Source organism: Dermacentor albipictus, chromosome 3 (assembly GCF_038994185.2).
Source record: "Dermacentor albipictus isolate Rhodes 1998 colony chromosome 3, USDA_Dalb.pri_finalv2, whole genome shotgun sequence".
NCBI classification, from domain to species: domain Eukaryota; kingdom Metazoa; phylum Arthropoda; class Arachnida; order Ixodida; family Ixodidae; genus Dermacentor; species Dermacentor albipictus.
The window spans coordinates 109381681-109442628 of NC_091823.1; the positions used below are offsets into that span (position 1 = coordinate 109381681).

Consider the following 60948-nt stretch of genomic DNA (forward strand, 5'->3'; position numbering starts at 1 on the left):
GAAGCATGTGGCATTCCTGATGTCATAACATGTCATTCGTGTCATTTAATTTATGTCACGTGATGAAATGTCATTCATTTCATGTATGTCATGACATGTCAGTGATGTGATTCAATTCTCGTGTATTTTATTTCATGCATGCTGTGTTACCGTGACATTGCATGGAAAAGACGGGGATTGCGGGAGATGGAAATTCAAGACGATGAACAAAACGTGAACAAGGTGAATGCAGGAGCCAACGTTTCGACAAGTGGACTTGTCTGTTACATGGCATTCGTGTCATGTCAGTCACGTCATGTTATTCAGGCCATGCATGCATGCAATCCTTGTCATGCCATGATATGTTATGTCATTCATGTTGTCATGTCAATTATGTCATGACCTATCAGGCACGACGTGTCATGCGTGCTTGTCATAATGTCATGTCATTCCTGTTCATGGGATGTGATCCCATTACATTTAATGTCATGCCATTCATGTCACTTCACGCATATTATGGAAGGGTTGGATTGCGATATTGGTGGCGTTGAAGGTTACGAAAAGGTGGTGTCGTGTCCGTGAAGTTGGCTTCTCTGCAGCGTGGGAGATTTGACGTCATTTTAAACCACGTGATGGCGCTCAGCGAGTAGCGGCGCTTGGGTTACTGTATAACCCACCAAAGGAAGCAGAGTTGTGCAAAGTAGCGCCATCTTCAGATCAGCACTTCTGCGGTGAAGCTACCTCTTGTTCGTGCAGGGGCAGTCGTCATTCAAGGCAGTCGTCCCGACTACCTTATTTATCGCTGACATTGCTGCGTTCACCCATCGCAATATTTTCGGAAATCTACGCTTATGCACGCAAAAAGCAATGTACAGTTGTGACTGCTCTGTGTTAAATACCGTGCCGCGCAATGCTGCTCGTCTATTATCTTTGTTTTGTTTTTTGTTTTTTTTTGGGGGGGGGGGGATTTCGCGCGCAAAAACATCGAACCAATTATGAGGCACATTTGGCTGCTTGCTGGAGTAATCAGTGAATCTGGTGTTGCATCCAGCGTGATGTCTCCGCTATTGTATTGATAAGGCATTTTCTTCAATTTAGCCTTCAAGAAGGCGCTAAAAACACGTGCCCTCGATATTTCAAGAGATTCCAGAAAACAGCGTATTCTACGCCGAAATGCACAGTTTGCAGGTCAGTTGGAATACTACAGCTAATTAATTGCAAGCGCTTCCTTTCACGTTTACTAACCACGTGATGACAACTTGTAGCACAATTTGGCCTGCAGCGCAGTACACCGTACCTACACACATTGCTCAGAAAAGCAGTTCTGAAGTGCAAGCACCGAAGTTATGTGGCTAGTTGCGTCTGTTTTGCATCAAAGCAAAATTGTGGTGTTGAACATCATGTAAAGCTGAGCATTATTTTGAAGGTCTGAGATTCTTCAAGAAATCTCAAAACTCTGCGTCAGAATCACGGGTACACGAAAGTTTTTGCACTCCGCCTCGATGGGAATGCCGGTTTATCAGGCGTGATATAATTTCAAACTCTTCTGTTCCCCTTTTATTCCACACAGTGCACAGGTAATGCATAACAACCTTTTTTATTCCACCTCAACAGAAGACTGTCACCGCAGTGCACAATTAACGGTGGCCTTGAGAGCGTAGTTTCGGAAACGGTTCTAAATCTACAGAGCAGGCCAAACTTAAATCAATAAAACATGCGAGTACCAGCAGAAGTTTTTTTTTTTTTTAATGCGAGAATAAATGCCTCAGGGCATACAAGGGTATGGGTAGAAGTTAACATATGCTTTGTGGTTTGCCACGACGTCAAACATTTGAGCTTGTCTTTTATTTCTCACAGCAGGCAGGTGCCACTAAATAACCTTTATTGCAGCACGACAAAGAGGTAAGCGCGAAATAAACGCAGTCACTGGTAGATTCGTGTGCTGTGCGTTTTTTGCCTGAATCTTTAAAAAATACAGCCAAATGATATTTCCCGGCGTGCAGAAATAAACTCCCCCTTATTTAGGAGTTGGCTTACCTGGCATATTCTTTCATTTGTAGGAGCTATCTTGCAGCGGCCCATCCGCAAAAGCCGTTGCAGCCGGCGTTGGATGGCTATTTCTAGTAGGGGTGTGCGAATATTCTACACATGTGAATACCGAATATAATAGTGCCTTATTCAATTCGTTCTTGGAATCGCGTAGTCACGATTGGTAAATGCTAATATTTTTCGAATACTTTTCGAATACAGTGAAAGCTCGTTAATTCGAACTTCAATAATTCGAATTTATGGATAATTCGAACTGTACGATTTGGTCCGGCCAAGCTCCACAGAAGTCTATGTATAAAAAAGTCCGTTAATTCGAACGCGAGAAGGTTCCCTCACGGATAATTCGAACTAAGCTCGCCTGGCACACGGCCAGAGAAACGCACCTACTGCCTACACACAAGGCTGTATTGCCTCCGAAACGGAGAGAACGGCGAGAGAAGGCAAAATCAGAAAAAAATCTAACCGACTCGGGGTCAGCCAGAAGGCAGCGGCGGCTGCCGCCTCCCCGTTCTACGTAACCTCCGAGACTTCTTGCCCGTTGCGAATCTCGGAGGCTTTGCAAATCTTGTACAGCTGCTAATGTTGTGCGGAGATGGCACGGCAAGCTCCAAAACACAGCGAATCAAGTACGTTGCAGCTGCGCTTGCAATCAAGAACCAACGAATCAGGGCTTTCGCCACCTTCACATGTTCAGCGTCTTTGTCTCGGCAGTCTTTATCGGTTGTTCACCTCTGTTTTCCGCTTAGGAGGTATCGGCCGTCGCGATTCATTGTGATGGTGTTAAGCCTCGGCTAACGTTCGTTTCGGTGGACATCGGTGGTGTGGCACAGTAGGACCCAAAGCTTCGACTTGAAGATGGCGTGTGCCCGCGGCACACGCCATCACTTTCTGACACGCCAAATTTCTGACATGCCCTACTGCTTCCAAACCGCAGTGTACTGTTGCCCTCCTTCACTTTCGTTAGTTCGAACTTTCGTTAATTCGAACTGAAGCGGCTTCCCCTTGCGGTTCGAATTAACGAGCTTTTACTGTATTTCAAAACGCTAGCTTGCGCCCACATGAACATAAAATTTGAGCAAAATTACGTTAACGGTTTACCCCCGCGGGCATTGTGTAAGCATAAAACATGAGAACTTGCGCGGCGCAGCAGGCTAGGCGTTAAGCACTCCCCATACGTGGGCCAATCCCGAAGACATTGCTATGCTGGGCCGACTCGCGGCGGAGGTGCAGTTCGCCATTAAGGGGCACACATACACAGCTTCGCTGGTCATCCTTCTTCACAGAGTGGAAGGGAACTGCGATTTCTTCTTTTTGTATTGATTTGGCTTTTAGAAAGAGATACTGATATAAATGCAATGGTATTCGTTCTTGTCTCGTAGATTTAAATATGGGTTTAAATAAACTCTATGTCCCATTCATCCGCAAGAGAAGGCGTAAGCGGGGAAATGCTCGCTAGCTCGCTTACACACACACAATACGTGCTCGGGCGCACGCACGTTCGTGTGCACTCACACAAACACGCACACGCAGAGATACGACACATGCTCGCCCACATTCACATTAACACGCTTTTACCCATGCACACACGCGCAAAAAAGTACGCACGCACATTTGCACACTCACACAAACGCACACACACATAGGTACGACACATGCTCGCCCACATTCACATTTACCCGCTTTTACCCATGCACACACGCGCAAAAAAGTACGCACGTACGTTTGCACACTCACACAAACGCAAACACACATAGGCACGACACATGCTCGCCCACATTCACATTTACACGCTTTTGCCCATGCACACACGTGCAAAAAAGTACGCACGCACGTTTGCACACTCACACAAACGCACACACACCTAGGTACGACACATGCTCGCCCACATTCACATTTACACGCTTTTACCCATGCACACATGTGCAAAAAAGTACGCACGGACGTTTGCACACTCACACAAACGCACACACACGTAGGTACGACACATGCTCGCCCACATTCACATTTACACGCTTTTACCCATGCGAAAAAGTACACACGCACGTTTGCACACTCACACAAACGCACACACACATAGGTACGACACATACTCGGCCACATTCACATTTACACGCTTTTACCCATGCAAAAAAGTACGCACGCACGTTTGCACACTCACACAAACGCACACACACATAGGTACGACACCTGCTCGCCCACATTCACATTTACACGCTTTTACCCATGCAAAAAAGTACGCACGCACGTTTGCACACTCACACAAATGCACACACACATAGGTACGACATATGCTCGCCCACATTCACATTTACACGCTTTTACCCATGCACACACGCGCAAAAAAGTACACACGCACGTTTGCACACTCACACAAATGCACACACACATAGGTACGACACATGCTCGGCCACATTCACATTTACACGCTTTTACCCATGCAAAAAAGTACGCACGCACGTTTGCACACTCACACAAACGCACACACACATAGGTACGACACATGCTCGCCCACATTCACATTTACACGCGCCAACGCATGCACACACGCACAAGAAAGTACGCACGCACGTTCACACACACTCACACAAACGCACACACACATAGGTACGACACATGCTCGCCCACATTCACATTTACACGCACCCACTCATGCACACACGCATAAAAATACACGCACGCACGCATACACGTTCGCACACAAACGCACACACACATAGGTATGACACATGCTCGCCCACATTCACATTTACACTTGCACACGCTTCACACGCGCACAAAAATGCACGCACGCACACATGCATGCCCGTTCGCACACACTCACACAAACGCACACGCATGGAGGTACGACACATGCTCGCCCGCATTCACATTTACATGCGCCCACGCATGCACACATGCACAAAAATGTACGCACGCAAGCACACGGAATTGCACGCACACAAACACGGGTATATAAAAATAATGAAAAAAATCAGGGGTGTACATAAGGAGGTAGAATGCTCTTTTAGCATGCGAGAGGTACAGAGATTGATACCAAGCACCTTCACTGGAGCACTTTCCTTTCTTCTTTTTTTTGCACCGTGGGAAAAAAAAGATCATTGTGGAGTTTAATGCCCCCAAATTCGATAGTGGGTTCTGAGAGACTGTGGACAGTTCCGGAATAGTTTTTACCTGCTAGGGGGTTCTTGCACTCGCCTTCGATTCCCACCAAATTGCGTGGGTTAGAGTGCCCTAATTAACTCTACCTTGATTAAATGTGCCTTAATTAACTTCGACTTATCGAACACCGGAGGTCATGGGTTCGACTCCCACCAAAGATCGTGGTGGGTGCGAGTGCTTCAATCAACTCGACCTTAAAGAACTGTGCTTTAATTAGGTTCGAATTTCACCTAAAGGTCAATGGTTCGTAGCCTTTGTGGAGCATGGCGTAGTCATGCCAACGCCAGATTATCCGCCTCAAGAGCAACGTAATGATCTCGCCTTAAAGAATGCGCTGCAACCCATCCTGCGATGACGGTCGATGGTAATGCATTTATATCGAATTACTTTGGGATAAAACGCATTTCCATCGTCGGAACGAGTTACGTATGAGGCGCGTACAACTCTATCACGTTTCCCTATGACAGTTGTTGCCATCTCGCACAAAGGCTGCCGCCGCCAAACTGGCGCGTAGCCTCCGAAGTGCACAAAACAAATAAAATAACAAGCGTGGACACATGCATACACACCTGTAAAGTACATGAAACACCCTAAGAATTCTAACGGGCATTAAAACAAAATGGCGCAGTTGCTAATTTGCCGAACCACCACAACAGGCCGCGTTTGGAACGTTTGCGTACAAACTTGGCTTCTGTGTCGCTGGCGGGGCTTGGGAGAACCAGCGGGCCAAATTGTTTTGCTGTTGCGTGTTTTTTTTTTTTTCTCAACAGGGAACGTTTGTCGTTTGCGCGGCACCAAACCCTTAACACCTTTTCCCACCCCAAGTCTCTCCTGCCCATATTAATGCCACGCACGTTGTTCTGCCGAGATTCGACTCCGCAGCCGGAATCAAAGTGACACCGTGTCCAACAGCCCCCACTATTATAAACTGTCGCCAGGGCTAGTTCGCCGTGCGGCTATTTACGCGCTCCGCGTGGAGACGCCAAGTACAGCTGCACGTAATCACGGTTTCACCGGTAGTGGGTTCACAATATACACCGCAAGGCGTTTGAACCCACCACCTCCCATATTCGAAGGAAGAAGCGTTCAGCGCATCTTGTCACGAAGCTGGTTATCACTTCATAGTCCGTGTTGGCATATGTGCATGACGTATAGACGTCGTTGCGTCATAGACTGCGACAACGCGAATGCGGTAACAGAAATGATCAGTGAGCTTTGCAGGACAACCCGTACAGTTGCACCTGTACAGTGATTGGAGACGTGGGAAGGCCGGACAAAACGTGTGCCTGCTTCGATGCGATTATAATTTTATTGTGATTAGCATTTTTAGGGCACTTCAAGCACTTTCCACGTGTTGTCTGTATGTATGGCTGCCTGTTTTTCTGTCTGTGTCTATAACGTTTTCACGCCAACTTGGATCACGGGACTCTGACATTGCATATGTGCCGTATTTCCGCCAGCTTGTGTTACTGAGCGTGTGCTACAACTTACGTGCCGCCGTTCAATGAACCTCGTTCATACCAACTTGGATTACTGGGCACGTGAAACTAGGCAAGTGCCACACTTCCATGACCCTCTTGGATTTAACTTTGGGTCGGTGGGTATATGCAAATGTGTGTGTACCACGCTGTTAATTTGGGCATTGAATGCTAGCGCACATTCCCTATCCGCAGAGCCTACGTATATGTTTTATTCCCTTTGTTTTCAGCAGAAACTTTCGTGCTCCCCCGTCGCGTCACAATGTTTAGGAGCTCAACGCACTTGGAATTCAGCGCTCGTGTTTGCTGCCTGGAATCCGCGCCGAGCTGTCGTCCGCTTCCACGATATTAAAATTGGGCAGCGAGAGTGCGTCTCTCTGGGGGCAACTTCTTGTTTCAGCCATTCGAGCTCATTTAAGCGTTGAACCGCTGTATGCGCTTTGTGCCAAACTTTGTTAAGAAACCAAAAGTAAGAATGCGTGCATTTCCAGAGTGACACTGAAACTGAATTGAAACCGGAAAAGTCTGGAGAACTATTTCGCCTAAATCCTTGTACTGGACCTTCGAAATTAAAGCGGAACAGGTCACTAATTTTGAATTAATATCCAACTCTTTTAACGACCACTTCAAATCTATTTTTACTAAACATAATGGTGCCGCATTTTGTTTTTTTATGTCTCCTTGCCACCTATGCCAGACCTCATAATCTCAGAACAAGGTATGTTCAACATGCCGTTAAAACTGAATGTAAAGAAGTCACCGGGGCCAGACAACAACCCAAATTCGTTTCTTCAGAAATATGCCGAGTGGGTGTTCAAGTATTTGCACGTTTTATTTAATAAATAATTACGCGACGGTAAACTATCGAATGACTGAGTGACAGCCAGAATCAAACCGTTACATAAAAGTGGAAGGACAAACATTAACAACTATCGCCCGATTTCGTTGACATCTACAACTTGCAAATTACTCGAACACATTACAAATAATCAAATGCTAAATTTTCTTGATAACCATATTTTTTTAACCAAACATCAACACGGTTTTAGAAAAGGATTCTCGACGTGTACTTAGCTAATAGAAACAATCAACCATATTGCAACGTCAATTAACAAGGCTACACAAATTGATGCTTTGTTCAAGGATTTTTCAATTGCACCTGAGGAAGTTCCTCACAAAAAACTACTGTATAAATTACATAATGTTTTGAAAAATAATAAGCTAACTGAATGGACCACTGCATGTCTAATCCACAGGAAAAAGTTTGTTTCCATCCGTAACACTGTATCTCCGTCAGTAACGATTGATTCTGGAGCACTGCACTGCTCGGTGATAGGGCCACTTTTGGTCCTCCTATATATCAGTAATATTGTACGAGATATTGCAGTTGATATTAAACGTTTCGCCAACAATTGCTTTTCGAACTCCAAAATTAAAGCCAAATCGAATCAAGTATCGCTGGACAGTGCCCTTCAGAAAATTGATTCTTGGTGTCGAGAATCGATGATGGTGATAAACGTTGAAAGAACGGTTTTCATTAGAATAAACCATAAAAAGAAACATTTGCACTTTCATTACAGTATTAACAACACTTTCCTCTCTGAAGTTACTAACTGTAAATATTTAGACCTTTGGATTTCAAATGATCACAATTGAAATACTCATTAAATCTGTCACTGCAAATGCGAACCTAAACTCTTGTTCCTCGGGCGAGCACTTAAGCTTTCCTCCCCTTCTCTTCACCCCATGGCTTACAAATCCGCTGTGCTGCCCATTTTCGATTACACTGCAATGATATGGGACCCTTTTACAAAAACTGACACCGCCAAACTAGAGCAGCTACAAAGAAGAGCCGTGCATTTTTGTTTATAACACATTTCCGAGAACTTCAGTTGCTGAGCTTTTAAAGAGGGCCAATTTTTATTCTCTGGCACAAATCAAAATTGTTGTTCGCGACTGAAATTCTTATATCTACTAATAAAATTGCCATTGCAAGATTGGCATGACGGAAATTGTATCCATCTCATCCGGATACGCTACTCGGCAAAGACAGAATTTCACTACACCGCCCTTCTCACGTAAATCCAACATCAAGAAAGGGACTGACAGATGGAACAGCACACTGCGGTATAAAGGGTATAAACAGGTATAAGGTGCCTCAAAAAGGCTGGCCAGCGTTTTGATAGGAGGACCTATCTTCGTCAAAGGCGGCCACGTCATCCTCGGCATGTTAGATTTAAAGGGTTAGTAGAGTGACGTCACGTGCGGTTGTTGTCGGTGGCGACTGGTTGTAAAGGGAGAGACTTCAAAGAGAACGAGCGCTGTCGCCTGACGTGTGTAAGCGTGGCTCCTAAGACGAGGGTACAACAGCAGGAGAGTGGGAAGGTGGGGAGGAAAGAAAGAGAAGGAGAAAAAAGAGACCAAGGGGAAAAAAAATAACAGAAAAGGAAGGGCATGTGAAGGTGTTGGGGAAGCGAGAGGGTAGGGAGCATTCAGAGGTCTCGTTGGCGGCATGTTTTTGTGGCTTTAGAAGAGCCGGTCAGGCGGTCAGTGCGCGAGTAACAAAAAGGACCCAAAAAGACATCAGTTGAAACAACTACTTTAGTAGCGTAGCAGCAATGCGTTGGGTAATTTTGAAGGAGTTAAGATGGCGACAACGAGTCTGCAGGGGGTGCAATGCATGTAGTAACTGGAAGGCAGCGACATGGTCTTTCAAGGTACGTTAGCCCCAGTAGCTCAAGGTACTACTTAGGTAGCCATACTTCTATTCTTCGCACACCCTGGAGGGTCCTGTGCATGCGAGGAAACTACTTAGCTCCTAATGCTCCATTTGTGTTTTAATAAATAACGCTTCATAACTTACTACGTAATGACAGAATACTTCCTAAATTTGGGAATACTGGCATGTGAACATCGTTTCATATTAACGGGGATAACCCCTGTTCATTATCAGAAAGCTATTCGAAAAGTTTGTTATTAGATTCATTTTCAGTTTCAGTTTTAGTTTATTATTTATTCAAATACATAGTTATGACACTATTCTATTCGTATTCGATTATTACGTCTCAAAAATAACTATTCGCATGCACACCCCTACTACGAATATATAGTAAAACGACATGGCCCACTCAGCATGATTGCTGTAGCAGGGTGCTGCAGTAACCCGATGCATTAGCATGTTCCACCACAAATGCAATGGGTGTGTGCCGCTTTTCAGTGAACGCCTTTCACACCAACGCTTTAGCGAGCTGCGCCATGAGTGCATTGGGTTTGTGCGGCTCTTCGATGAACCTCTCTCCAACTTGGGTTATTAGAGAGCTTTAGTTTAGGGGACGCAAGCGGCTTGCGTACGCAAGAGCTAGGGGCCACGCTACTGCGCATGCGCAGACCCCTACGTCTGGCTCTGCGCATGCGCAGTACCATCACCCCTAGTTCCTGCGTACGCAGGCCGCTTGCGTCCCCTAAACTAAAACTCTCTAGTGAGTGTGTGCCGCTTAGTGCTTGGCAAGCGAGGGAACAATTCTGAGCGTTCACAGCCACCTGCGCGCCACGCGTACCGGCTCGGAGGCCACGCATGGACTTTCATGCACATTGTAGTGTTTGTTCTTTCGTGTAGTGTTTAATAACTGTTCCTCAAGTCCAGTGACAATGCGAAGAAATTTGTCGGTGTCCTACATGTAAGATGGAATGGTCGAAACTATGCCTCTAATACTGAAATCCAAGGCACTTGCAATTTTTTCCTGTTGCGGTGCCGTTGCTTGAGAAAATGGGGCGACCGGGGTGGTTAGTTTTGTGAATTTAAGGAAGCAAATACAAACTACCAAGAGCTGGGTGAATCGGCGGGATTTCTTCAAGCTGCCACATATTCGTATTTCTTCTTCCTGATGTGGTGAACTTCATTCGCGGCCTATTTCTGAGCCAAACAACTTGGTGAGGTCCTTTCCCAGTTCCTTAGAGAATTCCTTATTTTCTAACTTCCGTGCTTCTTTCAGGTATAGTCGACCTTATCCAAGATTACTATTGCGCCACCCTTATCCGCAGGTTTAATTGCCATATCTCATCGGCAGCTGAGCGACTCCAATGACTTGCACTCTTCATGTAACAAGTTGTGTCGAAATGGTTTTAATTTTGAGCATGCCGTAATGATATGTTTTATGACGGCGGATAAATACATCTCCAAATATATGTCCTTCTCATAACGTGGTGACGAACTTTTTACGATGCTAAGGTTGTTCCACTGGGGTTATGGTCGTGAAATAATTCCCGCAAGCCAAGATTTCTGGCAGAATTATCCAAATCCTGATATAACTGAAATTTAATAAGTTTATCACTTGCCGGACAGAATATATAACGCCTTCAGAAAGAAGTCTGATTTGCGAAGCAGACAACGAGGCAGATGAAAGGTTAACCACCGTTGTTTCTATATACGCCATTGTTTTTGTTTCTAATAGCCTTGGGTACATTCGGGACGATGGACATTGTCTGAGGAATGCCATCCCAGTATAGTTCCCGATGCTTACGCTCTTCTGTATATATAATGGTTTATTTATTTTTATACTCCCCTCACTCCTTACCCACCTGTTCACTAAGACTGGATTGACATTTTATTGAGTGTTTGGCTTGTTCTAGTTCGTGACATTTGCGTTCACTGTGCTCAGTAATGATTTTCATTAAATTCGGCGACGCGTCATGAAGTGTTCTGTCCCACTGTACCTGTCCATCAAGATCTAGGGTTGTCATTGTCGGATTTAGCTTGAGGCAAAAGCTCTTCATTACCAAATTAGAGGTTGCATATGACTTAAACATCCTGCTGTGTAAATCATACCTTACGTGTTTCTAAGCCGTTCTTTTCCGATTTGCTGAAATGCACTTGACTCTGTACTCGCTGTTAAGAATGGTGAGCTGAAATGAAGGTTTGCCACCCAATTACGACTGGGGGACAAGACACGCATCCCCCACTCTCCGTCGCTTCAGCTAGGATGCGTTCGGTGAAGCGGGCTTTGTGCTGAAAACCACCGCCATCCCCTAGCCCCATCGCCGTTGTGATGAAATGAGTTCGGCGAACGAGCTATTGTGCCCGAGCTCCCCATCGCGGACCTGATCAGCTACGCGTGAGCAAGCCGCCGCGGGAAAGCCGTTTTTTGTTGCTTCCCATGCGCGGACCGAGACGCAGGACAACGAGTTACCTAGAATGGCTCCGAGCTTCCCGGAACGGCGCCCCTCTGACGTCGGCGCCGGACATCGGAATGTGTGTGCCTATGTGTGCGTAAACTGTTCTGCGGAACGGCGCCCCTCTGACGTCGGCGCCGGGCATCGGAATGTGTGTGCCTATGTGTGCGTATACTGTTCTGCGGGGCGGCGGCGAGTTGACAATGAGTAAACGAACGTTCGCGTCACCTGGTATCGCAAGATGACCGAGTGTTTAAAAACTGCTGTGGTGCGAATGCTGGACACACTTCTCTTGAGCACTCATGTTGGACTGACACACTTCTCTTGAGCAGTCATGTTGAACTGACACTCTTTTTCTCAAGCAGTCATGTTAGACTGATTTAAATACTGTAAATAAACTCATATTCCTCGTTCTCGATGAGAAGCAGTTCTTCCCTTCATCAACGCCCTCAGCGTGGATAAGTTGGACGACGGCATGGGCCAGCTACCTTCGAATTCATGCCGGACTCCAATCTTGACAACGGACCATGAGCGATGGGATTGAGCCCCCAATCCTGACATCGCGGAGCGGACCGTGCCTGAACCCCTCGATTGTCAGCTCTCACATGGCCGCGCCGGTCGCCGAGAGCCGTCGGCATAGCTACGCAGGTTGCAGGCCATATGCCATAGTGTTGGAGGGGTGATCAACTCCTGCATGGATCTGCAGCTCCTGCAGCTCCTGCATGTGGAGGTGGCGTTTGCGGTGAGCCGGTATTCCCGCGCCGGCCGTGTTCCGGGAATGCTGTGGAGTACCGGAACCAGCAGCGGACGCTATCGCGCTGGTTCCGGGATAAGTAGGTTCCGGAATATATATGTATAGCTTTCAGCGATGCTATCTTTTTTTAACACATGCATTGAGAAGTTTAATTGGCTTTAATTAAATCACATGCTTTGTATGTTTGCCCTTAAATGACTGATGACATAGCACCAATAAACCCATGTCCTGTAAGTTTAAACTTGGTGCCGCACATGTCGTTCTTTCAGGGCACCAGGCAAACGTGCGTGTAATGCTTGTATAACGTCGTAATTACCTCACACGCAATAAACTTTGCACGAATATCGCAGTTATTTCTGCCAAATATGAAGTCATCGCCGCTCTTGGTTCCTTTAGAAAAATTGGCACAATACAGGCTTCAGTAACGCTTGACTACAGAAAGAAAAAGAAAGTTCCGTGTTCATTTTTCCATCACTTATTTAAGCCAGAGACTGTCGCCACAAATTATCTCATACTCACCCCCTGTATTCAGCCAAAGTAAGCTCCTTGGCAGGTGCAGCTCTTTCCCGACACAGCAAATGACAGCGGATAACCCCTGCATAATGCTTTCGAACGCTTGCCTAGCAAACTTTTGCATTATGCAAGGGCAGCAATCTATACAGGCACATTGGGTAAACACTTCGCAAAAACATGAACCATTAGAATATGTAATTATAATCTCCGGTTCTACGTGCTAAAATCACGATAAGAGTGTGAGGCGCACGCCATAGTGAGGGACTCCGGAACAATTTTGAGCACATGCAGTTACTTAACGTATGCCCAATGCACGATACGCGAGCGTTTTTGCATTCCGCCCATTTTGATATCATCTCTTTTGCGCCGCAGTTTTCGCGCATGCGCAGTTGTAATCTGGCCGGCGCGTCATTGTGATAACAGATCCCGCAACGTCATATGCTAAAACCCCCTAACACCAACAATGGCGATTCGTACTAAAACAAAGTGTACAATCACATCATGCATAACAGCTTTCAAATTCCATAACACAATGATATAGATAATAACGGCACAGATAGGGCGATCAAAGGCTTTGCAGTTGCACATCAACGCAGCCGTTTTGTTGCGCTTGGCGGAAGCTGCAATCAAATAAACCGGCTCAAGGTGGCGCAGCTGGTAGGTCTCTCCGCCACTGCTGAGCCACACGCATTGTTGTATACGGACAATGCAAGCGTGCAAGACTATCTTCCTGAAGAACAAGAAGCACGCAGCTGGTTTACGTTCATCCGGCGCAGGAGCACAGCCGGTCCACAGGCAGGTCAGGTCGTCACGTAATTTTTTCTTCACACGTGCGGCATGCGTCTTTTCCTTGCTCTGCGTACAAAGCGGCACTGCGAATTTTCATTCTGCGTCGTCATCACAGCTTTAGACGCGCACTACACATTTCACAATGGCGATGAAAGACTGTTTTGTTGTTGTTTGTTTGTTTGTTCTACTTTTTTTTCCTTTACCGGCCACGACTCCTTCATGCTGTTTTCGCAATACCAACAGAGAGCACTCGGAGGTATACCAGCTGGTGTCCCGATTATATATTGTGTCATAACTTAAAAATATGCAAGTGCAACATAGCTAGACAGAACCAATGTAAATTTATTTGCCGTCGCTTGGAGCAAGCCAGTCAATATTGTTGTATTTAGCCAAATTACATGATAAATTATTTAGTTATTAACAACTGATGAACGTCTCAAATATTATATTCAGAGAAAAGTGTTAATGAGAAAATTTTAAACAATCCTAAGAAATTCCCGATCCAGCTTTCTGCTGCTCGTAAAATATTTCTGCGGAAAATATTTTTCCGAGCCTGAAAGAAATCCCGCAAAACACGCAAAGGTGCCACGCGACTAGTCGTCCGGCGCTTCGTACGATTGGTTCTCGCGGATGGCTTATCTTGGTTATAACGGCAGTTAACGGGACGCCAAAGGTTACTAAGAAGTCAAGTTAAAGTGATAAAGCAATGCTCTAGAATGTCTAAGGCGTCAATATAATCGCGAACAGAGCTTTAGTAACCGAGAAATTGAGGTAAATGCATCACACGATTTGAGACCCCCGAGCGACATTCCGGTACTAGCCCGATGACGAAGGCACTCCTCATCATAAGTTATGTCACTAGTACTTAACTACTCGTATTAAAAAAATTATTTCGTTAGGTTATAAGAAGGAAGAAAATGCTACTTGTCCACTTCTGTTCGATTCTAAGAAAACATAACATTTTGACGTTACCCTTCAGTAGTATGGGTGGCCGAAAGGTTTCCCTTTCGCTCGACTCTGCGCCGCGCGCGCTTTGGAGTTTCAGTTGTTTCGTTAACGCGTCGTGCTGCGCTGGTTCTGCTGGCTCACGAAACTTGCATTTCGAACAAGCAGCGAGAATGCCACGTCCATGTGATGTCGTGGAATGCGCGAACGGTCCGTGGAACTTGGCCAAGGGCAGTTGCCGCGGCGAATACAACGTTACTTATCACTGTGTGCCAACAAGTGATTAAGTGTCGTACCTCTGCCACAGCGCGTTGGCAAAGAGCCGAAAAATAGCATAGTGTGCTCGCTGCACTTTCGTCCAGAGGATTACGAGTTCAACGCCGACTTACTGAAGTCGCGTGGAGTGCCTTTCAAAGCAATGCTTTCCCGTATACTATAGCGCTGTTCCGTCGCTCTTGCCTGCATTCTCCGAAGCGCAAGAACAACTGCAGGTCGAATACGGGGCGGTGAGTGCGGCATTTGGTTTTCACGAAGGAAAAGCTACAAATGTGCGAATATGTACAGCCATGACATACAGTTGCCGTCGTAGTAGTACGCAACGACACCGGCAGCGCGAGCCCTCAACAGCGGGTCACGTTCATCAGTGCTTAAATCGCTGAAGTCGAGCCCAGCATCGCGAGCCAATGTGTAATTGTCAGGGTCGTCCATTGCAACGAGCGTCAAAGTTGGTGTCATAAAATAAAGAACCAGCTTATCGTCGCGCGCTTTCCCTTCCGCTAGCCACCATAGTTCCGATTTGGCGCTGCTGTCGGCTCTGTCTTGGCTCTGTTTCTGGCCGCGCGTTTGCATTTTGCACGGAAAAGCCGTAGCGTCGTCTGCGGGTGCCGTTTTACTAACCGACGGCGCAACGTCCCTATGAGACCATGACGTCACCACTCCTCGATCGGAGGGCATGTGATTTGAACTGCGCTAGAGGTACGCGGACGCTTCAGAACGCATTTTCTCCTAAAATAAGCCTCTTCTTCCCATGAAACAGGCGTTTCGAGGTTTCTGGCATGGTATTTCAACAGTCCACGTTGAGTTAATATTAACCTTTAGTGTCCCTTTAACAGCGGCACATGAGGACAATGAGTCACCATGGTTAACATTCTGCATTCACACAACGCTTACATTTCTGGTCCGATTCGCCAACAGAGCGTGGCTCGCCTCAGTGGCACGGTGAATCACTCTGCAAGCAGCTCTTCTGTGCAGGCCTAATGAGTGGCTTCACTCGATTACTGCATGTGAACCTCATGCTGCGTTTCAACACCACACAGGCGTTAATAAGACGTCTGCCGCTAGGCAAACACCCATCCATCCGTCAGCACCTATGTAGACGTCAACGAAGCGTGGACACCGAATGTTGACGGGCCCACAAAAGGCCACTAAAACCATCACTACCTGACAGCCTGAACTAATGATGAGCTTTTCGTGCCCACCATCAACTACTACCGAACAACTACGGCGACCTTGGATTCGCAGGTTGCTATTCTGCCGCATATTCCTTATGCCATAGGGCTTCGGAGGCGGGGTTACTGTGGAACGTTGCGATAGCATGGGCGTGATTAACCCATGGGCGAGTTACTAGCGCTAAGAAGACTAACGAAAAAATAGGCTGGTACAGGACAGAGCGCTGTCCGGTCCTACGTTTTTTTTTTTCGTTAGTCTTGTTACGCTAGTAACTAGGAAGGAAGGAAGGAAAAAGTGGAGAAGGAAAGGTAGGGAGGTTAACCAGTATGGCTTAACCGGTTTGCTACCCTACACATGGGAGAGGGATGGGGGAGATTAAAGATGGGGAAGGGGGAGCGGGAGAGAGAGCACATATCACAGCACACACACATCGTCCGTTGGAGTCCCTCATTCTGGCATGGTACGCGACGTCACTCTCACAGCCGCTTGTCCAATCCCGTCTCTTTCAAAAACCGAAGTAGTCCCTTTGTCGCCTTCACCTGCGATATCTTCTGTCGGCGGCATGTGAAAATCGTGTCGAGCGACAATGGTCTACTGTCAAGGCGCGCTAGAACAGATGCCAGGGACTGTCCCTGAACGTTATAGTCAGGACAGTCGCACAGAACATGTTCCAGCGTCTCCTTGCAAAGACAGGCATTACAGAGATCGTTGTCGGCCATTCCAATGCGGAACGAGTAAGATTTGGTGAAAGCCACACCCAGCCATAAGCGATAAAGCAGAGTCGCCTCTCTTCGACTCAGTCCAGAGATGCATCAAAGAGGGCAGGTGGTATTGACGGTTGCTCTGGGTGGTCTGGCTGTTTGGTGTGCACCATAGAGATAGCGTGATCTCATGTGCAAGCACTCGAAGTCTGCTAGCTGCGTCGGATCGTGAAAGCGGTATGGCCTCTTCTTGTGCGTCTTCAAGAGCTGCCCGAGCGGCATTATCGGCGTCTTCATTTCCAGTGACGCCGCAGTGACTTGGCAGCCACTGAAACGTCACATGGTGTCCTTTCTCCTGTGATGTATGGAGTAGGCATCTAATATCGAATACGAGCTGTTCGAATGGCCCGCGATGCAGAGCTGATAGTACAGATTGTAGGGCTGCCTTTGAATCGCTGAAGATTGACCATTGCCGAGGTGGCTCCCGATTGACGACACGAAGTGCAGCGCGAAGAGCAGCTAGTTCAGCAGATGTCGATGTTGTTGGGTGGTCAGTCCTAAAGCTGATGGTAATAGCTTTTGCTGGGACAACCACAGCACCAGACGAACACTGGATGTTTGTGGAACCATCGGTATAAATGTCCCGAAATGTCCCTGTCCGCGTACCTCTCGCGCAGAAGAAGCAGATACAGTTGTTTGAGCACAGGCGACGACAGTTCAGACTTTTTTCCGATTCCTGGTACACTGAGATGGACTGTAGGGCTGATAAGACACCAAGGGGGTATCGATGGTTTAGATGCAGCGGTGAAGCCCGATGGCAGTTTGTCGTTGTATTTGACGATAGTTTTACCGAATGATGATTGGTGCCTGTCCGAAGGCAGTGCTGCAAGGTGGTGATAGGTGGCACGTGGAAAATGTCTGATGTGCGTTCTCAGGGCTTCCACCGTAATGTGAGTTCGCATTGGATGGTCCCGAGCAATCGCAATAGTTGCCTCTGTTGAGGTGCATCTGGGCAAACCAAGGCAGACTCTGAGTGCTTGAGCTTGTGCTGCCTGCAGAACACGAATATTTGTCTTGCAGGTGTTGGTCAGTACAGGTAGACTATATCTTAGAAAACCGAGAAAGAGAGCTCTGTAGAGTTTAAGCATTGCGTCTACTGACATCCCCCACGTCTTTCCTGCCAAGTATTGAAACAACTGGGAAGTTGCTGTCAGGCGCCGTTTCATGTAGGCCACGTGCGGGCTCCAACAGAGGTCTCGGTCAATTATTACGCCAAGGAATCTGTGGGTTCGGACATAAGGAATGGTCCGCCCATTGATTGAGATGATATAAGGCGTCATCGGTTTGCGAGTAAATGCTACTAGTGCGCATTTTTCTAGTGATATGCTGAGACCCTGTTTACACAAGTAGTTCGCTGTCAAAGTGGCCTCTCTTTGAAGTCGCGCACGTATCTGAGGACGTGTGACTGCCGAAGTCCAGACACAGATGTCGTCAGCGTATATTGAAATTTTGATGGTAGTTGGCAAGTACTCAGCAAGTCCAACAAGAGCGAGGTTGAATAGCGTCGGGCTGAGAGCACCGCCTTGAGGAACGCCCCTGCTGGTATAGCGTCGCGTAGTTGGGCCATCGTCAGTTAACACAAAGAATGATCTTGCAGGTAGGTAGCTTGCAATCCACAGAAAAACTCGACCACCTAGGCCAACCGTCGCAAGGGCGTCGAGAATGGCCTCATGTAATACGTTATCGTATGCCCCTTTCACATCTAGGAATAAAGCTGCAGATAAACGCTTACGGGACTTTTCGTGCTGGACATAGGAAACGAGATCAACTACATTGTCGATAGAAGAGCGGTCACGTCGGAAACCAGCCATGGAAATCGGATAAATCTTGTAGTATTCAAGGTACCATTCCAGGCGGCCAAGGATCATCCGTTCCATTATCTTTCCTACACAGCTGGCCAGCGCTATTGGGCGGTAAGAGGTGAGTTCTAATGGGGATTTGCCCTGCTTTAAGAGTGGCACCAGGCGGCTTACTTTCCATTCGTCAGGAACATTTCCCTCCTGCCATGAGGAGTTGTAAAGGCTCAACAACTCTATCCGTGCAGACTCTCCGAGATAGCACAAGGCCCGGTATGATATACCATCCGGACCCGGAGATGATGAGCGCCTGCAGAGAGCTAGAGCCGCTTCGAGCTCCTCCATTGTAAAAGGAAGGTCCATGCGGCCATCACGTGAATTGGGGACGTCAGCTCGGGCTGGAGGATCTGGACGAGTAGCTTGGTCTGCGATCCGCGCACAAAAGTCTTCTGCGACATCGATGTCTTGCCGCCCTTGGAAAAGCGCTAGCGCCTTGAATGGGAAACGCCGTTCCGGAAGGCAACGCAGACCTTGCACCGTTTTCCATATGTGAGACAGTGGCTTGCGGGGGTCGAGTTTCTGGCAAAACGTTGCCCAACGTTCCGACGCTAATCTATCCATACGACGCTGAATCTTCTTTTGCATCCTCGTGGCTGCCCTAAGGTCATGAATTGATTTTGTACGCCGATATCGACGTTCCGCCCGGCGACGAAGCGCTCGAAGGCGCTCTAATTCTATTTCGAAGTCATTCCGCGTGGAAGAAGTCCGCTAGTAACTATGTCACAGCAAAAGCATGGGCATGGTATCGCAACGGATTCGACGATTGTGATTTTCTGCTACACAGACTTCAGGTTCCCTAGTCGACTCACCTAGGGAAGACGACGGTATTAAAAGCGGAGGCTTTTCATGCACTAGCACAGAGGGCCCTGAAGTGAACTCGGACGTTTAACTTTCTCCCTTTCTCCTGCATGGAGTGGGCTTCCATAACTGGAGCCGTATAACCAAACCAATAAACCCTTTTTTCCTTCATTCCTACTACCTTACGTATTCAAGTGTTATTCACTATGGCTGGCATCGTCATATAGCTAAAAGAAAATATTGTAGTGTCAGAACAACACTTCGACGTTTTATCGATAACGGTGAAGAACAGCGAAAAACAGCTCAGGAGCAGGCGGCGATTAAAACACCACCAGAAGTCAACAAGATGAAAACACCCTTAGAAATTAGTCTCTCTGCGCCACTGATGGCTTAGGTCCAACCAACAGGACGAAAAATTAGCAGCTTACGCCCACGCGCAATACATCTCTGCTGTTGCTTCATTCCAATCATGTCGATAATCGTTAAATATAGGAAGCACGCGCAAACATAGGCACCGCTTATGAAGAGCAATGGAAAGGTTGTTTTTTGGCGATAATAAGCCATGTTTAGAGGTGAGTCGAGTGCCGCGAGCCAGTACAGCACAATTCAAGGTCGTCGAGCAAGATGCGACCTATCGTACACACATTCTGCCCTTTGCCAATAACATTGACTGCAACAGCGAAAGCGGAACATGTTTTCGTAAGAGTGCTGGCTAGCCTGACTGAGTTACGTTGTTATGGCCCCGGCCTGCCCCCCCCTCCCCCTTTAGTGTCACCGATAAATCAGAATTCCTTCAGGGTTAACAAAGGCGTTAAGGGTTAACGGAAGGGCAAAGACAAAACTTTTTATGACACGAACACATTTTCATCGTCCCTTGGATGTCGTCTCCATGGAGGTTGGTATATGACAAAGGTCATCACGACTTTCGTCCCGACTCTTCCGCCTCCAATTTTATTTTTTCAGTTTGCCTCGACAAAGTTCGGAACTGTGTCCGTCCGTCTATCCATACTGTCCTTAAGCCATCAACTTCAACCGCTGGTAGTCCTAAAATACGACCTGTGGTTGCAAAGGAATAGGGTCTGATAAAATTTCAATATCATCACTGTTATTTAGCACAGACCATTGCCTTGAATTTCATGTCGCACGCACATTCGATACCACCAGCATCTTTTGAAAAATAGCTTACCGCTTAAGACTTATTCTTACCCCGCTCACAAAGCACTTTCCGCATAAACTCTGTCGCGCTAATAGTCCGCAATGCGGTTGTGGCCACGACAATTAAGACAAACACTATCTGTTAATGGAAGCACCATGGCATTACACAGAAAACTGCCATTTCATACGCACTCTTGTGGCGTTAGGCAAACGGCCTTTAAGCCTCAGCGAGATCCCATAGGCCTATGTCCAACAGATGTATTATAAAAACAAGCACTGGTGACCCAACACAGATTTCTGGAAGGCAGTATAATATTGTTGGTAATAGTGGATTTCAGTTTGGGTGTTCCTTACTGTGCCTGAATCACGCGTTTGTCTGTGACGTGACTTTGTGTTCTCTGTGTTTAGTATATCCGTCAGAATTAAATTTGATTTGAACTCTGTGGTTTTACGTACCAAAACCTCGATTTGATTATGAGGCACATCGTGGTGGGGACTCTGGATTACTTTTGACTACCAGGGGATCTTTAACGCACCCCCCATTGCACGGGACACGGGCGTTTTTTTTTTTTTTTGCATTTCACCCCCATCGTAATGCAGTCGCCGCGGCAGAGATTTGATCCTGCTGCTTTGTGCTTAGCAGGGCTACACCATAGCCGCTAAGCCACATGGCGGGTTTACGGTATCTATCCAAGCTGGCTCTATGTTCCATGCAAACATATCTAGTACTCATTAAAAAATGGCTGTGGCTTAGCTAAGGTTAAGCCCAGGATGCGAAGCATACTAGCCTTTATTTTAACGCGACAGCGTTAAGGAGCTCGTGTCGCAGAAAAGCCGGTGTCGTCGGCGTCGGCTCAGGCGTGCGGCGCTTGCTCAGGCGCACGTTTCGTTGTCGCGCCGAACGCTGCGTTGCTCGACGCTCACCGCGTCCGATGCGGGGCGCGTAGTCGCTGCGCCGTAGCAAAGCCACCTAGAAACAGTCTCTGTAGCACGCCGCAACCTTCGCTTCTCATTCTAACGAGCAGCTCTGTCTCCAGGAGGCACCTTACACCTCGTGAGTGTCTAGCAGAGGCAAGCGCAGCTGCTTATATGCCGCGACGCCGCGAGCGACGGCGCGAGTTGGAGCCTCGTTTCTCCTCTGTCGTGACGTCATGGTGTCACGTGGTATTGAAGGCGACACCGCCGCGCCTGAGGAGCTGGGTTGGGCTCTAGTAATATGCTTCGCATAAAATCTCTCTCTCTCTCTCTCTTTCTTTCTTTCTCTACTTTCCCGTGAGTACTTAAAACTTTGTTTGAACGGATTGTTTTCTGGCTGTAGGTACTTCGTTCCAGTGAGTTTTATGTAACCGCCATTGCTAACTCTCTTTAATGTATCTATGTGAACTAACTTTACATTCTTGTGTGTTTTATGCGACCTTTCTTGTGAGCTCTTTTAGCTCGTTTATGTCACCTGCCATCAAGCCTGACTTTTCGTTCTTGTTGCCTTTCCTTTACTAATTGTAGGAAGCAAATTGTCCGGTTTACGTTGCCTCCACTACTAAATGAGCTCATGTGAAACAATGATGTAGACCTTGCCTTTATTTCCTCGAATGAATTAAGTGATGTATTCGTGCAAAAATCTGTTAAGGATTACGAGTGACTATTTTCTCTCTACCTATTTCTGTACGTAAATCAATTGTGTGTTATAAATAATTTATCATCCCACATGCAATTTCGTAATTTTTATGCTTACATCAGTGCATGTTGTTCATTATTCCTATTTATTAGAAACCATTACAAATACTACAGTGAAGCAGTGCTTTTATGTATTTTGATTCATGTTTCAGTGAGTTGACAGTGCTCTGCCGCACTGTCAGCTATGGGGGTGGCCGCCGCGTCAAGCTGCTTAGTTTAGCAGCTTTTATGCGATGTTCTTTCCCTTCTATTGACGGAAAATAAGTTTGGTTTTATTTGTTTTTTTAGTACTGATTTCTTATTTCCGTTTCAGTATACTATATTCGGTCTGTTTTAAAAGGATTTGCCGATACCGCTTAAAAGCACCATCTCCTAAATATCGCGTAACAATTAAAAAAAAAAAGACAGTGGTGGTTGTCAATAGGAAGTTTTCGATTTTGGGTGCGCAGAATTAGGGGACGCAAACTACCGGGCTTACAAAAGAACGCGGAAAGGTACGCAAAAGGACCCCAAAGGAGTGCAAAGCAACGCAAACCAGGTGTGCCACTTCTCGTACGCAAGTTCCGTTTGGGTACCCAAGTTCCCTTTGGGTACCCAAACTCGTTTTCGTACGCAAAATTTGAGCTCCACACAACACATGCGTTGACACCATCATGTCACCGTTGTCACACTTCCTATTCGTTCTCAGGTAAAACCTTAGCGTGCGGTGAACAAAAAGAGTTGTTTCATCGCCACTGGGTATCGAAACTTTGGCCTGCGGGAACCGGACGCGTTAACCACTGATACGACCCCGACCGAATGAGGCGGGGCGAGCTCCACCGCAGTATTGGCCTCGAGCTCCACCACTGGAAAAGCTGGCGCCACCGTCGGCGTGACGTGCTAGGAGGGATCACGTGGACATAGCGGCCGCGTCGGCTGCTTCGGGCGCGCCGAAGCGAGCTGAAAACGAGTTTAAATTCCCTCGTACGCTGCGGTTTTCATTTAGTGGCGAAATTTTTCCGCTTCGAGTGTCTCCTTTACAACGCTTGAAAGCACTTCAATAGGTAGTGGGTGCCTTTGAAGGCGCGCGACATGGTAGGCTACTGCTCGGTGCCGCAGGGCCGGACGCACGTAACGGAGGCCGGTGTCAGCCTTATTCACACGTAGCCGCAGGACAAGAAGCTGCGTGAAGCTTGGCTCGCGAAACATAAAACCGGCAAACAGTCATCGGCTACAACTCGGCTTTGCAGAAAGCACAGACGCGGGGAAGATTTCTGCTACGGCGCCCGGTCTGCGATGTTCTGAAAACGCGCACTGAGACGCACGCCCGAGTCCGCTGCCCGACTAATGTCATGACGGTTTGGTCTATCAAATTGTCGATACTATAGATACTGGCAAGTTCAGTGGAGTGGAAAGGCAGCGGTAAGAAGCACATTTGAAGAAAGCATGGCATATGGTCATGTTCGTGTTATGAATTAATGCACTGGATTACAAAAAAGGAGCAGCGGGAAATTGCCCGCTGAGAACGCCGATAAAAATACAGTGCGACGCAACTCGAGAAATAGTATCGAATGGTGAAAGAATTTTGAAGAAAAAAAAGATTGAATCGTCGCGACGGCACATCACAGTCCCCGTAGGCGTCGAAGTCTCTACAATGAAATTATTTTTGAACAGCTCTGATAGCGCCCAGGCAACAATGGATGCTTGTATACTGTCAAATGCTCATATTCTGCGGCCTAAAGCACATGGCACGGTGCGAAAACGCGCGCGCGGAGAAAGCGAAACAGTGCGCGGACAAGCATGCAGACGCGCAGTCGGTCGCTGCGAATCTGCGCGATCGTTGCATTGAGGCTTCATTCTATTACGCTCCATTTAGTTATACAAACACTATAAGAACATATTTCACATAGTTTGTTGTCAGCGTTCACCTACCTTTCACGCAAGAAGCCGGTTCGGCAGACTCTATCGCGGCGACCGCGCGCAGTGGCGTTCACTGTACGTATTCAGTAAAGAGATAGCGACTGTAAACGATTGTGTGCTTTCAGTTTGCCCAAGATTATTATTTAGACAGTAGGAAACTTCTCTCGTTTCGAAAGTGCTTACAGAAATGTCCGGGAAAGCTCGCGCGTGGTGTTTTCACTGAGCGCTGACAGCAAAAGCTATGAGGAGCGCGCCACGTGATCCCTCATACTACGCCAGCCAGGCGCTTCCGATAGAGGGCGACTCCGTAACTCCTCGCCGCCAATTCAGGAGACGACGACGAAGGCAGGTGTCATGATGACGTGAATCGAGAAAAATTACTTGTTGTTTACATGTTGAGAGTCTCTCAGAGTCGAGTCATTCTGCTCGAACAGTGCAACCTTCGAGTGTGTTCAGAAAGGACAAAGTAAGGGGGGTCCAGACTTATTCTTAATTTTCGGCGAGATTTTTGTATGAGGTGAGAAAACGCCTCTGTGAAAAGGAATCAACCTTCATTTTGCGAAACTTACCGCGTATGTCACGAAAAAAAAAAATCTTGTTTCACTAGAGGTGGAAAAGATCGTTTTACCGACTTGCGGAGTTTACAAATTCTAAGGCTTATCACTCTAAAATTACCCCTTCTACACTGCCCAAAATTTTTTTATTTAATCTACACCATAAGTACTATTGGCCCACGGGAAGTTCATTTTATGTCGCTCATAGTATGTTCTCGAAAAATTGCGATATTTTGGTTTTTGAAAAACTACCTCTGACTGACCCCGAAATCAGGGGTTTTGGGGGGCCATTTTACCTTAACCGATAAAGCTGAAAAATATTACTGACAAATATTCAAAAGTTTTCTCGTAAACGTAAAAAAGAAGTATGCAACTACAACACGTATTTATTTTATTATAATATCACAAAATGCAAAAATTGCAAAATGTAGCGATAATTGGAACCTTTGAGAGACGTCTTAAATAAAGTAATCATCGGCAATTTTTACCAAAATTTAACATAACACCCAACCAGGACTGGCAAATCTAGTACTGCAAACATATGTTGCATTATATTACTTTAAGTGAGAAAATTGAGCCTATTTATCAGACCTATGTAAGGTCAGCCCAAAGATATATCTCGTTCCAATACTAAAATAAAATCACACTCCTATTAAACTTGGAACTCATTAATTTTGTTGTAGTAAAGGAGAGTGACTCACACTGTGTCTTTTGTGCCTTTTTTTAGCCATGAGTTGAGCTTGACCTTTCACGCTTCCTGCATCGCTATCCTGCTACGGTGCGTTGAGGTAGCAAGCATACGAGAGCACGTACAGTAAGGCTTTTAAGACTAGTCGCGGGAAGCTACTTCTGGCATTGACCTCTAATTGAATCTGCTATCTGAAATGCTCCCCATGTACATGAATGACGCGCCAGCCTAGTGGGAAAGCGCGATGACGTCACTGCAGTGTGTGAGCCCTGCTGGGTATGTTCAGATGAGGACAGTCGCAAAACGTGTCCCAAACATTTTTCATTTTCATTTAACTCTTTATATTAGGCATAAAAATCCATCCGCATCACGGAAGTGCGGCTACTTTTCCAACACACATCCTTTTTTGACATACAAGAAATTTTAACTGAGACAAGCTGCAAAAATCTCGTTATCGAGTCGCATAATGTTGCAAGATTTAAAAGCGGGTGGTGCCGAGAACACAGTTTTCCACAAGTTAACCATTTTCCTCTACATATATACCAGATTATATGCGGTAACTACTTCGCCAAACTTCAGCTCCCGCTGTCAAAGTCGAGGACGTCCCGGCCACCTGGAGCGGGACATTCAATGCGACGTTGCCACTTGCCTTTAGCTTACGTGCCCCTCCTTCTGGAGATTCCAAAGCAGCCCTACAAACCCAGCCGTTTGCTCTACGTTATGGTTCTTACGAGCAGCTGGCGCTTGAAGTTATACACGCTCACCACGAAGCGCCCGAGAACGGACACATTCCATTTCTGTGGCTGCCGAACCAACGACGGCACGCAGGAAACGGCGCGCTGGGCTTATCTAAAACCCCTCCGTACACGTGGGGCGTGGATGGGGAGGCTTTAGGCTTGTGAACATGATTGCTCTCCACATAATACTTGGGCAGTGGTATTCCGAGGGGTTCGCTGACTCCCGCTTGTGTTCGCTTAAGCCTCGCTTTCGACTTCGCCCGCCAACCGAACTCTCCCCCCTCGAAACCACATGATTTGGAAGTACGCGGTCAGGCGTCACATTTATGAATGCCTACTTCGGAATGGCCAACAGTACTGCATGCAATCTTTGCGGGTGTGACCTGACAACAGAGCGTCCTCTGCATCACTGCTCATCCTTCGAGGTTCAACAAAGTGGTTTTTCCCAGCCGCTTGGATGACTGAGATCGCTTCCAGGCACAATACCAGGAAAGTCCTATTGTGCTTGTTTTGAAGGCGACTGTAATGTACGACCATCAACGGACATTCGAGTGTGTTTACACTCACCGCCTCTTCGGTATTCTTATCTTTAATTTTCTTATCTTTCTTTCGGAATAGCCAAACGAGCACGGGCAATTGTTTAACCCCACAGCGTTTCCTCCCTATTCGTCTCTATCTTTCTCATCTGGCTTACCAAACCTTCTTTCACGAGGAATACAACCACGAAAACATTTTGACGGGTGAAATATTCTTTCAAAAGTCTATTTTCATTCCTTCGGAAGGCTGCCCGCAATCACCGTGCGTAACATTTCGTGGCGACAGAGAGCGGGGTCACTGCTATTGCGTGTCGAGAGCGTGTGGACACAAGGGCGCACGCAACGGCTCGCTCTCGCAGCTATACTGACATCTGCAGAAAATGCGGTGCTGGGGAGGCCCTTGAACATTTGTTGTCGTACTACCGCTGAGACGTGTTATAGCGCTAAAATGCTAGATTAAGAGAGATCGATTGATTAAGAAAGATTAAGAGAGATCGCATGGGGAAGTTTACAACCAACTTATTTCAGAATTTCGGAACATTAGAGGAACTGCGTTCTTTATGCCATCGAAAACGATTCCCGTACATTCTAAATGATCGCAAATAAATTATCCTTACAACTTACTTTCCAGTGGATGAAACAGTGTTTCGGGTTGCGGGATAAACTTCCGCATCAAACACCGATTTGCTTAATCGGTGTAACTTCCTGAAGGGGTAGTACAAAATTTATGAATAACAGTCAACAAATTGTGAACGAAGAAATAAGCTTATAGGAAAACCTCCCTGAATATATCTTGATAAGAGCAATCGTCGTGTGGCATATTTTTATCACGAGGCTGTTTACACATCAACCTGAAGGATAATAATTAGCCAATTATATCTCTTATACTTAGAGTTTATGGAAAAGGTACGTTTCAAGCTTGTTTTGGCTTCACTGATGTGGCAAATACGTTCGTAACAACTGAAATCACGAAAAAGTGCTCTTAAAATTATTGGAGGCCTTGCTGCGAGCATTTATAAATATATATAGCGAAGTGAGTTCGTCGAACAAACTCGGCTGACACGTGCCCTCCACACCAATTGTCAGTGCGCCTTTCTGCCTGACAGCCTGCAAGTACAAAAGGCAAAGCATGCGCTTGCTCGAAGTGTCACTAAATTTACCCGACTGGCTGGGGTTTGACAGGGCTTAAAAATCATATTTAATGTCCGTTTAAGACGTACCTTTATCGTCGGTGTCGCCAGGCACGCAAAGTTAAGCGCCCACAAAACATCCCCATCCATTTTCATCTTCACGGAGAACTTCCTTGATTTCAAGAGAGCCTGCCCCCTGCTGACTAGTTGGTACACGGTCATTTAGAGGGAAACAGCACAATTTTGCTCGGTTCCCGTTTCTCTTTTTTTCTTTCTTACGTTTTTCTTTTCTTTTTTTTTTTTTTTTTTTTTTGACGCTCGCCTCTCGGCTAACCTGCCAATTCTCCACGTATGCCGTCTTTAACTCCCAACACACGTTCCTGCGCAAGCTACCCATGCAAGCTGAAACGATATATATTTTTTATTTTGGCCCAAGCTATGGGCATCTTACTTATTTATTTATTTTCTTCACTTATTAAGCTCATATTCTACAATATGTAAATAGTTTTGTTCGGGCTACTTATACTCTCTCCATGATTTTCAGCTGCTCTAAAAAGCTTACATATATGAGGACTTCCCGTCTTACGACGAGTAGAAGTTTGTGGGTTCGATGCGCAGAATCTTTTCTTTCGCGGTAACTGAATGCCATCGAACCAGCTTCTTCGCTGTCAGTTTTGATTTCGCCGCCACCGCCACGGAAGGAGCCCTGCAGAATTCGGCCACTGAAAACGAACACACCAACTTTTTTCGAGTAGACAGTTTTGAATAAGACATACTTCGTCACACGACCTCACCGGCGCTTCCGTAACTGTAGCAGGTAGCTTCCCGGTTGTGGATGAGCGCGTTTCTGGCCGACCAATTAGTCGGCCAATCAATTAGCGTCCTGCCGGCGACCGCGCGCGCGCGTTCAAGCCCCGCAACGCCCGATTTCTCTTTCCGGATCGCTCCGGTAGAGAAGTCAGGTCCTCGGGAAGGGGGTCAACCGCAGCGGCACTGCGAAACACCCCCGAGAGGTGCGCGAGGGTCCCTTCCCTCTCTCCACCGCCAGGCCAGCAGGCTGGGCCGCGGAGGAAAACCGGTCTTTCTTCTTCCACCACTTGCCGCGCGCTCCGCACTGTGCCCTTCCAGGCCGCCGACGACGACGTGGAGGAACGAATGCCTTGGGCCTAACTGGAATCCGCGCCTCGCTTCCCAAGAAAAAAAAAAGAACACCTGGTCTCCCCGCCACGCCACCCCGCTTTCGTCTCAACTCGACCACAGACACATCGACCGACCGGCAACAAGTGACACGTGAGCAGCGGGTCGGGAGAATCGCGGTGTGACGACCATGTTGACGTGAGAAGAGGCCCGTGCAGCAAAGCGAAGCTTCGCCCCGTAGTCCTGCAAGGAGCGAGGCAGCGGAACAAGGCGGTGTCAACGGACTGGCGCCGCACGGCTCCGAGAGAAACGGCGAGGTCGTCGAACACGGCCATGTTCTCCACCGGAGCCTCGAAGCGCCGACTAGGCCTCGCTCCGCTGTCACTGGCCGCAATGCTGGCCGTGGTTCTGCTTCCATCGCTGGTCGAAGGCCGTGAGTACAACCGTGAATCGCACTTTTGCGGATCGCAATACGCTTCGTGTAGGCGCGATGCTCGAGTGACCCCTTCCAAGGTGACCTTTCCCGATCGTAGTGTTTTAAACGTTCCAAATCGACGCGTATGTTACTGAATCGTAGCTGCGTTGCAGCCGAAGTACGATCTCTTTAAAGGCCCCTATTCGGCGTACGTGTAATGTTGACGCAAACAGAAACTACAGTATGCGCGCGTCCGTCAGACGTGGAGAGGGTGTCGTGGTTTTCGGGATTCTCGCCACAGCGCCGCTTCGTCAGCGAGGTTTCGTTTTGGCACATCGCTCCCAGGTTTCGTTCAGTGGTTCACTTCGTGCAAGCGCAATGCTCGCTAATCCACGTTGTGCTATGTCGCGGCATACACACTCCATTGATACGCGTACGTGTCGTTTTACTGAGGCTTTAAATACGTGATTTGCCCATTCATTCACCTTTCCTAGCCCATTCATTTGTCTGTTGGAGTATTACGCTATAACTGCACACCTGGACATATCCAGAACATAAGAAAAAGGAAAGTGTATACAGCAAGCTCGTATTCCCCATGAAATGCGTGGAGAAATTAGTACTGCTAAAGTAACATCAAAACAAACTATGCTGAAATAACGCTACTGATTAATAATGTGCGGAGGCTAAAAGGGAGAAAGAACGAATGCATATTTACGCCCCCCGCTCCCCTACCCTAGTGATAAGTTGGAAAACTCAAGATAATGCTTTAATTACGTCAGATTTGCGTAAATTGAGGGCCCAGTGCCTAGAACGCGGTGGTAAATGAACGCGTCCATTGGTTGGTAATCTACCGTTCCGGTGCGGTATAGTTTGCCACATAGCAAAAAATACTGATAATTAAAAAAAAAAAGAAGACGAAGGAATCTGGCGGTTTTCTGTCTGAGTGACCTTCGCAGTGCAGCAAGAAAGTTGCCGAAAGTACAAGCCTCGGCAATCGATAATTTGGTTGACTTCATACAAGGTCTAAGAGACTACTTTGGGTGCAAAATATGCAGTGTTCAGGAGACACCACAATGCGGTTAACAGACTAGGACTTAGGATATTGATCGGTTGAGCTTACAATTAATCAATCAATGCTTTAATTGTGTATAAATATTTTCATCGCGACTAATCGAGATTAAACAGGACAAGACTACAGGGTACAATATTCAGCAGTAATTACGACCTGGCAAAAAGAAGAATGCACAGTCCTCATTCGAAAATATGTTATTAATGCCTCGTTTGATTAAAAGCGAGGAACTGCAGTAAGGTCTTCTACTTAAAACAAAGAGATCACGGCACATAGCTGGGAATACTTAAATTAAAAGAGGTTTCGTGTGTGGGGCTTGACAATGCCACTGTTAGCAATAAGCGAAAGCGGTGTTCTCTTCCGGACTCTCGCCAGAGGTTGACCGTCAGATCACATCAAGTTAAAGGAATGAACAAGATGCACAAAGAAAACAGACACGGAAAGTGATTGTATAGAAAAGCGAGTGCAAGGAGCCACACAACGAGAAAAGGTGAGAGCCAACCGGTCAGCTGCCGACCAGGAAATGATACGACACATGCGACCGCGTACAGCTATTTCTAGTGCTGAGCGCACCACCATCGGCATCTATCGATGCCTCGGCCTCCACAGCACTTTTTTACAGTTATGCGAATAAAAGCGCCGCTATAATTTCTGGCGCGAAGCGTAGCTGGAGCAGTTCCAAGTGACCGTAAGCCGTCTTCGCGAACTTCCGTCTCTATATGAGCCGTTATCCTTGCCCGGCGGTTACTCAACCGGACTGACGCACAGCTCTCGCTCTAGCCTTGAGGCTCAAGAACGTGTGCCCTCTCTGTCGGCAATTCAATACACGCAGTGTGAATGGCTTGGCTATTAACAAAGACAAACGCTCGCTGTATGCCCTAAGCAGGGAAAGTAGGTCGTGGGCTGCCTTTTGTCAGGCCGTCCGGTGGCTATTGAAGTCCAGAACAAGCCAGGAGGCCCTGAAAGGTGTTTAAAAAGAGCCACTTTGGATGCCTATAGATGAGTGCAATGAACACACTGGGACGTGTGCCGGCTGTCTATAGCAACGAGTCGTAATTATGACGTAGCAACGCGGGAACTTTAACTTCCAACTTTTGTGAGCACAATGTTGGAACCTATTTTAAATCCTTTGTCAGAAGTTTGCTGTAAGACATGCCCCTTTATGAGCCCCGCTCTATATTGTTCCCAAAGCAAAAGTGTGTAGAGGGGACCTTTCGTTCTCGTCCGGCCAAGCTTGAAAAAGACGGAGTGTGACATAAGCTCCTATGCGCGACCCCGTCGCAGGTTTCGTGTCATGTGTATTGTGCCTAGTGTGCCTGTTATTGTGAGTGCACCCTTGTTCTGCTTGCTCGGCGAGGTATGCGAGTACAATGAATAATCGGTAGAGGGTGCAAAGCGAATAAGCTGTTTTCATTACTGTCCGATATCGGGATTATGTTGGAGGACAGCACGATCGAAAGAAAGGTGCGCGACGAACATATGTTGCGATTATTTTCTGTGTTTAGCGTGTTACAAGAAACAATTCGCGCGAAAGCTATGCTGAGAAAGCTGCGCTCTGCTAATTTTGTCGTTTACGCGGCTCTGTCAATACTTCCTTTGCGCAGGTAGAAAAGATCGCATGCGACATGCAAACTAGAAAGGGCACTGTTCAAACTAGCGACAAGCTAATGTTTCACCCACAGGTAATTTTGTAGCTCCAGTTTCTTATTAAATCCAGCATCTCCTCGCGTATGTACGATCAACTTTCTACTTTCCTCCGCTTATTACATGCCAGACTTCTGAACAGGCTAACACCTCCTATTTTCATTAAAACCAGGAACTCTCATGGTTGTGCACCTCCAAGACCAAACTTGAAGCGCTCGAAAACCAACCAAGAGCACAGTTTCTCTTATAACAAACACTCGATCAAAAGCGATCGCATCACTTCTGTCATTTGGGTCATCTTGTGTCATTTCTTTTGTATGTACTAAAATCTGTATCCACTCCTGCTATGTCTCAAAATAGAGACAGCAGTATTTCTAAATGGATAAGAAATAAAGCTAGTTACTTCAAGCATGATGGCCCTCGCTTGCTGATGGCACCGCCGTGGGCTTCAAGCACTGAACCTTCTGCAACAACTGACTTTTACAGGTCGTACGTCGCACTGCTACGTGTGCCGCTCTAGGGGCCAGCTGGGCGACTGTCGGGACCCGTTCCCCTACAACGAGACCACGGTCGAAGGCGTTCGTGGGGTCGAGGCCTCGCCGTGCGCCTCCAAGTGGTGCGGAAAGCTCGTCGAAGGACGGGACGAAGGTGAGTAGTATACTCGCCCTGGACTGTCTCAAATCTTGTCTCGCATTCGCAGCTGTGGCGCGACCGTATACTGACGAAGAATACTATAACACAAGGGCGAAGTTGAACACGATTGCGCTGCGCATGCAATAAAGGTGTTTCATTTAGACCCTAGCGCACAGTTCGATGGTCCCTCCGATTTCCTCGCATGCATGAAAACCGGTACGTTCAACATCGTCCTGCAAACAGTTAGCCAGCCAAGATGCATGTGGCATCTGCCAGCGAGAGGCCCTCATTATGAATATTACATATTCCATGAAAGAGCGAAAAGAAGCTGTCGTTTACAAACAGTAGTATGGTAGGCTCGGGGCCGCGGATGCTTGGTGGGAAAAGACTGCCTAATCAGCGACTCCAGTTGCTCGGGCACCTTATCTTCACGGGCAGACTTCGAACACACTGACTCGTAAAAGCAAGCCTAATATGTACAGCGTAACCTGCAAAATTGAACACTAGAGCGTAGCGCCACTCTTAGAGGACACGACACGCGAAGACGCGTACTTTGTGTGTGTCCTTCCTTTCGTATGTCCCATTTAAAGCAGAACAACGTGTAGTAATTGCCACATTGCAATTACGGGATCCGAACTAGCCACTCCTCACGCCTCTGTGGAATACATTGGAAAAGAGCCCCCTTGCAAATGAGAAATATTCTGTAATCCCGCAAAGCATGGGAAGTTGATGCCATGGATATTACGACCAATTAGTGTCCGAAATCAGAGAAATGTGTAATTGCGTTGCTGCTGAGAACACGACCTATTCTTTCAGAGGCGTTGGTAACCACTTCGCCGACGACACCGCACCAAGTGCCCCAGGCTGAAGCGCAGACCCTCCTTAGGTCATTATATATAGAGTGGATGCTGCAAAAGAGCTTCGCCCTCTTGAATCCTTTGAATAATTCGCAGAACTCCAACCGGTACTTACACAGCCGCGATCCATAAGTACAATAGCATGTTACCACCAAAGCTCATGCGATGTGATGCAACACAGCTGTGTATAGGCTGTAGGTCGAAGTAGCCTCGACTAATTGATAAACCTATTACATTAGAATGGCTAGCTCGTCGAGGTGCGCTCCGTGCAGTTGTAGACCGTCGACGATCACCTCCTCTGCCACTGTTCCCATTACGACAAACAACGCGAAACTCTACAGCGTGCCTTGAACAGTTTGGACAATCGGCATTTTAGTGGTTCAAAGGTCGTGGGAGCCTGGCATTACAGGTCATTAGCCCAGAAAGCCACGCGCGCAGTTCTATACTGCACTTCAAGGCGAGAGACTTGATGGCCCGGCTGCACACACGCTATGCCTTGTCTGGTAGGCGTGATTGTTCTGAACTTATTTGTTCTTTCACTTCCTCTCCACGCATGCAGGGTAGAAAAGAGGTCCAAGCCTAGTTACCCTCCCTGCTTTTCCTTTCTTACCTCTGCATAAAAACATCTCGCCTGCTCTGGCATATGTAATCGAGATGTAGAGTTTAGCTTGGCCATTAACTGTCCACTTGTCACCTCTCTTTAGACGCATAGCTCTGGCATCAGATGTTTCACCGGCGCTTATATAGTAGCAGCGCTAGAGCATTACCCGAGTACGAAGCCCCAGCCCGAAAGAAACACCGATATTCCCTAAAATTTTTCCGTGGCTGTGCTTGATATTGGTGTGCAGGCCTCTTTATTAGCGCAGTGAATAACCATGTTGAACTTCCTGCCGGCGCGAAGATTTCGGCATGGACAAGAGCTTCACAGATATATTGTTTCCCGCCAAGGACAATGGTGCCATGTAAGAAAATTCTTGAAACATTCCGATCCGATACAGCGTCAGGTCATCTACCCACCAGCACTAACCTCTCCATATTACAGCGAGGGTTATAGCTTCTCGTAAGGGTAATGATCTCCAATGACACACACAGTATACACCATAGGAACGCCAGTTGTCAGGAAGTGAGCAGGAGTAGCAGCATTAAATAAAAGGGGAACACCAGTGGAGTTCTTTCACACACACAAAAAAAAAACTGCTCTCGTTACGAAAGAAAGGAGGAATCTGAATCTAATTTACTTCGCGTTTATATCACTGGAATCATAATAAACAGATAAGTGCCACGTCCAATTCTGCCTAAACATTAAATACACTAAACAAAACAATACCTGTCAGCTTAAATTAATATGCACACATAATTATAGCCGTTTATTGATACACAACACATGCACTACTGCCTACGAAATTTTCATTTGTGACAGACCTGCGTGTGGGTTGGAGGGGGTCTAAACGGTCTAGTTCATTTACGTTCGCTTAATATAAGCGCACGCAAAGGTCTCTGCGTTCAAGTATGGTGGAAACGCGGTCGCACCAACCTGGTATCAATGTTGGGATTTTGTGCTGAACGAAAGATGAGAGCGCCAAAAAAAAGGGGGGGGGGCAGGGGGGAAGCAGATTGGACGTACCAAAGTCTTCAGTTCATGTAGCAAACACCGGAACCCCCATATATCGTATCTATAATCAGGCACGTGAGGCTACAACCGAAGTCTCTCGCAAAGCAAACTATAGCTGCTTTAGTTTTTAAGAGTACGCTATAGCGCGAGAACTGACGTTGCGTCTTTCGCAGTTAAGAGCACTCAGTCGTGGTCCACGCGCGGCCCGGCGCGAATCAGGCCCGACACATTTAAAAATTATGGGGTTTTACGCGCCAAAACCACTTTCTGATTATGAGGCACGCCGCAGTGGAGGACTCCGGAAATTTAGACTACCTGGGGTTCTTTAACGTGCGCCTAAATCTAAGTACACGGGTGCTTTCGCATTTCGCCCCCATCGAAATGCGGCCGCAGTGGCCGGGATTCGATCCCGCGACCTAGTGCTCAGAAGCCCAACACCATAGCCACTGAGCAGGCCCGACACATATAGAGTGTCATACTAAGAATCTTAGCAGAAAATCTGGCATTTGCGTCTTTGTGCGCCTTAAGTAACTCGGTATGGCTGCTCACAGCAGAAGTAATTGCTCACGTTTCGTCCTTCTGGTTCCAAACGACTTCGTGGAATATTATCCTTACTCTCCTCACAATTTTCCATGGCACCGATATGTCTCATTTTGCCTCCAATTCTACAGTTCAATGTTTTCAGAACGTTACAAATATAACCGTTTGGCATAGAAGCACTAATTGAACGTGGCGATTATACTTATCCTTCATTTATGTAACCTAATTATGCATGGAAAACCGCGCAATGTAACGAATAATTGACAAATTTAAAATCTACATCTTCAATTTAGAGATTTCGAGGCTAGCACGTTAGACAAGTGAACCACAAGGAACAATGAGCGAAGCTTCCAAGTCTTTTAAATTACGAACAAATCCGTGCCAAATTGTACAAAAAGCCATGCGTTACTCACGATTTCCATGATGGCTGAACAATTGCCACGCCAGAGTTCCCTCTGGCAGTTTTCGTATTAATCTCAACGGCTTCGCGTAACTTGTTGGTGGACTGCTTTTGACTCATCTTCTACCTCGTTTACTCGTCTACACTGTTTCGTGCTTAGGTGCTTCGCATGCAACACTGTGGCGGATACACAAGAAGTTCGGTCGCTAAAACGTATCATTCCGCGCGTTTCATCTATCTTCTGTGCGCCAACGCCGTTTGCTCGCATGAATATGTACATGTGAGGCTGCCACGACGGGTGGCAAGTACAACCCGGAAAATAAAAACAACGAGAAGCAAATTTATCTAAAACAACATATTAGCAGTCTTACAAATACAGTTTGTTCCTTTTTAAAGATTACCTTCGTTTTTTTTTTCACTTAATACTGAATCTTAATAGAGGACACTTTCACCTATATAATTGCTGCAAAAACGCCGAACTATTCGTCGGTGCGAACGCAGCAACTGCAGAAATGTTCTCTGTACTCGCGGTCAACCTTTTGTGCCAGAGAAGGAAAAGCTACGAAGGCAAAGTGCGCACGAGTGAGAGCTCTTCTAAAAAAAAAAGAAAAAAAAGAAGCACCGATATTTTCAGCCGTGTTAGATCAATATTGGAAAAGAAAAAGCAAGTACTTTATTTACAGTAGCAACTTAAGACAAAGCACAGCACTGAGTGTCAAATGTGACATTATATTTCTTTTTTTCTATTTCGCGTCTCGATAAATGCAAAACTGTCTCACGTGCAAACTGCGCCGAATCAGTATCTGCTCCATGAAATCAAAATCCCTGTCATACACTACCGGACTACTTGGCGCGGTAACACAACGACAGAAGCACCATCCCCGTATCTTTTCCTTCAGTGCCACAGAAAGTTGCCCGCAAGTACAGGCTCTACAGCATTGCACGTAATGTATACAAACGGAGTATATATACTCTCAATAAATAAATAAATAAGTAACGCCGTATTGAAAAGTTCCATTTCAATCACCTAATGTTCTTAACTTGCGCAGAAATTAACGCTTCATAGCCACCTGCAGAACGCAGCCGTCAAGACTGAAAATTAAAACCCGCTACCTTTTCCTCGGAACAGCAAAACGTCATGACCCAAGAGCGGCCGCGAACTGCGCTTACACAGCTGTAACCATCGCGGTCACACGTTGGCCAACGTAGTGCAGTACCGTGCCACCGCAATGACGTAACCGTATGGTGTAGCCCTGTGACGTAACCTTGTATGCGATATATCCTACAGTGGCGTCGCATCAACTCGCGCTTTCACAAGTTTAAACCGACGAGAGCCGCGCTTCCAGAAGGCCGTGATCGGCGGGGATGAACTTCGCCGTGACGCAAGACTCTGGCAAGACTCTGGCAGAACCTGCGCGCGTGAGAGCAGGTCACGATGCACTTCAGCCGTGTCAAATAAGTAAAAAACTGCATTGTCCCCTCTCTCTCCCGCTCCCCCCCCCCCGTTGTTTTTTTCTTGTTCTTTGCAGACTTCGACCTTGCCACCGAGCGGATGTGCTTGCAGCGACCCCCGGATGACCTGGAGGAGAGGTGCGCCGAGACTCTGTACCAAAACAGACGAGTCTACATGTGCTTCTGCCGGGGAGATCTGTGCAACGGGGCCCACAGGACTGCGGCCTCGGGCACTGCAGCCGTCGTCTTTGCTCTCGCATCGGCTTGGGCAATTCGCTGCGCGCTGCAGTTGTGACGAGAGCAGCCGTTAGATGAGTGCAAGCACTTCAGACTTATAAACATAACCGGGACGAAGTATTTATACTGTTAAGCATCACAAAAACGTTTAAAGCATGCGGACGTCGTGTACAAGCATCGTTCACTTTCCCGTTAACGCGGTGTGTTAACATCGCGCGTGTAAAAGCATGTTTAAATCGTCGCACATTTCGAGCCTCGTGATGAGGCCTTGCATGGCTGGCGCAGTGCAAACTTGTGTCAATGCACCTAATAGACAAAAAGACAGCGCATCTTTATTTTTCGTACATTTGCAATAATTTGCCGCACAAACATTTCAGTGTACCCTTCCGTGCAGAGCAACACTACAATTACATACAATCAAGACATAACAAATCAAGCAATATGACAAACTTACCTTACTTTTCCGTGACAGGCGTAGAACACAGCGTTGCAATGTTTGAAGATAACACGTCCTCTTCCACGTCGCGATTGCAAAGAATATGTAACTTATTTTATGCGTGTATCTCTACTTGCGAACTACTCAGTGTCACTATATATAATATCTGTTGCGTCAGAGCTCCAGAAAGCTCAGTGATGCTCAGGACTTACCAGCGCGACTGCTCCACTGCAGTCAATCACTGCCATCAATTCTTTAGGTTGAGAAACCTTCGTTAATACGTTTGTTGTTTTATATTATGACCGACTCTTGTTGTGAACTGTGAAAGATTAAAAATGTTTGTTGTAAAAGTCTGGGTGTCATTAATAACGTATAGAAATTGGCACCAAGATCTTGGTTTCAAACACAAAGTCTGATTGTGCCCTGGCCAGGCCAGTTTTATTTATTTAGCTGCTGTAGGTGAGTTTTATTACACAATCCAGAGATCATGAAATGAAAGACGTCTCATTTGTGAAGATTCGATAAAGCATTATCATACAGCAGGACTCATAACAAGCCTGCAATGTCTGCTAGTGCGTCCTGCAATAGTGTCCACAGCCCAAAGCGTGGTAGTTTGGGCGAGTTTGTATGTCCCGACTTCTTTAGGATTGTAGTGCAGCCCAGAAAGAGCAACAATGAAGGTGGAAGGGATAATGAAAAGGAACAGACAACAGAGTGAGCGAAGTTAGCGCTCACTCTGTTCTCCGTTCCTTTTCGTTACCCCTTCCACCTTCCTTTTTGCTCTTTCCGAGCTGCGCCACAAGCCTAAAAAAGTCGTGTCCACAGTCCATTGAAGCAGTCACTATCAAAATTGAAATTGCACATATTTAATGCAACAAATACATAAAAATAAACAGAATTGCGATCTCGTCTTCTAATTTACAAAAGATAAAGGCTCTGAAGAAACAAACAGTCGTCACGCGTGCAAATGTGTATTTCGAAAAACACGTTCACAAGTGGTTTCATAAGAGTAATCACTTGTTTAGTTACTGCAAGTCTATCTACACTTGAAAAAAAAAAGACTTCACATGCGAGCTTAAGTGAAAAGAGAGCCCAGCCAACAAAATCCAATGTCATCATCGACGGTATCAGTATGATGTTTTATAGCATTTACTACACAAAAATCATAACTCGCCTGTTCTCTCAACAAAGTCATAAAATTTGCGATGTTCAGACTTATGAATGCACTTAGTTTCAATCAATTTTTTCATAATCCTATTGTGAGAGAATAATTTTGAGAAGTGCATTGTAAGCCATTCGAGCCATACGCTGGTTCAGCTTATCTTGTAGTTTGTAAGCAAACTACTCGCCTTTAACGGCACGATTTTGTTGTCGGGTTTTTCAGAACTCGTCACTACAGTTTTTCGCTCACGTTAAACAATAACGCAACCCACCCACCGAACACGCATTTTTACTAAAGAGAAGGGAGTTGGTATCACCCGGCAGAACACAGCCCCCAAGCTCCAGATCCAAAAACAAACTTCTTTATAAGCCCCTTGTCCAAAATAGCTACGAACGCTTGCTGGTACGTCAACGCTTTCGATTAAATTAGGTGTATGAGAGGAAAGTTAATGCCCGAGTTTTACTAACCCAGATTGTCTCAGGGATGCGTTCGACTTAGAGCACGAATGAGCGTATGGAGAATGTAAAAAAAAAAAACTCAACTGAAACATTCATCTAAACACCGGTGCGAACTTGCACAGTATAATATTGGTGTGGCCCCGACAGACCCACATAGGCGCGATGACACGCCAACCCGCGGATGTTTTTATCACGCATGCATTCGTTAGCGTTTATGGAGCCCCCATCTCGGTGCGTCTTTAATTTATCGCATACCTACAATATTCCCAGTGCACCGTTTTCATTGTCACAGTTTTTGCTCGGTAGCATCGTGCGGTTCTTCTTAGCCATCTGAAAACTGCGCACTGGAAGAGACGTAGGTCTACCCATTAGATTCCTAGGCGTGTTCGAGATGCCAAGGAGGCCCAACCGACAGCCATATTTAAACGTATTTCCAGCGTATTTTCGGGGTCCGTGACGCACTTCATTTGGACACATGCTGATGAGAATAAATGGTGGTACACGTGCAATTCAGCGACGACCGCAGCTAGCGCAAGCTTAGGCCGCCGGTTTTGGCTGACACAGCAATGACAATAGGCCAACAATACCTTCAGTAGAGATAGCACTCATTAACTTATTGCTGCTTCCTTTGGTCAGCCGTCCTTGTGTGGAAAGGAAGCTGTTACGAATCCAGCCAAGGAAAGCAATTGCTGTTCTGGCGATGAGAAGTTGCCTTCTCAAAACTTTGTCACCGGGCCGAAGCTTTCCTAATTTGCCCACAGTTGGTCCTCCGTAAATGTGCTACACGGAGCGTCAAACACATGAAACGTATTTCCGGCGTATTTTTGGCGCACATTCGCCACGGCTGTATTCCACGACGCGCAGTCCTGACGATGCATGCATTCGCGGCAGAAATGCGCCCCGTGGAAATTTCATGCCGCCTTTAAGTTATCTCACGCAACGCCTTTCAAGCTCTCAATACAGCGAATGCATCCCGTGAGCGAAATAAGCGCGGCCACACGGCGTCGAAAACACGCCGGAAATACGCACCATGTGGTTGCTACTGCATGGCGCTACTACTGCTGTTCCCAGCCCACCGGACGGTCAGTGGCCTGGGAGATAGTATATGGGAAATTATGGCACATCCATGTGTTTCATCGGTCTTCAGAAAGATGGTCAGCGAACCGTTCGAGAGCGCCACCCTCTAAACCGCGTTTGCTACAGCGGACAAGCGTCACGTCTCGTGGGCCCGGAGGTACGTCGTCTCGGACATGTAGGGCGACTTGCGGAATATCGGCTCGTCGTCCAGATGGTCGACCAGCAGGTCGGCCTTGATCTCGAGCGTCACCTTGTGGAACTCCCGGACGAAGGTGAAAAAGAAGAGGACCAAGCACAGACCGAGGATCCACTCGAAGGCGGCCGCGCCGACGAGCAGACCGAAGCCCTGTCGGAAGAAAAGCAACCGCATGTGGAAAAAAAAAAAATGACGCGGATGGAAAATGACCTTTGGGGCTATGTAGTGAGAAGGCCGCTGTGGTCAAAGAAAGTTTGGTAATAATCAGGCACAGTGGCGCGTAACTTGTTGGCCTTTCTGAAAGAAACCCCATGTATCCGTCCAGTCAAGTTTAACGCCTCTGAAGAATGATAGAGGGTCGGAATGAAACACACACTGGACTGAACTAGCTAATTACCCTAGTCAGCGCGAAAGCTAGCTGCTGAGTGTGCATATACGTAAGACCTTTTCTTGATATGCAGGCTGTTTTTTTAAAGCGTAACATTTTGACAAACCCGAGTGAGCAAGCAAAAAATGCAATGACGCATACCAACGTCAGGCAGAGGCTACAAGTGCTCTGCAAATTCAAGCGAACGGGGCACACATTCATTGAAATCACACATACAACACACAGAATCTGTCGTTTCATCACACATACAACACACGCGCTCAATCTGTCGTTTCATACTCTTCCTTCTCAAGTCTTTATTTTCCTTTTTTGGCGCAACAATGTGTTCTTTAACAACATACGTTTCATAAACACGCCCAAAGCAAGCATCCGAACCATCAATAAAGCATTACATACCTCCCCCAGCAAATGTAGTGGTTGTTTTGCAACAGCGTCGACAAATTAATAACACCAAAGGTCGTAGGTTCGACTCCCCCAAAGGTACAGTGTTCGAGCGCTTTAATTAACTCTATGGTAATTATCGTGGATAATTTTTTTTAATTTTTATATTATTGGTGTTAATTTTTATTAATTAACACCAATAGTCGTGGGTTAGGGTGCCGCAGTGAACTCTATCTTAATTAAACCTGCCTTATCATGTTCGCTATCGAACATGAGAAGCGAACGACCGGTGAGGGTTGATAAGGGTTTATACTGCTATGATCAAGTCCCATAACACTCATAATGGTACGGGGCTGCGTGGAGGTGAGCGAGTTGCACAATGCTTACGCATATTTGGACATCTACTAAAGAAGTTGCGGCATGCATTTTTTTTTAGTTTTAATACATACTGTTCATAAAAATTAAGAAGCGCAGCGAACACGGCCTTTTTTGCAGACGAGTTCTTAGGCGAGGCGGACGTACTTTGCCGCTGAAAACGTGAGGTTCAGAAGACTAATTAACAGATTCATTACATCAACGTTTTATTAGTGCCTTGGGGAGGGTTGTCTAAATGCCAAATTCTGAGCCATTGATATTTTCATGCACACCCATCTTTCAAAGACCTACGAAATCACAACTAATACGAAATGTTCGCCATCAAGTTCCAAAGCTGATTCGAGGCAATATGGAGACCGAGCGCGTCCCGCTGCGCGTCAGACGGCAACGCGCCCCGTAAAGGAAATGTGAGGCGAAGTTTGAATGACGGCATGCCGCGGCAAATCGTGAACCGACACACACAGCCGCACATGCTTGCCAGGCAGAGCGTGACGTTTACACGTATACCTGCCGCGACTGGCCGAGCCGTTCGGTTTCCAGCTTCGTCGCGCTTCTCTCGGGGCGTTTCGGTCTGATATGATAGCACCGCTGCCTTTTCTGCGCTGCCGCGACGCTAGATTTCGATATTGCCTGGATTTACCACTGAAATACGATAATAATGCCTCAAACAAGGTGTCACATTCAAGCTTTTTCTAAAAAAAATGAGGGTTCATTAACATATGAATGCCTTCAAGTTTGTCATCTAGGCAACTGCCCTTAGGGCACTAATAATACACTCAATACAATACGCCAGTCAGTCACAGGAGCCAACGCAAAAATGAGAGTCTATACAACGCTGCATGTTAGTACTTTAACTTGAATAACATTTCTAGCGTATGCGGATAAGGACAGAAGGATGACGTCAGCTCACTGATGACAACACAGTGAGCTAACTTCAACAATTTATTCCCAGGACAAAAACACCCTTATACACTATGTACAGTAGCGTCAAACCTGGAGCCCTATAACGTAAAACTATTCGAATTTGCTCTTTTATTACAGTCTCCCGACGTCAAATTTACGTAACCACCTATGCAAGCATCGGGCGGTAACCAACAGCGTTGTTTAAAAAGCACGATGAAACGCGCTCTTCGATTACAGGAGGTCACTTTAGTTTCGCCTACAGCATCGCCTACATTGAGTGCTCTTTCTTGTCTAATTGACCGACAAGAGGCGAGGAGCAAGCTCACGCGGAGAAGGTTTCGATGGGGTCGAGCCAGCACAGTGAAAAAGGTAACCGGATAATGAGGGTGGAGCCGGGAGAGAGAGAGAATCAACTTTTGTGCTGAGCCCTTAGTGACGGTTGGTGCGCGCTGGCACCAGATGGGGTGGAACCTTCTTCTCAGGTCCCATATGTGTCCAGCAGTTTCTGGCCCCTAGCCGCCAGCGCGAGCTGGGTCGGTAGGTCGGGGCTGGACAACAAGGTCTCCCATCGCTCGGGGGGGTTGGGGCTGGGGAGGGTGGGGGGTAGGGATGGTGGGGGGTTCTTGAGCTTAGTGCACTCTGCAAGGATGTGTGCTAGAGTGCCTTTTGACCGTCTGCAAAAAGGGCATGAAGTGTCATGCTCTGTTGGGAACATCTTATGCAAGAGCACTGGATGCGCTAGCGACCCCGCTTGCGTGCGTCGCACTATCGTTTGCTGAATTCGGTTGAGTTGCGGATGCGGACGGGGAAGCCTACATCTGCCGCTTCTGTACATTTGCGTGATTTCTTTGTAGCTTGTCACGGGGTGCGGTAGCCCTGGCTCGTCCTCGGCCCGGATCGATAGTTCTCGGGCATAGTGGTCGGCGAGTGCGTTGCCTTCCACTTGCGAGTGAGCCGGGACCCACACGAGCTCAACGGCCCGCCCCGGTGATTTGCATTTGTTGAGGATCGCTAGTGCCACGGAAGAGATGTTCCCCTTGCGGTAGCTTGCGTAGGCGGTCTGGGAGTCTGTGACAACGGTCCTCACTCCCGGTTGTGCGAGTGCGAGGGCCACGGCCACTTCTTCTGCTTCGGCTGTATTCGTCGTCCGTATCGACGCGCCTGTGACAAGTTTATCGATGGTGGTGACGACCGCCGTTGCTCTGGTTCCGTGCTTGGGAAGTGGGGCGTCCGCGTAGAGGACCTCGGGGTCCTCTTCCAGCTGTCGAGCCAGTGCCTTGGCCCGCGCAGAGCGTCTCTCGTTGTTCCTCCCCGGCTGCATGTTCCGGGGGAGGGGCTTGGTCTTAATAACGTCTCTCCACGTTGTGGGGAGCGGCTCCGTTGTCGGTAGCTGTTCAATTTGCCATCCTATCTTGCGTAGGACGGCCCGACCGTGCTCTGTCCGGCTCAGCCTTATCCTCTGGTGGGATAGGTGTGCTTCCACCAGCTCTTCCACCGTGTTGTGGGCACCCATTTCCAGCAGCTTCTGCGTTGACGAGTAGACTGGGATGCCCATGGCGAGTTTTACTGCTTTCCTTATCGTCGTGTTCAGCGTTTCGCGGTTCACCTTCGCAAGCTGGAGGTACGGGGCGGAGTACGTTACGCGTGACACGACGAATGCCTGCACCAGGCGCAGTGCGTCTTCTTTGATTCCTCTGTTCCGGTTGGTGACTCTACGGATCATGCTGAGGACTTGCTCGGATGTGGTCTTGATTTTGTTGACGGCTGCGTGCGCCTTGCCGTCGCTGCGCAACAGCAGGCCCAGTATCCGGATCTGCTGCGTTGGTTTGATCTCTGTGCCGTCGATGGTGATGATTATGTTTGGCGGCGGCTCTTTCTGTGGTCTTCCGGGCTGTACCATGAGCAGCTCCGATTTCTGTGGAGCGCAGCTCAGGCCACAGGTCCTGGCATACTCGTGGACGGTCGTTGCCGCTCTCTGCAGGGCTTCCTCCGCCCAGGCATCGGAACCCGCGTGGTTCGTCCACACCGTTATATCGTCGGCATAGAACGCGTGGTTCACGCCCTCGATCTGATTGAGTAGTTCGGGCAGGGGCAGGAATGCTAGGTTGAAAAGCAGAGGCGACAGGACAGACCCCTGTGGGGTACCCCTGTCTCCGAGCTCCACAGGCTCTGACCGTTCATTTCCTATCCGGATAGTTGCTGTTCTATTGGTTAGGAAATCTTTGATATAGCCGTAGGTCTTGCGGCCACACCCCGTCTTGCGCAGGCTCTCGAGCACGCTGGCGTGGGACACGTTGTCGAAGGCCCCTTTGAGGTCCAAAGCCAGTATACCCCGGGGCGCGTGCCTCGTTGCTCTTTTAATCACCAATTCGTGTAATTGGATCAAGACGTCTTGGGTGCTCAGGTGCTGGCGGAATCCATACATGGTCGCCGGCATCTGATTTGTCTCGTCCAGGTGTGCTTGAAGTCTTCTGAGAACCATGCGTTCCATGACCTTGCCCACACAGGACGTGAGCGAGATGGGGCGCATGTTCTCGATGGTCAGAGGTTTGCCGGGTTTAGGAGCCGGGGTCCGCGATTGGTCCACTTCCCCTTACTTCGCTGGCCAAAAATCGCAGCGGCGTGCACCGGACGGTTAGAAATGCCGCTAAATCGGATCCTCACCAAAGAAGAGTTGGTAGATCGACGTCGTGTACGTGCCTAACGGGCTTGACGATGTTATACTGCCACCCAAAAAGTTCTGTTATGCGCAAATCAATCCATGCTCCTCGGCAGCCCCGAGTAGCCAGTGCAAGAGCGATCACCGGGCAAGCTATCTTCTGTTCCTTTCGGAACGGGGTAGTCTCCGGCTATTCAGAAAACGTTGTTTTGTTCGGCATATTACTGCATCTTTAACACGTACGCCTGACTTTGACGCGGTGAGTTTTCGTGGTTTCGTGGCGTCCTGCGACAAACAGGCGAAGTTAGCGCAGCCCGAAACCTTTTCACCAATAGCAGAGGGCTAATGGCGAAAAAGCGGCGCCGAATCAGTCGCCATGGCCAGAACCACACAATCACCAGTGGCGAAGCCAGAGGGGGGCTGACTATAGGCTTCAGCACCCTCCCCCCCCAACCACCTCCCGAAATTTCTCTGGCTCCCTGCTCCCTGTTATGCGCTTGGTCTAATCATGCGTAATCAGTGTACACATATCATATCAGATGGGGCGTTTTCGTGGTTTTCGTGACGTCCAGTGACAGGCAGGTGAAGGGGGGGTGGCCCGAAATTTTTTTTGACCAACCGTGGAGGGCTGATCACAGAATTGGAATAGAAAAGTTTGGAATATCGTTACGTTATAGCGCCCCTGCTCATTATGTCACAGTGAGCTTTCCAAGAAGGCAGTTTCTTTATCTAGTAGGTCGACAGACTGAGTGCTTAGATAGCTTTAATTGATCACTCGATCCGATTGATAGCTTGCGCCTCAATAATTTCGCGCGCAATTTTATCTCTGTGCCATGGCCAGAACCACACAATCACCAGTGGCGAAGCCAGAGGGGGGCTGACTATAGGCTTCAGACGCCCCCCCCACTCCCCCCCCCCTTCCCACCACCACCTCCAGAAATTTCTCTGGCCGGTGCCCTGCTCCCTGTTATGCCTATCACGTCGCCTATGAACAAAGGCGCATATCCTTCGAACGCCCGGCCAGGACGGTGCACGCCTTCAGGCAGACCAAGGGCCTACGCAAGGTAATGGTTGTGTTATTATGCACCAAGTATGGGAAACGGAGAATGATAAAACCGTATCCACCCTCGTTCCTAGCCCCCCCCCCCCTCCCCTGAAAAGAAATCCTGGCTACGCGCCTGACAATCACTAAAGAAAGGCGCGCACCCGCATTCATGACAGTGAAGATACAGGTGACCATCACGGTTATTCTTCCCATTTAAAGTATTCTCTCTTAAGCGATCATTAACGCATCGTCCTGTCAGTCCTAAGTACTCCTTACCACAGGAGAGCGGTAACTCGCACACCACTGCCTCTTCACAATCCACGAACGGATTGCGATGTCTCTTGGAATACTCAACCGCAGATTTTCTGCATGCATGGATTTATCAACCGACACAACCTACTATATAAGTAAAAAGCTTCGAATCGGCCCTTTTGCGAATCTTGGCGGTATCTTGCATCGAGGTGCACGTTGACACGCTGTGCACTATGTCCACGACGCTGAAAACAGTTACATGGTGGTGGCACCTGGTGCACAGCGAGACATTTTCTCTTGCTAAGTAAAATGACGATGACACAACAGAAAAAATTACAGCACGTTGTACCTCGTCCGACGGAACTTTCTGCCGGATCGGGTGGTCGTAGTTCTGTTCCCTCCACGTTGACCTGCCCACAGATCCAAGCACGCCCACTGAAAAAATAAAAATGAGCACTTTGAGAACTACACGTCTGCGACAAATGTTCAGTCCTGTGGGGTGCCACGTGTCTTAAATGTCACATATTTTCGAGTCGGGAAACGTTTAGACTTTCCACACCGTGGCGCCAATTATGATTCCACGCAAGAAATCAGCGTCATTGCTGCTCGACTTCGAGACTTTAACGCCGTTTCAAACTAGACAGACAAGCAATTCTGCTGAAGCTGCCCCCGCAGGAGAAATAAAAGGTGGCTTAAGCCGTGTTAAAGTTATGTATGATGGTGATGGCACATTAAAAAGTGAGAGCCCGGTATAATGCAGAAGAGCTTCGGAATAAAAAAAAAAACTTGTGCATGCCATTCTTGTCGCGAAAGCTGCTTGCGCCGTCAGTAGTAACAATTGCAGAAAAGAACGCTGGACAACTATTTTTGCCTTCACGCTTAAGCCGACTTAATTACGCTCGCCATCTACAGCTACACGAGGGGTTGCGAAGGATTAAGGTTCTTCGACGATTTGATCATGCATGGGCTTCAGTCAGAAGTTTGCTTCTGCCTATTGTGAGGCATTGCTGAAGGAGGAAGGCTTACCGCTTATAGCCTCCTTCACATGAAGTCGAAGTTAGATTTGCGAATTTTTAATGGCGAAGTAAAGGAGGGACAAAAGTTAGGACCTTCGCTGGAATGACAAGGTGCAGGCAGAGTTTGCGTCGCTGTATTGATTATCCAAACATTACTGACATAAGCACGCTTTCTTTTTAAACCTACAAGAATGGCCAATTACAATCTTTAAGATAGAAGGTCGGGCTACTGAGTGCCCTTGCGCGGAATGTTAACTTATTTAAGAAGGTTAAAAACAAATGCTACACACAATATTTACGTACTTATGACAACAGAGAGTCCGGAGAAGCAGCTGATTATTATCCGCACGATGACGATGACCTGCCCATTGAAATTTGGGTACATCCAGTACGTGATGACTGTTTGCATTACCTAGGAAGAAAATGACATGCTGTGAAATGTGATAGTCACATCGTGGATTAACAAACATCAAAATTCGTTACGTCAATGATGAGACAATGCAAACATTCTACTTCGATGTTTCTCCTTTTTCTTGGCGTTCCTTGGCCGAAACTGGCCATTGTACAATTAAAACACGTCATCCAATCAACCAACCAACCAATCAATCAATCAATCATCGAATAATCTTTTCGCACGCAGTTTTTTTGTGGTCCAAGTGGTTTTTTTCCCTATATTATCACCGGGATTAGGCCGCTGTGAGTGGTGGATGATAAGAAAGCCGGAATGTAGTGTATTGACAATTTTTAAAACGTCTTTTGTAATTAGTAGCCGTACTAGCCTTTGGCTATAGGACCACACCAATAGTGCGTACCTTGTCAATAAGAATGATTAAGAATAATAAAGAAAGAATAAGAATGAGAAAAAAAGAATAAGAATAAGAAAGAAAGAAGGAAAAGCTAGATCCACCTGGCATGTCGCCGTCGCAGTTATAGAGAGATACACATACACACATGCCGCGCGCGTACACACAGACCACCAATGTCGGGAGTTTTCTCTTACAGCTGCAGAGCAAGCCCAGGAAGCAAATAACAAGCTCTTACTTGGTAAGCGAACATCCCGAAGAAAAGGACGTTTGCGGCGACTGAATGAACCGTCGGAATGTCTGCCACCTGCAAACGGTTGTATATGCACAAGATGATAATTTTGCGCCCGGAAGCACTCTACATAAATATGAACAGTGAACGTCAAAGTGAACAGTATTCAATGGTCAAGCTGGCCTGGCAAGTCGCACTTGTGCAATTACATATATATTCATGTGTTAGCGTGAGGAATATTTCGTATGTCAGATAGTACAAAAATACGAAAGACAGGTAGCGAAGCACCTTAAAATTGCATCTGCCAGATATCCGCGATTTCAAAAGTTTTCAAAACGTTGGTTCTCTATTGCTGAAAAATATTACGTTACTGTCAGAAAATGAATAACGGCTCAACCTGGCACCTTTTGTGATATTCTCCCTTGCGGAAATACTCAAATCTGCGAAAGTATTATACAGGGTCGTGACGCCACAATGACTTCACACTTACATACTTACTTTCCTACTTCATTCCGACATCACAAGATGTTTTACTTCATTACTTCGCCTCAAACATCGCTTGATTGTTATAGCATAAAACTTAAAATTTGTAGTTCAGCCCTCAATACGCAATGTTGCAGCTATTCGACTGTGCTTGTTGCACGTTACAGTGAGATTTGGTAAAGTATTCGACGAATAAAAAACAGCTTCTGTTAAAGGCAGCTTAGGTGGGGGAGGGGCCATTTCCCTGCTGTAGGCACCGGAACATCCCCACTTAAGGCCGGTACCTGAACTATTCCCTGGCAGAAATGGCGTCCTCAGAATTCGTTGCTCCCATGGGATCAACCCCCAAAATATGGAGCAGGTAAAAACGCTGCTTAACTTCTGTTATCATATTAGAATTGGCGTACTGATCTTGGCATGGCCGGGGACCGAAAGCATTCCACCATATGAAGCAAACAGTCATTCCCTTACGTACTCCTTCAAAGATCCCAACGTCCTTTTGTCTTATTTTTTTCTTGTGCGCGATTGGCTAAGCTTCTTGTTATGAGCGTCACTGCATCTGCCAGACATTTTCTGCTTCTTCGACACTGACTCTTCCATTGCAACGTCTCAATAATGCGACACCACCTCTGCCTTTCTTTCGCTAACCAATCGTACTGCTTTCGCTGCAGCACAAAACAGCATAACTGACGTTCAGTGTGGCACTCTCGTAATCACAAGGCTAAAGCCTGCCAGGGATAAAGCTTGCCGCACTATCTCTGTAGAAGTTTTGCGCACTACTTATTTTCCATTAGCCTGCAGTAAACTCGCAAGCAGTAAAATGATGCAACAAAGACTCAGCTAGAAAACTTGTATTATACACGCGACCCTGAACTCGATGCGTCCTGAAGCTTGTCTTAAACTGCGGCACACGAGTGTTGCAACGTTAGACACGTAGTACTTACCGGAAATGACGCCACAGTGGCCATTCCCAAGAAAGCAACGAGCGCAACGATGGCGGCGGCGCCGTTCATGGCATCCAGCTTCTTACTGACACTGGCGTTGAAGGAACGGACGGTTTGGTAGCGAACCAGGACGCACTGCAGCCCTGAGGTATACACAGATGAAGATAAGCGTTGCACTGGAGCATTCGGGTACTTTTAGATCGCTTTTATGAGTAGATAGCAGTAAAAAACGAAAAGAACTTTAACAGTACTCGAATTTTGAGGTGCCTTGGTAAGTACTTGCTTCATGCAAAAGTGACACTTGTCTGCTCACCAAATGTGGCCGAAACGAAGAGGCAAAGCGAGAAGAAACCACTCTGCGGAGGGTCCGTCCCGGCTTCACTGCAATAAATTAAGAACACGTTCATTTTACTAAACGCCGCTTGGCGTTCGCATTCGATAAGACGCACGCAAGCGCATGCATGGCCTCTGAGACCGCGTGGCATGACAGTAAGATCACGTTAAGGACGGTCGTAGGCGACAGTGGCATGAATTCCACGCCAGCCGTTCAACGCGAGCATACGACATGGGAATAGCTGGGTTCTAAATAGCTAGCGGACGAGCGTAAGCGAGAGAAACACGGGACCGTGACGTTCGTGAACGACTACGTGTTATACAGTGTAGGCGATTGTGGCTGTGTCACGCGGTGTATGTGAAAACGACGGTGGCATTTCTACTCCGACGAAGAAATGTTAAAACATGATTAAATTGGACGATGCCGAAGTCGGTACAGCGTCGCAGTTTCTAAGTAGCCTATAGGCTGCGGCGAGAAAATCACTGAGAAAAGTAGGCCGGTCCGGGATATATTGCAGTGTAACACGGCACGTCAAAGCGCGAGGTGTCACAACGAAAGAAGAGGAAGTGACACGAGGCGCACGGGCCGACTGTTACACAAAAAAGCTGGCTTTGGAACGAGAGAAAGATGCGTGCTATCGTAGCCTAAGTTTCAAGTAAGGTCCGCCTCGCACACCTTGCATCTGTGCGGGCATCACTAAGATGCATACGCATTTTCCACACGCTGCTCTTGAAAGCCTTACGCATACACTCGCGTTGCCCTAAAACACACGATCGGACCGTCAGAGTCGTTTCAGGAGAAATGCATTGGCTTTCGTTCCAGTTACTTGTGTGCTTCAGTGCATGAAACGTCGTTTCGTTAACAAATTAACTGGAACGCCGATACATTTCTCCAGAAAGTTCGGGAATTTATATCTCGAAACTGGTGTCATCTTGAATATTCGTTCCAAGTGGATCCGCCTTGCGAACTCCACGGCTAGATTTTGTAAACTGCAATATGGGCAATAATGTAATTAGTTAAAATTTATTACTGAATTTTCAATTAATTAGTCGATTGTGGATCTCAATTCTTTGTGCAAGTATTGTCCGCCGCTTCGAGTAGACCAGCTCACGCACTAGAATTGTGATATATGTCACAGGCAACACCTAAAGATTTTTGAAAGTGTTCGCCAAAACACCCTGTATGTATCCCGTATAAGACATGCACCATCCCGCTTGCGATTTTCACTGTCACTTGTATCCTTCTCTTTCGTATCTTATTTTGTTATAGCGCAAGCTTGACACGGACAACAGAAGGCACATCTGACACACACAGCGCTTGTGTGTCAGATGTGCCTTCTGTTGTCCGTGTCAAGCTTGCGCTATAACAAAATAAGATATGCCGTACCAACAAGCCCCTATTGCTATCCTAATCGACTTCTCTTTCGTGTTCTCCGCTGGTATGCCGACCAAGAATCGGTAAGTGGTTGCTTATCTGAAAAATAACCAAGGGTTATGACGCAGGCATGACTCAGATCGCTTGTTGTTTAGCCCTATCACTCCGAGCTGGAAACCGCGTGCTGACGGCGTAGTTGATCCAGGTTCGTCGCACCTAGCAGTGTCCTCGTATCGCAGAGAACAATCGACACCTGCCTCCTTGGACGGGAAACACGTTGCATGCGTCACGTGCAGAGCTGACTGGTCTCGTGAACAACATTCTGTAATCAGTTCCTGGCAGTCGCACAATCTTTTCGGGCTGGGACATGTGAGATGCAACAAACCACAAACTTTAACGTTAATGTGACCAAGTTACGGTCAGGTTTATTGTTTGAAGCTCCGTCCCCCTCCGCCTCTACGGCCTATCCCAGCGTCGAAAAAAAAAACGTTAAATACATATAGTACTGCTATCTCCGATGACCATCGATTTGCAAAGACCAATGCAGCGCAAGATAGCGTGCTGTGCGGCTGAAATGTTTCCATCAAAGGGATCCACTGAGTTTTTATTTTCTGGCAACGCGCACTCGGAGGCGTGTACAAGTCCTCGCACTAAAAAAATTTGTCACCATCGTGAAGTATTTCATATCTGTAGAATTTTGTGGCAAGGTGGCGCAGTCGTCATAGAAAAAAAATGTTAGCCATCGGCGTAAATACTTCAGCCATTTCCGGCATCTTACCACAACTATTGTTCTCATAAATGATTCGCTCTATCAGGAAAAGCAAACTGAATATTTGTTAGAGGTAGCTATGCTAGATACTTGTGAGTTGAACTTGTTCACATAAAGAACAACACTTGTTAGCAACACCGATAAGGGCGCAGGGTGACTGTTCATTGTTAGAAAATTACCGGCCAATATCATTGACATCCTCATGTTGTAACTAACTGAACATATTGTTGCCAATCAGATTAACGAATTTCCAGATAAACATTCAATACTGTCTAATTTTCAACACGGATTTAGAAAAGGCTATTCAACAGTTACACAGCTTGTCACCGTAATTCATTCACTCGCCTAATGCCTCGATAAAAATGGTCAAATTGATGCTCTATTTCTTGATTTTAGCAAAGCCTTTGATACAGTTCCACATGACAAATTAATACTAAAACTTAGACATCTTGAGCTCCCTGAAATATTAATCGCATGGATAATAAACTACCTAACAAATCGCCGCCAGTTCGTGGAAATTAATAAGCAACAGTATGGCTGTCTTCCGGTCACCTCAGGAGTTCCTCAAGGAAGTGTCCTAGGGCCACTGCTCTTTTTACTCTATATAAATGATATTACTACTTCAATACATCCCAGCGTTCAAATGAGGTTGTTTGCGGACGACTGTGTTCTTTTTAGAGAAATCACTTCGATCAATGATCAAACTGATTTAAATGCTTCTCTAGCTGGCATGATTGACTGGTGCAAAACGTGGGGAATGCGGCTTAACGCTGAAAAGACGGTCTTTCTTCGCTTCACCCGTCAGAAAGCTCCACTAACCTTTAGTTACACGTTAGGTTCGTTACCTTTGCAGGAACAAACAAAATATAAGTATTCGGGCGTCACAATTACTAACAACTTATCATGGAATTTACACATTGATAGTATCTGTTCTTCAGCCTTGCGCAAATGATATTTTTTGTGACATAAACTTAGAAATTTCCCACCTAACGTAAAACTGCTTGCTTATTATTCATTATAATTAGACCAAAACTTGAATATGCACGTGTTGTTTGGGACCCGTTTACTAAACAAAATATTAAATGTCTCGAAAGGGTACAGAAAAAAGCCATGCGATTCATATATTCGAAATTCTCTCGCTATGATTCCCCATCACAAATAATGCGTGATAATGACATCGAAGTCCTTGAGCAGCGAAGGCAACACTTAAGAATTTGATTTGTTTCCATGCTTTTTAATGGAGACTCATCAATTCATCCTGCATCGTATCTGTCCTGTACAACGTTTAGGCTTATCGACACCATCATCCGAATTCACTAACACCTTATTTTGCACGGACGGATGTATTCGAGTATTCTTTTTTTCCCCGAACTATAACAGACTGGAATAACTCATTGTTGCCTGTTTCAGTTGATTGATTCATTGTACTACTGTTGTGTCTTACCACTCTGATTGAATCATGCATTGTATTATTGTTGTATTTAACCACCCTGCTTGGACGTGATCTAGGTCCGCAGTATGAAAAAAGAAAAGAAAGAAAGAGAAACACTTTGAGCATCCCATTAAACATAGTAATATCTCCTATAAAACAAAAGTGTTTGATACTATTTCCCGCAGTCAAACTATTCTCCATTAGCAAAAAATGCCATGCGTGCAGAGCCTACCGTCCCACTCTGCCTTGCGGCCGTTATTTTGAACAAGACTACTAATGAGCATCTCCATATGTAGACATCGCGCCAGAAGGGTATATAAAAACCTCACCAGAGACATATGTCTTATTTCTATTGAATCTAGTCCAGGTTTATTATTCCCCCTCAACATATCATTTATATAGGGACAGAGAGAATGATATAACTAAGCTTAGAACTACAGAAAGTTGAGATAGTTGGTATGGATTCATCGTGAAAGAATTCATCGGTGATTATGCTATCTGTTTCTCTTCTCTTTTGTCTGTGTTTGCACGCCTTACCTTCCCTCATTGTATAATTAAATGACGACTCGAGGCCTGTTTGGGGAAGTGCAATAAGGATAAATATAACTCACTCGTTGAAATGTCAACGTCACCCCTTATGAATATGACGTCATGCAGCTTCGTGCCTATGCTTCAATATGGTGAATGCTTGGGACGCATGGAAGAAGGAAATAAACCAGGAGGCAGCGTTACGTCAGCGCAGCCAGCCTTGGCGAGCTAACTCTCCGTAAATCCATTCTCTCGGCCTTTGCTCTCGAAAGGTCGACCCACCACGTGACTTCAGAGTCCCAGCATATTGGCCGAAAGTGCTTGGTTCCCGGTAGCTTTTAATCTACACGCACTTCTCCGGCCTGCACAGCGCGGACCACACCGCGGCAGGGACGAACCGGGAGCACTAATGCCATCTTCGACTGGTCGTTTCTGAGCACTCTGGAGCGCTCTCGCGAGCGGCGTTGTCTTCGACTGGTTGAAAGAGGGTGCGCGCCCTGCGTTCGGCTGGTTCTTCTCGATTACTCTCCTCTATCTTGGAGCGCTCTGAGGCGCTCCGAGCCCCGTCGTCGGAGCAGTCATCGAGACTGAAACGTCATCGCAGGGCCGCGTCGCTGCTGTTGGCGACGGCCCACCGTAACCTTGGCAACCTAGGCCACTGCATGCTGGCGTCTCGACGAACGTTCGTCCCACCGGCACGTCCGCCGGTTTTTCGGGCAGCGCCGGGAGCTTTGGATAGGCGGAACATCGGACGTTGGCAGTAGTCACGTGGTTTCGCATCAGCAATTTCCTCCTCCGAGATCGAGTCGCACGTTCGGCTTGCGCGCTTATCCCCTACCTTTGAGCTCGGGAAACGACCGATCTACCCGACTCTGCTTCGGGGCATACAGGCGACCAGTCGAAGATACCATAACTAAAGCGTACCGCGCGCTCTGACGTAACGATCACGTGTTGGGCTGGCTCGTTTGTTTTCAATCTCGTCACGCAATGCACCCTCCTATAGTATTATTTTCCTTCCTCCATGTTGGAACGGCGTACGCGCAGCAACTTGAAAACAGCAGCGTTGAAACAGAACGAAGGCAAGAACGACAGGATGAGGCACCGTGTACCGCGTGTTTCTGCGACAACTCTCAAGTTAATATATATATATATATATATATATATATATATATATATATATATATATATATATATATATATTCTTACCGACAGAATTTTGTAGCCGTGGTCGACATCAGAATTTGCGCGGTAATCGCCGGTACAATTATATACAAAAGTTTATAAACTTTCACAAGAATTACTTTAGAAGACTATTGCAGAATAGACGACATCCAGTAATCATCAAAGCAAATCCTTTTTGCTAGAAAACTCTGCGCCTTGCACTAGATTAGAGAGATACGCACTGGAAATGTGCGGCGTAGTGCATTTCTAGTGAGCTGCCAGTATCTCACCCGTAAGAACGAAACTTACAACCCATCCTCTCCATATAGGTACAGAGACGTCTGACTTTTTCAAGGAGGAAAGGCGGTTTTGCTGGAATTCATCCAACGTTTTCTTTAACAACCATAACCACATTCTGGGCTGCTTGCTTCCCACGAGGTCACAAAAGCATTTAGGTCAAATATATTACGCTGTAAAACTGCCTATGAAGGAAGTCAATAAAATATAAACATAAACGTACGTTCCAAGAGTCGTTTCGGGATTTTCAGTGTTACTGCTGTAACAATGAATGTTAAGAGTCCTTACTTGTGGTCATAATGATGTTACAGATTTTGCAGACGAGAAATGCGGAGAGCATATATACTGTAAACACGCTGTCAAGGCGAACTGTGCGCCATGTAGAGGACGCGGCAATCTGTCGTCGCTATGCACACTGCAGCGTAAGAACTTCGTCATCACCAGGCAAGAATGAAACCGTGATAACGCGCACATGTGAAACGTGACTACGACACCGTATGGATCGCTTTACACTCTGCGAAAATAGCAAAATGCCTAAAATGATTTTATGCGTTTCAGTTCTTGTAAAAGCACAGTGATCTTCGAGAAGAAACAACAAAACAAGCTAAGACAAATACCGTGAAAACTAACAAGTGAAGTTGCGAAGTACTCATGGTTAACATTTTGAGGCACGTCACGTTGGCTGCAACAGTACCAGCTGGTAGAACGATACCAACAGCTGAAAGACAATGTATTGGCTTGAAGTTATCCTAACCGCGAGGCTATTAACTCGCTATAGTGCTCTTTGAGAACGACTGGGTCTGTACTGGCACTTTTTACTGCGTGAGGATGTTCATGCGCGCGCTCGTGTTCGTGTTGAACGCCGTTGTTTCCTTCTCTCCCATATTGACTGTTCCTTCACCCAGCGTAGCGTAGCTAACCTGGCGCTCTTCTCGTCACCGTATACTTTGACTTACCACTTTATTTTCCATGGAATCTGCTTCTTTGTTTAGCCATCACGACGTTACAGCCGTCCGTTCTGACTGGTAAACTTGTCGCAAGGGCTGCCAATTTCGCTATACTGAAGCGTGACCACTTGCACGAGTCTGCGTATATCCACTATAAGTAAACATTGCTACGTGCAAAGCAGTTCAAAAGTTGGCCGTGGTGCCAGTCTTTGATGACAGCCGTAATAACGTAGCTTTTTATACAAGTTCCACCACAAGGCACCCACTCACTGCACAGATTAGCCATGCGTTGCGATGACTCTGAACACGCAATTCTGCAATCAAGATAAACTGTACACTGGACAAATGCAACTATGTCAAGTGCAAATATATAGAAAAGACATCGCACATTTGTATTCGATTCGTTATTCAAAAGTATTGAATGTTCACACACCCCTGCTGTTTTGTAACATGTTTACCTCACGCAACATTAAGATGCCAAGTAAACAGTACAATTTTAGCAGCAACTTGCGAGCAAATGTTTTTTACTGGACGCACGACAAGCTTGCGCCATTTTCTTACGCGCCTCACTGACCATTGACAACAATCGCACTAACCTCCCGGGCGAGCGTTAGCATCACGCTCGTGTCAGAACGCTCGACCAGCGTTAGGGTGACTTGCTATCAAACTTCCCTCGAACGCGCCTATTCTTTCACCCCGCACAAATTTCTGGTTCGACAACTCACCTGACAAAGGGAAGATAAGGCGTGACATCGCCGCGCGCAATGGCCCACACGAACGTCAGCAGAGCTCCGCCAGCGAGCGTAACGCCGAACACCAGCGGTATCCACCCGACTCCGACGTGCCTCATGCTCGCGTTTCTAGCCACAGGCTGGCCGACAGCCACACACACACACTCGAGTCGATCCTCTGCGAGCACTCTTCCGGGTGGGAATACACTGAGTCCTCTTGGCTGGATTATCCGCCGTCAGCGTAAACGCCCACCGTCTCCATGTGCTCGGAACCAAGCAAACTTGAAACGCAATCACTGCGCGACAGTGACTGCTAGCGCCGCAGCTCTCAGAGCCGATCAAACGACGCCTGAATAAACAACGAATGTGAAACTCCGCGTTGGAAGCGCGACACGCCGCACGCAGCTATGGTACGCCTTCGCTTCAGTTGTGCTGCAGTTGGTGGTCGTCTTCGTCGTCTCGTTCCCGCGCTGCCGACGGTGATTTCTAGAAGCCTGTCGAAGCGCCGCGTATAGCCGGGGCCGTGACGCCGTAGGATGCAGAATGGATCATACGAATCCGCGGCTCTCCAACGCGTGTGCTGCCGGTCGCTTGCGACAAGCGATAGCAGCGATAAGCGGCGGCGGCGACGACTGCATCGCTTTTGCGCGCGCCTCGCCGCAGCAAACCGAAGGCCGCGAACCGATGATAACGGCATACGGTTCCCAACATCGCGGGACAAGCCGCGCTAAAGCTTTGGTGCAGACGCGTTAAGCTGGGGGCCAATTATTATTTCGTGCCTGGCGCCGTATTAAAGCAAATGACAACTTCATACAGACAACGGCAAAGGTTTCTGAGCGTCCAAGCACCTAAAAAGCTGTCTATCGCGACTATACGATTCACATGCAGCCTGCGGAATCCAGGCCAGCGATGGTGGTGTGCCGGGTGTGTGCATACTGCTTGTTTCGATCTATGCGAGGGCAGACTCAATGGCTACTGCCAAAATGCCGCTTCCTCCTTCCTTCTAGAGTGCAACAGCGCACCATCCAGCAGCGAGCGTCGGCGTTTAACCAAGTGAACGAGCACAGAGAAGGTTGAAAGAGCGAACGCCGAGTGCAGCGGGGGATGAAAGACGCGAGGAGGAGGATATGGCGAAAATGTGAGAATCGGAAGTGCGGCGACGATGGCTACGAGATGGCGCCTGAGTAGCGCGCCTCGTCTGGGAGTTCCGTCTGCAGCGGCTGCTTTGAATCGCGTCCACACATCACTTACACGCTGCCTGTCGTCATCTCCAGATTAGCGAGGCAGTGGCGCAACACTTCGCTCCGTTTGCAACGTGCCACACGAGCCAGATTGTCCACGCAAGCCAAATATCACGAAATGAAAACGCGCATATAGTTCCACTCAAATTTCGCATTAGGGAGTATCGTAATCATCAGTGAATTTCTTTTCTTTCGTAAAGAAAGGTGGTTGATTCCGTGCTGCGAAATCTTTTGTGGTTTCACAGCACAATATCTGTTTCTTATCGGCCTCACAAGAAGATAAGCTTCAGTTCAGCTGCCTCACAGAGTGACAACCTTAAAATAACTGTCCGTCTTACCCCTCCCAGTTATCCACAGAATTACAGTGCGCGATCCTATCTTGAGGCCTTTTATACTTACGCAGTTGATAAGTACCGCAAAATCGATGTACCACCCCATTTTCCTGCCCCCTTGTTGCTCCCGATATCAAAAAAAAAAAAGAGATGAGCCTCTCAACGCACGCTGCTGTTCGAGCAGTAATCGTGTAGCGCTTCTCGTGAAGTGGCTCAGCGTAGTCGACAGAACACTTGAGTTTGTGTCAATGCATTGCAAGACTATCGCATTAGGTTGCAAGGGTTTCGACTTCGGCAGGTTTGATGCATTCAGGTCGCATTGGATGGTTTTTTGGTCAGCTGCCTGCTCCTGAAAGTTCGCCTACTACGCGTCGCTATCACTCGAAAGGATGTTACACATCATCCGCCATGCCCTTGAATGGCGCTAGCTAATGCTTCTTGAATAATTGCGGTATAATTCTTGAATATAATGCGTTAGCATTGAACCAATCTATAGGACACAACATATTGCCAACGTCAAAACGAGTTATGTATGAGGAGTGTACAATTAAGCGGGACTCCTTTTTCGCGCTTCTCTAAAAATACTTGGCGCCATCAGGCGACACTGCCGCGAAGCCTGCACGTGGCCTCCGAAATTAATGGCGCGCTGGTGCGTGCAAACACTTAGAAACGCATCGTGCAGTAAACAGCAGACGTTTCTCTCACGCTGCCTTCTGGACACGCAGCGCCATCTAGTGCTGCGGCCGGGAAGACCGCGCGTGGCCTCCAAAACGAGAAGCGCAGTGCGCCGGTGCCGGCGAACGCTGAGAATTGTTCCCTCCCTTGCCGCACACTCAGTGGCACACACTTAAGGCCGATTTACGCTCGAGCCGCCCATCGCCGCAAGCCGCACCGCACGCGCGCGATTGCGCGAAATATTGCACG

General features: G+C 47.1%; 2 protein-coding genes across 2 annotated transcripts; one reads left to right on the top strand and one right to left on the bottom strand.

Annotated features, from left to right (window-relative positions):
- The first annotated feature begins 29153 nt into the window (after positions 1 to 29153).
- On the top strand, positions 29154 to 38854 carry rtv (QVR superfamily protein rtv). Its single transcript, XM_065439234.2, has 3 exons — positions 29154 to 29642; positions 32824 to 32985; positions 37909 to 38854. Exons 1-3 carry the CDS (start codon positions 29543 to 29545, stop codon positions 38124 to 38126), a joined length of 480 nt encoding a protein of 159 aa, XP_065295306.2. The 5' UTR covers positions 29154 to 29542; the 3' UTR covers positions 38127 to 38854.
- A 500-nt stretch (positions 38855 to 39354) lies between these two features.
- On the bottom strand, positions 39355 to 59499 carry LOC135907552 (DNA damage-regulated autophagy modulator protein 1-like). Its single transcript, XM_065439233.2, has 7 exons — positions 58446 to 59499; positions 51192 to 51259; positions 50879 to 51021; positions 49458 to 49526; positions 48720 to 48828; positions 47750 to 47835; positions 39355 to 41547 (listed from the first exon to the last, which is right to left on the bottom strand). The coding sequence occupies exons 1-7, from the start codon at positions 58568 to 58570 to the stop codon at positions 41338 to 41340; spliced, it is 810 nt and encodes a 269-aa protein (XP_065295305.1). The 5' UTR covers positions 58571 to 59499; the 3' UTR covers positions 39355 to 41337.
- Positions 59500 to 60948: the final 1449 nt, after the last annotated feature.

Bases quoted from the DNA above. Each gene is read 5' to 3' on its own strand.
- rtv (XM_065439234.2), top strand. From the start codon at position 29,543: ATGTTCTCCACCGGAGCCTCGAAGCGCCGACTAGGCCTCGCTCCGCTG. The intron at 29,643-32,823 runs GTGAGTACAACC...TGACTTTTACAG, and splicing joins TCCATCGCTGGTCGAAGGCC to GTCGTACGTCGCACTGCTAC. The intron at 32,986-37,908 runs GTGAGTAGTATA...TGTTCTTTGCAG, and splicing joins CGTCGAAGGACGGGACGAAG to ACTTCGACCTTGCCACCGAG.
- LOC135907552 (XM_065439233.2), bottom strand. From the start codon at position 58,570: ATGAGGCACGTCGGAGTCGGGTGGATACCGCTGGTGTTCGGCGTTACG. The intron at 51,022-51,191 runs GTGAGCAGACAA...TGTATACCTCAG, and splicing joins CTTCGTTTCGGCCACATTTG to GGCTGCAGTGCGTCCTGGTT. The intron at 41,548-47,749 runs GTACAACGTGCT...TTCTTCCGACAG, and splicing joins AGAAAGTTCCGTCGGACGAG to GGCTTCGGTCTGCTCGTCGG.